At 40.9% G+C, this 72,089-nt stretch overlaps 2 protein-coding genes across 6 annotated transcripts; one reads left to right on the top strand and one right to left on the bottom strand.

Annotated features, from left to right (window-relative positions):
* The first annotated feature begins 21,040 nt into the window (after nt 1-21,040).
* KCO1 (Outward rectifying potassium channel protein) lies at nt 21,041-43,011 on the top strand. 3 transcript variants are annotated; one of them, XM_077374097.1, is made up of 4 exons: nt 21,041-21,254; nt 33,921-34,269; nt 34,578-35,515; nt 42,694-43,011. In XM_077374097.1, exons 3-4 carry the CDS (start codon nt 34,614-34,616, stop codon nt 42,863-42,865), a joined length of 1,074 nt encoding a protein of 357 aa, XP_077230212.1. In that variant the 5' UTR covers nt 21,041-21,254; nt 33,921-34,269; nt 34,578-34,613; the 3' UTR covers nt 42,866-43,011. The 3 variants fall into 3 exon arrangements, with proteins under 3 accessions (XP_077230212.1, XP_077230204.1, XP_077230208.1); XM_077374089.1 differs by lacking the exon at nt 33,921-34,269 and having other exon boundaries at nt 34,605-35,515; XM_077374093.1 differs by lacking the exon at nt 33,921-34,269 and having other exon boundaries at nt 21,044-21,254.
* A 4,315-nt stretch (nt 43,012-47,326) lies between these two features.
* ATSPO11-1 (Spo11/DNA topoisomerase VI, subunit A protein) lies at nt 47,327-61,821 on the bottom strand. Of its 3 annotated transcripts, XM_077366133.1 has the most exons (16): nt 61,669-61,821; nt 61,461-61,563; nt 58,052-58,125; nt 57,809-57,910; nt 54,825-54,898; nt 53,864-53,880; nt 52,331-52,400; nt 52,212-52,248; nt 51,076-51,258; nt 49,694-49,741; nt 49,541-49,599; nt 49,430-49,461; nt 49,207-49,312; nt 48,110-48,230; nt 47,945-48,008; nt 47,327-47,795 (listed from the first exon to the last, which is right to left on the bottom strand). In XM_077366133.1, the coding sequence occupies exons 1-16, from the start codon at nt 61,721-61,723 to the stop codon at nt 47,669-47,671; spliced, it is 1,272 nt and encodes a 423-aa protein (XP_077222248.1). In that variant the 5' UTR covers nt 61,724-61,821; the 3' UTR covers nt 47,327-47,668. The 3 variants fall into 3 exon arrangements, with proteins under 3 accessions (XP_077222248.1, XP_077222256.1, XP_077222264.1); XM_077366141.1 differs by lacking the exon at nt 51,076-51,258; XM_077366149.1 differs by lacking the exons at nt 47,327-47,795; nt 47,945-48,008; nt 48,110-48,230; ... (2 more) ...; nt 49,541-49,599; nt 49,694-49,741 and adding an exon at nt 49,748-50,977.
* Between the last annotated feature and the right edge of the window lie 10,268 nt (nt 61,822-72,089).

The raw sequence follows: 72,089 nt of genomic DNA, 5'->3' as shown, positions 1-72,089 counted from the left end.
ACCCTCACCTCAATCGTGTCCTCTCAAAGCCGCTAATTTACGATGAAAAAAAAATAAAAATTCCTATCAGTCTTAAAATAGCCTAAAAGCTTATAAAAATCATCCTTCCCCCCTCCCTACGCCCTCAACCCCCTAGTCAAGTCTATTCATTGGAACCTAGTCAACTAATCTCTCTCTCTCCCTCCCGTGTGCCCTTCTAGTCAAGTCTATTATTCTTTGGAACCTCAGTCGAGTCTCCAAGCAGGATTAGTCAAGAAACTCACCTAAACACTAAGCAGGATTAGTCTCCAAGCAGGATTAGTCTAGAAACTCAGGATTAGTCAAGAAACTCAGGATTAGTCTCCAAGCAGGATTAGTCAAGAAACTCACCTAAACACTAAGAAAAGAAATCACAGTACAAATCACTTTCAAAAACTTGAAACCATCTTACTTTCTTTTTGAAACAGGCATTATATCATCTCAAATTGAAGATATTACATCTCAAATTGAGGTTGATGGATGATAAGCACTGAATCCTTGGGCAAAATCGGCTGCCCACCGAAATGTGCTGCACGATTGATAGAGCTGTCACCTTATTTAATATACCATGTAAAAACAATGATCCTCCATCACATATCATGACTAGAGTGGCCCACCGTTTGATTTGGATTTAGACTCCAAAATTGATTATGGGACCCAAAATTAAACACAATTTGGATTCCAATTATTGGTTTTGAACTCAAAATCCCAAGGCCCTATTTGTTTTGGATTTTGAGTCTGATAATCAGTTTTGGACTTGAAATCAATTCTCAAAATCTAAAATGAACAGGACAAATAGAGAACAAAATCACCATCATCCCATGCGTGTGGGGCCTATCCGGTCGTGGAAAAACAGTCCTTCTGTAACCGGTCACAATCTAATATCAACCTCAATCACCTTGAGGCAAGGTTTATTCAAGTCTAAGCACATGAGTTGATATTATGAGATGCCTACATATGGATTCACACGATACCAAGATCTGAGCCGTTCATCTGATGGGCACTACTATAGAGATGCCATAGCTAAAGCCCTAATCGGATGATCTTACTCTTATTATCAGTGATTTGCAAATAATTTTAGTCTCGGACATCTTTATGTTAATGAACGTTCATGATCAAGCCAACACTTCGAAAGTATCATCTCCAATATGAAAATGATTAAATATATAAGGTATTTGCTAGGCAATTTCGCGAAAAGCCATTTTGTGGCCACCTTCGATGAATTAAATAATAAGACAAAATCTGCTAAAAAGTGAGCCTGTATGGCTCTTCTCTCTTGCAAAAATGAGCCGCGAAATGGATTTCCACAAAATTGCCTAGCAAATCCCAATATATAATCTGATGCCAATTAGTGTATTGAGAAGTCGTATGTACTAGTCAATGGATCAGTTTGATTGACTTGGGGTCTTTATGTATGTTTCTATGTCCCTTCTTTTTTAACTCTTGATATTCATTCAACCTTTTGAATTTTCACTTTAAACTCTCTATATAAGCTAAACAAGCACTGTATTTTCTACATCACCTTCTTTCCCCCTCTTAAAATTCTCATAAAATTCCAACTCTAAGGAGTTTTTGTGTTGGTAGGAGAAAGAAAAGAAGATGGAACTATTAAAGCAGTACCACAAGCACCATGATTTGAGTAAGTTCAAGAATTCCAAGCCTCTGAGAAGAACTCTTCAAATCCTACTCTCAATCTCCATCGTTTCTTTCTTCTTTTCCTACTCTTCATTTCTCCCCATCTCTCTCAATTCCCTCAACTTTTTCTCTACAATCAATTCCAATCTCTTCGACAAGAGTCTGATTTTCCTCCTTTGTAATGGAATCCTTGTTTTTGTCACTGGAGGCTCTGGTTTGGTCAGTTATTCCCGGTCAATAAACGATCTCCATGATGAACACTTGACGAATAGAGACCGGAGTGAAACCGAATCGCCAATGAAAGCACTAGTTTTAAGGAAGGAAGCTGTGGTAGAAAATGTTGGATCTTTGGCAAATGTTGAGTCACCCATGCGACTCACCTCGACTTGGGTATTGACTCCTACGACTCGTAAGAGTTTGACAACTATGACTGTTGTTACGGAAGAAGAAGAAGAAAGTGGTGGATCTTTGGAGATAGTTACAATTGGAGGAGAAGAAGAAGAAGAAGAAGAGCATTATAGAATAGTGGAATCAGATGAAAGGTTTGAGGCTTTTATAAAGAAGGTGAAGGAAAGAATGAGAAGTGAAGCTCTACAATTAGTACTCAGTGTTTGATGGTTATTTCCATTATAGGAAGAAGGAATTTGCTTCAAGTTTTCAATCTATTTTAGGATGGCTGTGACTAATTTAAAGGGCTTTGTGACTAAGTTAAAAGGGGTTTTCTGTTCCTTTTTCGCTTGCCTTACTAATGTGCATGTTTTTTGTTTTGAATAATGATATCTACACTCCTTTGTTGTATAATGCCACACCTTACTATATTAAACACTTTTCTGATTGGTTGTCTATAGTTATTTAAGAATCTTCACAGCCAATAGAGCTATTCAGAAAAGTGTAAAATAAAGAGAGGGGTGCCTTTGTGAACACAAGGGAGTGTCAGCATTTTTTCTCTTTGTTTTACATATGTACTTTTCCAATGTAGTTAAAATAATGCACTTGTATTTGAGAACTTTTAGGCTTATGAAAATCATCTTGATCTGCATTTTTCTTCATACTTTGATTTATGTATGGATCTCTTGTAGTGAAATGGGAGGAAATTCTACACAGAGATGCAACTGAAATAGTTCTTTAAAGAAGAAAAAGTCTATTGAAAGTTACTGAAGAACTACGCAATTTAATTGACTTGGAGTGCAGCTTCTTTGATTGACTTGGGTCAATGTCCAAATTAAAATTCTAGACGATATGATGTTAGCCGTCTAAACAATGAATTTCAACAAATCCTCACATATTGTTTGAATGGTTCAGATTGATTTGAATATACAGGCTTTTGGTTGGTCCTCTTATGTTAGGTCCACTTACCATTAACAAACAAAACTGGTAACAAGTGGGTGAGGAAATTTCTGACAATGAGACTATAAAAAAATGCGTTTACACCTATGGGGTCATAAGTTCACACCTTGTCGTCTTATTTGGTTTGTTTTTACTTGTTTTTAGGTACTGATATCCTTCCTTCCCCACCACTCTACAGCCGGTACAACAGTTCCAAACCTCTCTCTCCCCAACATGAACGGTTGGTGGTAGATCTTTGAGCAAGTAGGCCACACCCATGTTTTTCAAAATGAACCCTAAGGCCCACACCATAGGATGATCCAAACCACATCTAAATAGGTTGTTTCACAAAAAATCATTTCCACAGGATGATCCAAGCCCTCCTATCTAAGAGAAACTGAATATTATGGAAACCTTCTAGATCGAGGGTTGCAAAATTGCAATCATCCTATGGAAATGATTCCGGGGGCACAACCTATTTACAGTGCGGCCCCATCAAATGGACGGCTTGGATCATCCTATAGTGTGAGCCGTAGGGTTCATTTTGAAAAATATGGGTGGGGCCTACACTTGGTGCGGGCCTTAATGTTACTATACGACCCACGCCATAAATTACCATAGGATCATCCTATGGTAATGAGATTTTGGGGCACTTCCTATTTACGTTGTAGCCTATCAAATGGACGGTTTGGATCATCCTATGGTGTGGACCGTACAATTTATTTTGAAAATATAGGTGGGGCCTACCATGTTCAAAGATTTCAAACAGATTAATTGTTGGCCCACTAATGGAGAGAGAGAGAGAGACCGGTTGTTGTACCGGCTGTAGGTAGAACGGGGGATTTTATCCTGGGGGTGGGGGAATATCACTGCCCTTTTTAAACGCATATAAGGGAACACTTTAGTATCTTTCGAAAGAAAAGAGACTATTGAAAGTTAACAAAAGAGAAATTACTAGGGCTGCAACAGGGTCGGGTTGGGCTGGGTTTTTCAAAACCCTAGCCTAACCCTGGATCCCATTATCTTGACCCTGACCCGCCCTGACCCTGAGTTAGGGCTAAAAAACCTCAACCCAATGCCCACCTTGCAAGGCTCAGCGCGGCCCTAGCCCTCCCTATTGGTCCTGATTGGGCCGGGCTGGCCCTAATTGACCCTAGTGCAAATACCTATTAAGAGTGCAAAAATAAAGCAACCACATATCATATAGAACAAAATGATCAAAAAACAAAGAAGGGGAACAAAATAAGAATATGAATTCAACACCATGACGGGCAACAGAGACAATTAATAATAATAATCTAAAGTAACATCAATTCAATTCTATAATATAAAACAGGGTCGGGCCGGTTCGGACTAACCCAAGGCCTGAGTCAGGGCCTACAAAATGAACCCTGACCCGCCTTCAGGGTTGGGAAATCCAACCCAGACCCTGTTCGGGCTCAGGGCGGGTCAGGGCTCACAAGGCCAAACTTGCACCCCTAGAAATTACTATGCAAAAACGTGAGACACACAAGTTTTTTTTTTTTTTTTTGCAAAAATCATAAACTTTTTCAAAACTGTGAAAGCTCACGTCCACTTCCTTTAATATATCAAGTAGTTTATTTTACTTGATAACTATAGCCAAGTTAGAGATAAATTCCAAGCCAAGTTAGAGATAAATTCCAACTCTTTTCTGACTTATCTTTTAGAAGTTCCAGCAAATAAAGACTCTATCTAATAGTTGAGATTTTATATGGTGAATGTGCATGTAGGTCGGTGCAGGTGGTACCACCCTTGATATTTGATCAACATCGCACTTTTTAAGGTGCTGCTGCTATCAAATATAAAGGGCAGTAGTTTTGTCGTACAGCCTACACCAATCTACACGCACATTCACCACATAATTTCTCCAAATAGTTATATGTAAAATTAAACAAAAAAAAAGACTCTAAAGAGTCGAGGATGATAGGTTCACAATGCTTCCCCTTAATACCGACTCATGCATATCTAAGCAATTATGATTCAGTCACGTCGACCGACCCCTTTGACGTCATGCACGAGATAGCATTGACTAGTACTCCCCTTTAGCGTTGACTCTATACTAGTGACGGTAGGTTTCTTTCAAAACTTCGCAAACTTATTGTAGCTTAGCCCTTCGAAAGTAGCAAGGGCTACGAACACACAAACCGTCGTAACTTTGGCTACCGGACTGAACGTCTCGTCATAATCACGCCAGTACTTCTACAAAAATTCTTGAGTAACAAGTCTCGCCTTGAACCTCTCTACCGAATCATCCGCTTTCTTCTTTACCTTGTACACACACTATACAAAATAAGTGACACTCCAGCAGGTAGTGAAATTAGATCCCACATTTCATTCTGCTTCAAGGCTAAGATCTCCCTTCAATTGCTTCCTTCCATTCAGGAACACCATGCGCTTCTTCGAAAGAGGTCGGTTAAGTAATACCGACTTCATCAACTGATGTTGCTACATACGTCACATCTGTAGACTTTGAACTTTTTGAGCTTTCTTCTCTAGGCACCACCTCCTGAGGTTTTACCGATTCGACATCACGTGCACTAGAGTCACTATTGAACATAACGTCTATCACATGATTCGAACATCCTGAATCAACTATTCAGTCACCATTTGTGTCCTCCAAACTGACTACATCCACAATCTCTGTAGTCATAAGAGCTACTTCACACAAATCATCATGTATTTCTTCGATGAAGAGAAAACCACTCAACTCCTTGATCTCTTTTACCTCTTCAAAAGAAGTAAGTTCCTCCACCTTACGATCTTCTATGAGATTACACTGTATCGTCAGTGTCTCTTGCTCACAAGTCAATTTTTTTATACACTCATGACTCTTCACAACAGGAGATTCTGCAACATTCAATGCAAAAGAAACCTTCCCCTCAAAGTCATTCAGTAGCAATATCTTCCACTTGTTAGAGTGTATGCCCTAAAAACCAATCGTTATCGTATAAAAACTATTATTTATTGTTTCATGGCAACTATTGGGTACTTATTGGAGTGTCTGATGTGCTTCTTGACACCGTTTGTCCTTAAATAACATCCTAGGATAGGCAATGCACATAGATTTTATGTTTGGGGCGGGGGGGGGGCGATATGACCTTTCTGTTCTTTGCAGACTTAGAATGTTCTTAGTCGGGGTTGAGATTAGACATCTCATACTTGTACACAACCAGGCATCGAACATGCCTCCATACATGAATCAGGGTAGCCTATCTCGTCACTGAGGTAGTTGACTCTAAGCAGGTAGAATGGGTGTGATGATTAGATCACGCAATGAACATATCACTTTTTTGGATAGTTTGTGGATAAGGTTATTCTGCCGGACAAGAGCCCTGGATATGTCCTTAGACCCGAGGGGTCATTTTGGTCTGTGGGCGCGCCTTATGATTTTGGTCCATCTAATAGTAGTACCAAGCTAGGGATTGCTAGCAGATCATACTAGGTCATCGGGTAAACCCATGGGATCAATAGTGACGCCCAACAAGGAATCCACCGCCTCTCTAGTAGAGGAAAGCCATTTACAGTTTCGATCTCAGCTCGGCTTTTAGGTAATGACTTGCCAGCCGGTTTGATAAATAATTTATCAAAGATTTTTTGAAAAGCAATGATTGTTTTCGAAAGGTATTTGCAAATGCATTTGCATGCTCAAACTGATAGATCGAAAGGTATACCATTGAGTGGGTCCGGGGGTAATTGATATCCACCACTCGTAGAGCTCAACTTGGTAAATGAAGGATTGAAGGACATATACATTGGGTATGATGAGGGTAATTTGATCTAATGGCCTTCTTTAGGGTAATGTCTTGGTGGGGGGCCACTTGCCTAATGCGATCGTAGTTGGACTACATTGCGTGGGGGTCCATTGTAGGTCATGCATATCGACCATTGGATCCATGTGACGATCCCACACACAACTCACTAGACCCCTATCAATTGTTGGACAATCCGGGTTCCTGATTTAATCGTACACGTGGAATGGATTGGATCCACTGTATGTGATACGAAGAGGAGGCGCAACATACATATGGTGCATACACTTGTATTATAGAGGGGAGACACCATATTATTGTGTGTGCATGTTTTAATCAACATGTGCTTAAAAGATACTTAAATCCTACTGACTATGAATTAAGTAAAATCCTATTGGCTAATTTTTTCCTATTTCCTATTGGTGGAAATTAGGAAAAGGAAGAGAGAGTTTGTCTTGGAAAATGTTTCCTATTTGGTGGAATTCTCATGGAATTTGAAAACTACCATGTGAGTAAAAAGGCTTTAGCCTAATAAATATTTTATTTGAACTTAGTGTAAGCCCAATGGTTCCCACCCTTGGCAATTCCTTCTTGTTTTGATGATTCCAATCACAAGTGATTTTAAGTCACTAAAGTGTTTGATTGTCTTTAGTTGTAGATTTTATTAGTGTGCATTCAAGGAAGCTTGGATCGAGGCCAAGAAGCTCTAATTGGACCATATTTTGAGTGCCAAAGTCATTGGAGATCCAAGGAGCATGGTGGGCTTGAAGAGGAGAATTCAAGAGAAGATTAAGTGTGTTTTAGTCCATTTTAGATTGTATTGATCCAATCTTATCTAGGGTTTATTGAGTAAGTCACTAAAAAGGTCCCAAATAATACAAAAGAGTATGGTAAAATCAATAGGTCAAAAGTCCAAAGGGTAAGCAAAAGACAAGTAACAAATTGGAACATACTTAGTTGTCCATTAACCTTAATCATAGAAAAATTAGTCCAAATTATTTTTAAATATTTTTAATAGATATATCTCGTTCTTCTCATATCCGTAGAGCACAAGAACATCGAAGTTCAATAAGAAACAAAGGAGATACGAATTTTACAAGTTAACATTGAAAATCTGCAAACTGTCTTCGGGCACCTGAAGCCCTATTCGGGCACCCAAGTCGGATGTCTGAAGATTTTGTTCGGGCGCCCGAACATGATGCCCGAGGAGCTCAACATCTCATAAACGCCCGAAGCCTTGTTTGGGCACTTGAGTCTGGCTTCCAAAGATCCCATCGGGCATCCGAAGGCATATTTGCTAGTTTTGTCTTTTCCCAATAGCTAGTTGGTCGAGCATCCGAATGATTTCCGAACTATCCGTTGGAAAGTCTATAACGCCTAGTTTTGAGAATATATATATATATATATATATATATATATATATATATATATATATATATATATATATATAAGCTGGGAGGAAAATAAGAGAATTTTTTGAAAATTATATGAGAATTACACATCACTTTTTTTGACTTTTTTTAACAAATGCACCCATTCAATTCACATATTTTCAATCATACCCCCTCCTTTATGCTTTTAACAAAGGCACCCATTAAAGCCATATAATCTCAATCTTACCCCCCTCCTTTATGGTCTTACCCCTCTCCTTTATGGTTTTTTAATAAAAAAATCTATAGGGTGATCTTAACCATCCGATTTAAGAGGAATTATGGAAACATCTATAGATTGGAGGGCTAGGATCAGCCTATGGAAATGATTTTTGGGGCACAACCTATTTATGTTGTATTCCATCACATGGACGGTTTGGATCAACCTATGACGTGGTCCGTATAGTTCTTTGTCAGTCCATGCATCGCACGGGTTTTTTAAATTATATGAGAATTACACATCACTTTTTTTGACTTTTTTAACAAATGCACCCATTCAACTCACATATTTTCAATCCTACCCCCTCCTTTATGCTTTTAACAAAGGCACCCATTAAAGCCATATAATGTCAATCTTACCCCCCTCCTTTATGGTTTTTTAATAAAAAATCTATAGGGTGATCTTAACTATCCGATTTAAGAGGAATTATAGAAACATCTATAGATTGGAAGGCTAGGATCAGCCTATGGAAATGATTTTTATGGCACAACCTATTTATGTTGTGTTCCATCACATGGACGGTTTGGATCAACCTATGACGTGGTCCTTACAGTTCTTTGTTGGCTCGTGCATCGCACGGGTTTTTTACTAGTATATATATATATATAACAGAAGAGAAAATGAGAGAATTATTTGATTTTCTCCAAAAATTCTATGAGAATTACACGTCACTTTTTTGATTTTTTTTAACAAAGGCACCCACCAACCCACATATTTTCAATCCTACCCCCTTCTTTATGCTTTTTAACAAAAGCACCCATTAAAGCCACATAATTTCAATCCTACCCCCCTCCTTTATGCTTTTTTAATTATGGAGACCTCTATAGATTGGACGGCTAGGATCAGCCTAAGGAAATGATTTTACGGGCACAACCTATTGATGTTGTGTTCCATCACATGGACGGTTTGGATCAACCTATGATGTGGTCCGTACAGTTCTTTGTCGGCCCGTGCATCGCACGGGGTTTTTTACTAGTGTGTGTGTGTGTGTGTGTGCGTGCGTGTGTGTGTGTGTGTGTGTGTGTATATATATATATATATATATATAGAGAGAGAGAGAGAGAGAGAGAAAAAACGGTTCCTACACACATGTGTAGATAAGTTATCTACACACTAGCTTAAAATACAGTGGGGGCCACATTATTTGGGTGATCCAAACCATTCATTTTTAAGGCCCTCACATAGATAGGGTGTCCACAAAAAATCAGATCCATAGGATCATCCTAACCATTCGAACTGTGGAGGCAAAAAATAGACTAATTTGTGAAGGTTTAAAGACATCCATTTTACCTCCACAAATCGTAGGGTTGGGATGATCCTATGGATCTGATTTTTTGTAGACACCCTATCTATGTGAGGGCCTTTAAAATGGATGGCTTGGATCACCCAAACAATGTGGGCCCCCAGTGTATTTTAAGCTAGTGTGTAGAGAACTCTCTACACATATGTGTAGAACCGTTTTCTCATATATACATATATATATATATATATATAGAGGAATAAGATTGTATGCTCGACCGTACCTAAAGTTAGGTACGGTAGAGTGCCAAATCACATGGGTCCCCCATTTTTGGTGGGCATCTAAACCATTCATTTGCAAGGCCCCATCATAGATAGGGTGCATACCAAAAATCAGCACCATTGAATCATCCTAACCCCTCCAAAACTGGAGGCCAAAATGGGCAGATTTGTGGACAAACACTGTCTGTCCATTTTGGCCTCCACAAATGGATGGGTTAGGATCATCCTATGGAGTTGATTTTTGGTATGCACCCTATCTATGATGGGGCCTTGCAAATGAATAGTTTAGATGCTCACCAAAAATGTGGGACCCATGTGATTTGGCACTCTACCGTACCTAACTTTAGGTACGGTCGAGCGTACAATCCTTTTCCTCATATATATATATATATATATATATATATATATATATATATATATATATATATATATAGACACCCCATTTTGACCTACCCCTAATTTCCCCCAAATTCGAATTTGTCCCAGAGGTCGAGTAAATTCCCGAGATCGAATAAAAATCCGATTCCCAAATATCTCGAAACTCGAGTCTTAAAGTCAACCTCAGAATATCCCGGAAGCCAAGTTTCAAATTCCGAAATCCGCAATGAATCAAACCCAAATGCGAAGGAACCCCAAAATTTTATTGGCTCGCGGTGTTCGCTAATTGATACAAATTTTCCCAGGGTGGCTAACCTCTCCGAGAGTGTCCCTACAAATTTTACAAGAATTGGACAAGAAATGGAAGAAAGGATGAACAGGTTAGTGCAACTATCAAAGCGTGGTAGTGTTGATGCTATCTCCCTTTATTGCAGAAGAGGGGGGTGAACTAGCATAACAAAGGTGCCCATTGATATGAAGAAAAGGCAAGTAGAGCCTAAGGGTAGGAGGACGTAAAATCACCTTGTCCTAGGGGTATTTTAATAAAATGAGTGTTGCTTCCTTTACAAGCCACAAGCATAGCCATTGGATCAAGGAGATGAGGTGTAGGGTCTAGATTAGTTAGAACACTCAAGGGTTTTAGGGTTTCTAAAATGGAATGTTTGTGGAGGAAGTAGACCAAAGGTTGAGATCAATCAAGGAAAGGAAGATGCCACATAGATGGTTAGGATTAGAGTTAGGGATTTAACCCTAAGTATAAAACAAAGAGAGTCTTGCTTGAGAGGAAAAGGGAGCTCATCCATTTTCAAAAAAAAAAACAGAGAGAGGGAGCCCAGCCGTCCACATTCTTCTTCTCCAACCCTCCACCACCTTCAAGCCCCCTTCTCATCCACCATCCAACATCTCAGCCATCTTCACCCAAAACCCATTTTCAAGATCAAACCCATTTCAAAAAAAAAAAAAAACACCAGATCCCCTCCATTCCAACCACCATTTCCTCCTCCACCAAGCCGCCACCACCACCAAAACCGATTCTAACCAAACTCACCATCCCTCGCAAAACCCATTCCAAAAAGAAAAAAAAAAGGGGGGGGGGGGGGGGCAGCCAACACCATCTTCTCCGGCAAGCCTACCCCCCCCCCCCCCACCTTCTTCTTCTTCCCCTCTTCTCAACACCTAAAAAAACCGAAAACCACCACACCTCCCAAACCCAAAACCCATTTTCGAAAAACCCACTTCCTCCTCCATCTTCTCCGGCAAACCGCCCCGCTGCCACCACCATCAAACCCCCAGCCACCCATCATCATCTCGAAAATCTACCCCAACCCCCATTAAAACCGCCCATCACCCCCACCATCTCTACCATTTTGTATTCTTTCTACAAATCCAAAACCCATTTCAAAAAAAAAAACACTCCCTCATCTTCTGCCATTAAAACCTACCACAAACTCCACCAAAACCCATCCCCGCCGGCCACCACCTCCCCCTTCTTCTTTTTCTGCATCTCCAACCTCCACCAAACTCACCACCACCGTCGGCCGCCACCCCCATTCTCTCCTCCACCACCGTCGGCCACCACCCCCATTTTCTCCTCCACCACCGTCGGCCCCCACCCCCCATTTTCTCCTCCACCACCATCGGCCACGATCCCCATCTCCGACCACCTCCATCGTCTTCAACCCCATTGAACCCTCTGTCAAAACCCCCATTAAAAAAAAAAAACCATTTCTCCTCCACCATTGCAGCCGCCCTCGCCAGCCTAAACCCATCTCCGAAGAACCACCTCCACCATCCGACTCTCCCTCCCTGCAACTCCAAACAGACCCTAAAAATCTAAAATTTTCTTAGAGAGAGAGAGAGAGAAGAGGGGCTCGTCGTTTTTTTATATATAAAAAAAATAAAATAAAAATATAATAATAAAGAAAAAAAAAGAGCATTTTCCGAAGGGGAGCTCGAGCTCCGCTTTCCGGACACTCTCCGAAGAACCACCTCCACCATCCGACTCTCCCTCCCTGCAACTCCAAACAGACCCTAAAAATCTAAAATTTTCTTAGAGAGAGAGAGAGAGAGAAGAGGGGCTCGTCGTTTTTTTATATATAAAAAAAATAAAATAAAAATATAATAATAAAGAAAAAAAAAGAGCATTTTCCGAAGGGGAGCTCGAGCTCCGCTTTCCGGACACTCTCCGATCAACCCCGTTTCATCCACCGAGGCCCCATCTCCCCATTTCGTTGTCCGCCATCTGCTCTTCGCTTAGGTAACTCAAATATCTCATCCATTTATTTATTTTTATGTTTATTTATTTATTTATTTTTATTCTTTTTGTCTTTCTAATGTTGCATTGCATGTGTGATTGTTCGAAGTTGATTCTTGTTTTGTTTAGCTTGGTTGTTTTGGTGAACTGTAATTGGATCCTAACAATGCCATTGGGTCATATTGGGAACTTGTAAATGGGATTGTGATGGGTTTAATGCTGTTTCATTTATTGTTTCAAATTTTGTGAAGCCTGATTCATTATCTCTTTACGTGAGTTCACTTCCCTCATCATTGGTGTCGATACTCATTCCAAGCCCTCATTTGGTCTCCGTCTTAGGATTTATCTAACTCCCTTCTAACCCTCCGACCATAATAATGGATAGATCTCAATCTCTTAGGATGCTTGGTGAATTAGTAACTTGAACTCATTGAACTCCATTTGGTCCATGGAATACCCTTACTGATCCGAGTTCCTGTGTGCTTACCTCACCTTTGGTTGTTATGGAACTTCAATCCTTGTATCAAAAAAAAAAGATCAGGAATGAATTTTGTTCCTTGACTCATTTATTGAACCTCAATTGTGGACAAAGAGAAGAGTCCGGCCTTGTGGTTAAAATCCCATCCTGAGTTTTGAGCTCGTAGGCTATGATGAGGCTACTCGGAGCCCACACTAATCTTCCTCTTTCCTTCCCTTTCGAGGGTCCTCTTAGTTTTAGGATTTTCCTTAAATCTTAGGGTTTCTTATAGGTTTTTGAGAGGTTGTCCATCGATTTCAGAGGTCGTCTCGGCGGGTCCCGGCTATGGCGGAACATATCTTGAGCCAACCCCTTCCCTTCCTGCCTTAGAATTTTCGCCGGTTAAGGGATTTCTTCCTCTTTAGAGTCAGTCCTAGAGAGTTTAGGAGTCAGTCTTACCATCCTAGGGTTTAGGAGTCTGTCCTACCCCTGTAGAGTTTAGGATTCTGTCCCATCCCTTCATAAAATTTAGGATTCCGTCCTTCCATCTTTCAGAGTCAGTCTTCAACATAGGAGTCAGTCCTTCAGTTTTTCAGGAGTCAGTCCTGTCATCATAGGGGTTAGGATTCTGTCCACCTCCTCATCAAATCGCGTGATTTTTATCCGCTCCTGCAAGGTATAGGATGTTGTCCAACCCTTGCAGAGTTGTTATTCTGTTCGTCCCCCCCCCCCCCCCCGTAAAGCATAGGATGCTGTCCAACCTTTGCGGGATATCAGGAGTCAGTCGTACCCTTTCAATGATAGGGTTCTGTCCTCTTATGTCAAAAGTTCCAAAAAATATTTCAAAAACATCTAAAAATCAAAAATCTCAAAATCTCGAGTCATTAGGAGTAATCTGGTCCGAACTACGGATGGCTTGATCCCTAGCTGACGGGTACGTAGGCAGCTCAGGCGTGCTGCTGGCATCCTGAGTCCAGTCACCATTTTTTTAAATCACCATTTTTGCAAATATCTTTCACAATTTCCACAACTTTCACAATTTCCACAACTTTCACAATTTCACAATTTCCACAACTTTCACAATTTCACCACTTTCATAACTTCACAATTTCCAAAACTTCCATAAGCTTCAAAACCTTTCAAATCTTCCCAAAATATAAAAATTCTTCAAAATAACATTGCAAACCATTTTCAAAAGATCTTCCCATAGAGTCAGGAGTCTGTTTTAGGCGTTTGGGGTGTCTTAGAGTTAGGGGTCCGCCCTGATTGTGTTGCTTTACCGTGTCTGGTCCTGTGAGTGTCTCTAGAGTTAGGAGGCCTCGAGTCGTGGTCGGTTAGACACTTAGTCGAGCCGATGGCTAAACTAGGGTGCGATAAGTTAACCCATGATTTTCCTTAGGACACACAGCCTAGTCACACATAGGGTGTAGGGCCCACTTGCATTAGTTAGGACATATAGGGAGTCCTAAAAATCACAATTCACTTGAACTTAAGTAATGTCGCAAGAAGCTTTAAAAACTAGTCAGGTCTAGTTGATCGAGTCTAGGATAGCGGTCCTAGAGGGTTAAGCATTGTAGTTTAGCATAAGTCGCCGAACTACGTTGACTCTGATTCTTCCCGAGGCCGGGATACGTAGTGCAGCTAGGATGGATGGCCATCCTGGTCCGAGTCAATTATCGCATTGGAGTCTAAGGTTTGTCATATTGTATGTTTTGCTGTGTTTTCTTACTTTCCTGTACAGATCCTATACCTTTAGCTGTAGCATGCATGTGTTTGCCCATCAGAACATAGACACCAATTAGGCATGGCACGCATAACCTAGCTATTCTTAGGTGGCATGTCTTTCATTTCTTTTGTGTGTGCTTCTTATTCATCTCCGAGACATGCATGATTAGCTAGATGTTATCTCGGGGATATTCGTTCCCATTTCGCATGATTTTCGCCCAAAATTCTTCAAAGTTAATAATAAATGGCATAAGAGACCAGGTGCTCGCACTTGGGCGAATCGGGGGTGCCTAATCCCTTCCCCATTCGTCATCAGGCACGGACCTTTTATATCTCTGGTTATCTGTTGCGACAGAGCACAGCATGGGATCCAGGGCCCACTTCCTTATATGGCGACTCTTTCTTTGTTTAAGGTGCGTCTCGAATCCGGGCTAGTCCCCGAATCGAGAGGTATCTCACTTCACATCGCCGCTCATGCTGTGAGGGGCACTCTTTCGAGAGTTCCTTGGTGGGGCTCTCCTTCACGTGGATGATCTCGAGACTCGCGTGGGGGCACGCCCCCCCCCCCCCGCCTCTCTCGGATCGGGGTCCACAATATATATATATATATATATCTGTGTGTGTGTGTGGGTTCTGAACTTCTCTAAACCCAATTATAACACTCCTAAGCTATTCTTAGAACATATTAAGAGTGACCAAAACTTGTTTATGCCTCTCTAACCTAAGATTAAGGGTTGGATCATAGGCTTTACTTTGTATATCTTCTTCATCATATTGTAACCCTTTGAGAAGGGATTTCAGTTTTCTTCTTTCATCATTCAAGATTGTATTTAGCGAGTGTTGGTGGAGACGCAGAGCCATCTCCGCAAAGCGAGTGTTGGAGACGCGGAGCTTTCTTCGGAAGTTGTAATTGGGTTGAATACCCTCCGTTAAGGGAATCCATTTTTAGTGAAGCCACCAAGAGTGTTGGTGGAGTGGAGTAGGTCCTAAGCTTGGACCGAACCAGTTCAAAATCCCAGTCCACACTTTTTATCTCTCTTCTCTAATCTTTTGTGTGCATTTGTTTTTTACTTTTATTTGTTCTTATGGGTTAGTTTTCCCATTTTGCTTTTATTTCCGCATTTTTTGGATAAGCTTTTGAAACCCAATTCCCCCCCCCCCCCCCCCCCATCCTCAACGGGACATTAGATTTTCACTTAGTTTCTAAAATTCAAGAGGAGTCCAACAAAGAAAGGAATCCCACTTGGGAGTTCTATATAAAGAAGAGAGTGTTGGACGAATTTCACTTAATGCATATTTTGGAAATCCTTGAAAAAAATCCTCCAACTCCTCTCCATCTACAATTCATTTTCTCCCTTCTTCTCTCTTATAATTCTAAGTTCTTTGGAAGAACTTGAACCCACAAAGGATTTTTGTTTTGGGATTTGATCCCTTGTTGTTTTGCTCTTTCTCCTTCATCCATGTGATGAGAGGAGCCATTAATGTGACTTCCTGAGAGGCTCGGATTTGAGAAATGTTGAGCACCTAGCGGGGAGTAGATCAAGCAGTGATTGTCATTGCGGACAATCATCGGTAAAGTTTTTATTTTTCGAATTTCAATTCGTCACCAATATGAACCTAGTAACTAAGATCTTAGTTCGATTGGTGGAAAAAGATTTTTTTTTCTAGCGCACCCAAGCTTCGCCATGCATATTGATTCCACCACCGAACTTTCACCACTGCCATATCACAAGCAAAAGACTTGGATGTCCCATTCACCACATCATCATCATCCTTGTCTTTGGATTTGATGGCAACATTCCCATCATCAGTCTCAATCTTAACCAGACAATTTCTTTTAATATGACCCGGCTTACCACAACGGTAACAATAAAAATCAATTTTTTATGTGATTTATCATTAAATTTAGACTGATCACCTTTCATATAGGAATTCTATGGCTTCTTATTTTTTTGTCACTTTCGCTTGCTAGTCACCATAAGCGCCTCCTCACCCTCTTTTATAGACAATCCGACCATCTGATTTGCCAACATTTCTTGATTAATAGAGAGATTCTCCAATTCCAGGAGACATGATTGCTTTGGCCAACCATGTATAGTAGTGATAAATCCGCTAAACTCAAGCCTTAAGCCACGGATAATCAACCTCTGCATTCGACTTTCACTAATCTTAGATTCCTCATCTAGCTGAGAGATCTCATTACACAAGTTCGTTATTTTTATAAAATAAGCAGATATAGATAAAGTACCTTGCATTAATGAACCAATCTTGTTTTCGAGCATCTGCAACCGTACATCAATCTCTCATGAAAAGAGACATGGGAGATGGGAGTGCCTCCCATGCTTCTTTCGGAGTCTTCACATCTTTGATAAGCTCAATCAACTCCCTATGTATTGACATTTTTAATACATATAACGCTTTTTCCAGTACCGATCTCCACTTCCGCAGTGCATCCACTCCCTCTTCTAGTGCCTCGGTGTCGTTGTCGTACACTATCTCCCATAGTCTCGGCCTTGAAGGAATAACTCTAAGCACGCTTCCAATAGATGTAGTTAGTATTGTTGAGCTTTTTGATCCCCGCCAGCATACCAACTTTTTTTGCCATCTTCTTCTTCCAACCACGTTATCACCTCGAAGCAAACAAAGAACAAATTAGTTCCGATTGAACACCTTGCTCTGATACCAATTGTGAATCTCCTTTGGTATCTTTGGAAGAAAGAACAAACTATTGCAAGTTAACGGGAGAGATTTTACTTTGCAAAAACTTGAGTCACACAAAAAATTTGTAAAAACTATAGATACACTTTTCTGAAATTGTGGAAGCTCTCTAATTTTTACTCTCACATCCACTTCCTTTAATTCATTAAGAAGTTTATTTTACTTGGTAACTATAACCAAGTTAGAGTTAGATTCCAACTCTTTTCTAACTTATCTTCTGGAAGTTCCAAGAAATAAAGATTATCTAATAGTTATCTGGAAAATAAAACAAAAGGAGGACTCTAAAGAGTCGGTGATGAAATGTTCACAAACACTATAAGAAAGATGGATTTTATTGGTGATCAAAACCCTCCATAAAAGTCCTAATAACCGTGGGTATATTTTTTGCTGGCTGATTGCTGGCGGTCCATATGATCCACCACTTAATGTGATGCTAGTAAAACCTTTACCGACAGATAAAGATCTGTTGACAAAGATTTGTATGATCATACATTCACGATTGCCCCTAAAAGATAATTATTAGTGGTGGTCATGGATGCCTGTATAATTCTTTAACTTTACTGGAGTTTCTTATTGCCAAAAAATACTAAACCCCCTTACCCCAATTTTTTTAATCAAATTTCTCCCTTTTTTTATTAATTACTGAAATCTTTTACCATCAACTTTTAATACTTCTTCTCCCTATCACACCATTTGGCAAAGACATAATTGACAATAATAATAGAAAATAATATAGTAACCATGGATATCTATATCAAAGAAATAATGGTCTGTATTAACAGCTAGAACCCATCAAAGCTCTTCCATCCAATGGTTCAGATCAAAGAACTACAAAAAATATGCTAGGTACCCAACTAACACGCTAAAAGCTCTAGAAGTGTTAACCTAGGGCCTTTAAACCTATCGCATACCAAGCTGGTCTCAGCCAGTCCCATACCAAGGTAAGCCCCCACACAGGACCCTAAGATTCCACCATACTTTCGCATCCACCATTCTCGACGGCCCACTCTGTGACCATTTTCACTCTGGCCTTTTTTTTCCCCCAAGTAGCCTTTTCCACAGGTTGCCCCTTCCTCGGTGGCCCACTCTATGGCAACTTTACTTTGGCGGCTTTCACTCTGGCTTTTTACCAGGTTGGTCTCTACAAGTCGCTCATTCTGTAGCTCGAACATGGGACATGATGGCTGCGCGCTCTAATACCAAATGTTAGATACCTAACCAATATGCCAAAATCTCAAGTGGAACGCATTAGGCTAGGCCTTTAAAAATGTCTCATACCAGGCTGGGTCCCACCCAGTCCCATACATAGGTGTGCCCCCATTCAGGACTATAACAAAATTCTCCTTTTATCATTTCTTGCGGCCCCTCGCTCTCCACAACTCTTCTAGTAACCGTTACTTCTTCTCAACTGCCTTTCCTACTTAGGTAGCAATTGTCTCTTTGAGAAACTGCCATAAAATCTTGGCAGCTGGAATGCTCATGGTCTCTCTCTCTCTCTCTCTCTCTCTCTCTCTCTCTCTCTCTCTCTCTGTGTGTGTCTCTGGCTCAACCTGAACCCTAACCCTATGGGTTCAACCTGATTTCGGCTCGGGTTGGTTTGTCATTTCGTCACGTTGGGTTAGTTAGGAAAAAAAACCCGATTTAATTACGGGTTCTGTTAGGGTTGAGGCCTCGGCGCAATCGACCCGACCCAACCCGAATCCAACCATATTCCTCCTAATTTTATCTTGATTCTATTGCGGTTTTTCAAATCTTAGGGTCTTGTTTTTAATTTTGCTTTTTCTTTTTTCCCATGCCAACTCGACCCAATATGAGAAATTAGGTTAGAAGGGTTGAGAGATTTAGAAGCAGGTTGGGTTGGGGTTGATCCTCCTGGACCCAATGGACTTGGCAGGCACTCATCATAATAAATCTCAGATTCCACGTATAAGAGATTTTAGGTATGCTAAACTGAGGGGTGCCCTTGCAAAAATGGGTCAAGGGGCGCCCTTTTAAATCATCTACATAGGATGATCCTAAGCTTAACCTTTATAGAGTGAAGCATTAGGATGATTCTATGGATATATGATTTACAGTTAAGAGCGGTTTGGTTCATCCTAAGATGTGGGCCCCACAGTACGTTTTTGAAAAATACTGAACTTCACACGCACACAGCATATAAAAATGCTAGACTCACATGCACCCTTGCAAAAACAAAGGGGAAAGGGCGCCCCCATTGGTCAAATTCCATTTAAGATTGGTACAAAAAATTAAGATCATAAGTATCTTAAAGGGTCTGTTCAGTTGTGCGCAGGAAACGGAAAGGAAAAGGAAATGACGTGGTAGAAGGAAATGGAAAGGAAAAGAAACTGCTAAGAAAGCAGTAGGAGTGGGCGTTCAGTTGCCAGGAAACAGAAAAGAAACAGTAAGGAAACAAGAAATTGGTGTCCCTACAAAAAAACCAGGAAAAATCAGATATGAAAAACCATATACTTTTGGCGTACAAAAATCTGAAAACTACAAAGGATAACCCAAAATCACGCCCAAAATTCTGAAAAAAGACATCAACCCAAAAATGCCAGTTTAAATAGGGTTTATAGCCAAAAAATGAGGGTTTACAGCAAAAAATATGGCAACCAAAGCTCTGCAAAACACAAAGATCAGCAAAATAGAGATCAACCAAAATCTGCCAAAAGAAACGTTGGTTCATTTGACATAATCACTGATCTTATTCAAAATCCACGGAGAGATCAGCCCAAAAATGCTGGTTCGAGGGTTTACAACAAAAAAATGAAGGTTTAAATGGCAAAAGAAACAAAAAATACAGCACAAATTGAAGGAAAATGCGAGGGTTTAGAATAAAAAACAGATCGAAGCAAAAAAAAAAAAAAAAAGGGTTTCAAAGTAGGAAAAAACCTACATAAAGGAAAAAAATGAAATAGACGAAGAGGAAAAATAGGGTTCCGAAGCTAACCAGTTGATTTGGGTCGGATTTGTGGAGAGGAAGACGATGATCAAAGGGAAAATAGGGTTCCAAAGCTCTGCAACAAGGTCTCGAACGGAGAAGAGGCGAGACTTTTTTTTGTGTTTCTCGAGAATGTCGAAAGAGGCGAGACTCTTTTTTTGTTTCCGCATGCCCGATAGCGTAATTCCTTGAGAAATCCGTCTAATTTGGTCGGATTTGTTTAAGCGGAAAATACTTTCACACGTCGGATTTCACGGAATCCACGTCATATGCAGCGCTTTCCTTCTCCTGGCAACAAAACAACCACTTTAGGTCATTTTCCGCAGATTTGGGGTCCGTTTCGGTTCCTTTCCACAAAAAACGTGCAACTGAACAGACCCAAATGGAATTTAACCAATGGGATTGTCCTTTACCCTTTTTTTTCGGAGGTGCGTGTGAGTCTAGCATTCCAAATAAAAGCATATAAAACTGCAAATTTCTCGAGAAGCAATTTCGCGGTTTATTTTTGCAGGAGGGAACATCCACCCAGATTAATAAATTAATGAGACAAAATCTTCTAAGAGATGACTATTGATGTGATTCATGTGAACTTACTGTGAAGTGTGAACCACGTTATTGCTTGTGCGAAATTGCATAGACAATTCATATTTTGAAATTGCATAAACAATCCCTATCAAACTGGGCAAGTGGCAAATCTTCCAGCATTTTCTACGAGTTGTGGGAAAAGATCTTTCTCTCTGTTTTTTTAACAGATTTTGCCAAAGATTTCAAATCCCATTTGAAAATTTCAGTATACTGACACCCAATATCTCAAATCCCTCTCTAATTTATGTGATGGATGAAAACCAGCTTGAAAAGGTAAGCAAAATTTTCTCCCTAATTTATGCTTTGAAGTACCTTGTCTTCTCATTTCATTGTATTTCATTTTGTCCTTATTATTGAATTCATTTGTTTGGATCTTCTTTTCTATTAGTTTTAGGAGGACCCAGATGAGTATTTGATGTCAAAATTTAGAATCCAAAACCCTATGAGCACTTAGAGTTTGATTTCATTTGGAATTTCCATTTTTTTGTTAGTTTTGGGAAACCCATTTTTTTTAATGTTAATAGTCTGTTTAACTATGAATATAAATCATTTAATTTTTTTTAATTAGGGTGTGTGTTTATTTATTTATTTATGCATTCATCTGATTCCCTGTTTATGGATTTTCTTTCTTCATTTATGCTTTGACTCTCCCTCTATTGGGTGTCTCATTTTAGATTTTGTTTTTATTCTTCATTGACATTGGTGCTTCATTGTATATGTGCAGATCTAGTTTCTCTTTCATCAAATAACATGATTCAATTTGATGCTGTATTTGAGATTCTGTTTGAATTGCTAATTGTTAGATTCTCATTCAGTCGTTTGAGCTTTTAAGAAATAGAGAGGCATCTTAAGTTATTGTCTAGGATGATGAATTGGATTTTATCCAATATTACCTTTGGATGTAACAGATGGGCTACAAAAAAATATTCTCTCTTAAAATCAACCAAGCTAATAATACCAGCATGTTGGATTGCTAATAACAAAAATCATTTTCCATATACCTTCTAGAGAGGGTCCTTAAAAGGAGGAAAGAATTAAATAAGGAGGCTTATGGGTTTTCTCTTTTAGTGGGTCTCGAAAATATATGGTTCTCTCTTGGTTTTCTTTTCTGAAAAAAAATGGGGAGAGTAGAGAATTTTTCTTGAGTTTTTTTAATCGACACCAAAGCAAAAAAAGATATTTTGACATTGATCGAGCAACTTTCAGCCGCTTAAAATTGCATCAAAGAGAGGTGATTCTTCGTAGGTTTTGCAAGTTTGTGTGTCAAAGAGAGATGAGTGTGGGGTTTGTAAGGTAGGTGCCACCGATACATTCAGAGGTAACTTTGTACCATGATCTTATGTTTATTTCATCATAGATGGTGAATTTTGGTTTTGCCATTCCTATGGACGTAGCCATATACCGTGACGGACTACATGCATCTTGGGTGTGCTTATGTTTTTTTCTTTTCTTTTAGCATTGTTTTCTTTACCCAAATTATCACATTCAAATGTTTGGTGATCCTTGACTTCATAAAAAACATGTGATTGAGTTTTGTTTCTAGTGAAGGACTCTAGAGTGCCGAATGTTTCTGCCAAAACAAAAACATTTGAGATCTCTGGTTTCCTATTGACTTCTAAAAGGATGATTTTTGCTCTAATCATGGATTATTCCAGTGATGATTTGGAATATGAGGTCCTATGTCTTTTATATATATATGTTAGAAGGTGTATTGCATAGCCTAAGGGCATAGTGGTCTTTGTATGTTCTCTTTATATATAAATCCTAAAGTAAGGGGGAGTAAACCCTAACTTCTTCCTTTTCTCTCTAATCTCTTCTCCTCTCAACATGGTATAAGAGCCCTAGGGGTTTTTGTGCCCTAGGGACCATTGGAGAAGCTCCCCTTCTCCTTCTTCTCTCCTCCCTCCCTCCATCACGCTTCTCCTTTTTTTCTCCTTCTTCTTGCCCACCCTTCCCACTCGCCCCTGCCAATTTTTTTTTTTTTCCGCCCCTGCTCCTCCTCCTCCCTCGCTCTCTCTCTCTTCCACCCCAATCTCTTCCTCTTTCTTCCCATTTTCACCCCTCCCTTCCTTTCCCTCATTAAAACCCTCATTTTTCCCTACTAATCCCATTTCCTATCCCTCATGAAACCTTAAATCCCTAACCCTCCCACCCTAAGTTCTAACCCTCTTTCTCTCTATGGTATAAATTTCTTCCGCCCCTCTTTTCTTCTTCACTCCGCGACTCCGACCTTTCATCTTCTCCATTTATGCCCTAGAGGCCCTATTATGTCTTTTTTTTCTCCTCTCCTTCGTCGGAGTCGCGCCATATTCTCTCACCACACATAGTGGTCTCTTTATGCCCTAGAGGCCTTCTCATTTCTCTTGTCCCTTACTTTGACGTCGTGTGTTGTCTATTTTGCCTTCGTTCCTTCTATGGATCCTCCTATTGTAGACAATCCCTCTCTCGGGCAAACCTCTTCTTCTTCTACCCCTATTTCCCATTCATCGGGTGATGCCTCCTTCCTCCCGATGACCACGGTCAAGCTTGATGGTTCCAATTACATGAATTGGAAAGTGGCGGTGGAAGTTTATCTCATGCCAAAAGGAAGGTCTACACCATACGTCATGACCCTCCTACGGTTTTGGATCCCACTTATGAGCAGTGGGAAACGGATGATGCTCATATCCGTAGTTTACTCTGGCAGAGTATGATCCCTCAGATTTCAGGGACTATGATGCAGCTTCCGACTGCAAAGAGGATTTGGGATCATACTGCGGTTATGTTTTCAGGCGTTGGTAACCTCTCCCGTATTAGTGCCACATATTCTGCGTGGATGCATCTTCGGCGTGGTGACACCCCTCTTTCTACATACTATGGTCAGTTCGTCTCTCACTGTCAGCAGCTTGACATTTTTCTGCCCTTGACGACAGACTTAGCCGTCGCCGCTCGGCAGCGGGATCAGCTTCGAGTTGTTCAGTTTCTCGAGACCTTGGGCCCCGAGTTTATGTTTTTTCGCCAGCAGATTTATGGTTCTGGCACTATGCCTTCCCTCGATGAGGTCTATCAGCGGGCACAATAGTGTCTAGGTGGAGCCTCTCTTACTCCTGCTGTTTTTGATGGTCATGCTACCGCAGCATATGCAGTAGGAGATCGTCCTGCCCGTGGTGGTGGGATGTTTGGCCGAGGCCGTGGCCGTGACTCTAGCCGTGGCGGACGTACCATGGGTACGAATTTCTCTAGTGGCAGGGGATATGGTGGCCGACCTCGTCCATATTGTACACATTGCCGGCGCGAGGGCCACCGTGATGAGACCTGTTATGTGCTACATCATGAGCGTCGTCCCCCGCCGCCATCTCAGTTCGGGCGATCAGCGCACCTTTCTACTCTGGACGACTCTGATCCTCGAGCATCTTCCTCCGGCTCCAGCCCAGCTGTACCGTCTTTCACTCAGGCCGACTATGATGAGCTCCAGCGCCTACGCTTGGCCGCCCATCCTCCCAGTGCTGGCTTTGCACAGCCAGGTAGCACTCCTGCCTCTCTTCTCAGTAGCTCGAGCTCCTGGATCATTGATTCGGGAGCCTCGAACCATGTGACAGGTACTCTATCCTCACTCAGGTCTTTTCACCCTCTTTCCTCTCAGTCTATGACCCTCGCTGATGGCCGTACTACTCCCATTTCTGGTACAGGGAGTACCTCTCCCTACCCTGGTCTTACCCTCTCCTCTGTGCTTTGTGTTCCCCAGTCTCCCTTTAACTTACTTTCAGTCAGTCAGCTCACTAAATATCTTAACTGCTATGTCTCATTTTATCCATCTTATTGCTTATTACAGGATCTTGCGACTGGGAGGACGATTGGTAAAGGACGTGAGGTAGATGGGTTGTATCGTCTGGATGGAGGTCCCCCCCGTACCATTTTACACAGTTCTGTCGACGCCTACCAGTGGCACTGCTGCCTTGGTCATCCATGCATTGAGCGCTTACGGCGCACCTCTATAGTTTCTGTTCCTATTCAATCTTTTCAGTGCGAGGCCTGTGAACTTGGAAAACACCACCGTGTGTCTTTTCCCTCTAGGCTTGTTAGTCGGGCCTCGCACCCTTTTGCTTTAGTGCACTCTGATGTATGGGGTCCCTTGAGAACTCCTTCTATTTTTGGATATAGATATTTTGTTGTTTTCTTTGATGACTATTCTCGCATGACTTGGCTGTATTTGCTTCATGATCGTTCTGAGGTTTTCTCTGCTTTTCGTACTTTTCATTCTGAGGTTACAAATCAGTTTGATTGTACCCTCAAATGCTTGCGCACAGATAATGCTAGAGAATATTTCTCCACTACCCATGGGTTCCAGGATTTTCTTTCAGTCGGGGTATTCTCCACCAGTCTTCCTGTGCTCACACCTCTCAGCAGAATGGTGTGGCTGAAAGGAAGATGCGCTCTTTACTTGATGGGGCTCGCTCTCTTCTTATTCAGATGCGAGTTCCCAAGAGTTATTGGGGTGATGCTGTTCTTACTGCATGCCACCTTGCCAACCGGCTTCCATCCTCGGTTCTTGGTGGCTCTTCCCCCTTTGATGTGTTATACCCTGGTCATGACCCCTTTCCTATCACCCCTAGGGTCTTTGGGTGTGTGTGTTTTGTTCACCACCTTGGTCCTGGCTTTGATAAGCTGGACCCTCGGGCTGAACGATGCATCTTTCTTGGGTACTCCCGTACCCAGAAAGGTTATCACTGTTACAGTCCTCGCCTGCGTCGGTCCTTTGTGTCTGCCGATGTCACATTCTTCGAGTCTGAGTCCTACTTTGTATCTTCTCATGAGGATCCTTCCACAGGTCCTGACTCAGACCTTCCTCTTCCCCTCCCCACCCTTCAGGCTCCTCTCCTCTCCCCTCCTGTATTAGTTCCTGAGACTATTCCTGTTTGTGATCCCTCCTCTTCACTACAAGCTCCTGAGGCTACTGAGGCTCCTCCTCCCACTCCTCCGCAGACATATCCTCGTTAGCCGAGATCTACAGCTCATCCTCCTCCGCTTGCGCCATCGTCCTTGCAGCCGGAGATCACACCCCCCACATCTCAGGTACCTATCTCTTCTACTCCTACTTCAGATTCTCCCATTGCTTCTCGTACTCGTTCTCACAGTACTGCTCACCCAATTTCGTCTGTTATTTCATATGATTCTCTCACCCCGATGTTTCGGAGTTTTGTTTCCTCTTTGTCCTCTGTTTCTTTGCCACAGTCTTTACCAGCTGCACTTGATCATTCGGGATGGTGTGCAGCCATGGATCTTGAGATGGAGGCCCTCCAGGCCAATAAGACATGGGAGTTAGTTCCTATTCCTCCTGGGGCTCGACCAGTTGGTTGTCGATGGGTTTATGCCGTCAAACACTTACCTGACGGTACTATTGAGCGCCTTAAGGTGCGGTTGGTGGCAAAAGGCTATACTCAGACCTTTGGTGTTGATTATTTAGAGACTTTTTCGCCGGTCGCTAAGATTCCGTCTGTTCGTGTTCTTCTATCTCTTGCAGTTACACATGACTGGCCTCTGCATCAGTTAGATGTCAAGAATGCCTTTTTACATGGTGAGCTTACTGAGGAGGTGTATATGGAGCAACCTCCTGGGTATGTTGCTCAGGGGGCGATGTCCTCCTCAGTATGTCGGTTGCGGAAGTCTATATACGGTCTCAAGCAGTCTCCTAGAGCCTGGTTTGGACGATTCAGTGATGCTATCATGCACTATGGCATGAAGCAATGTGCAGTTGATCACTCCGTTTTCAGTTCTCATTCCACTACTGGTTGTGTGCTATTGATAGTATATGTCGATGACATCATCATTACAGGCAGTGATTCAGAGGGGATACGCAGGTTGAAAACCTTCTTGCAGAACGAGTTTTCAACCAAAGATTTGGGTCCTCTCAGATACTTTCTTGGCATTGAGGTTGCATATTCTACTAGAGGTCTCTCCCTCTCACAGAGGAAATATGTATTAGATCTTCTTGAGGAGACAGGTCACCTTGGAGTGAAACCTGCGTCTGCTCCCATGGACCCAAATGGGAAACTTCTTCCAGAAGAAGGAGATTTATTAGATGACCCTGGCAGATATAGGAGGCTGGTGGGTAAGCTCATATATCTTACAGTCACTCGTCCAGATATATCATTTGCTGTTGGCTCAGTCAGCCAACATATGAGCTCACCCCGTACTTCTCACTGGGCAGCAGTGATTCAGATTCTTCGCTACTTGAAAGAAGCACCAGGGAAAGGACTCGTATTCATGAAGCACGGTCATACCCGGGTAGAAGGCTTCTGTGATGCAGACTGGGCAGGATCTCCAGCAGATAGGAGATCTACCACTGGATATTGCACCTTTGTTGGTGGCAATCTAGTGTCGTGGAAAAGTAAGAAGCAGGACATAGTCTCCAAGTCGAGTGCCGAATCAGAGTATCGTGCTATGTCTCATACCAGCGGGGAGCTTATTTGGTTACGTTCTCTCCTTTCAGAGATTGGTTTCTCTTCATCTGCTCCAGCTCAGCTGTATTCTGACAATCAAGCTGCAATTCATATAGCTACCAATCCAGTCTTTCCGAGAGAACCAAGCATATAGAGGTTGATTGCCACTTCATTCGCCAAAGGATACAAAGAGGCGAGATTCATGTTTCTTTCACGAGATCTGCTGATCAGTTAGCAGATGTGTTCACAAAGCCCTTAAGCTATACAAAATTGAGTGACATATCTAACAAGCTTGGAATGTACAATATATACATTCCAGCTTGAGGGGGAGTGTTAGAAGGTGTATTGCATAGCCTAAGGGCATAGTGGTCTTTGTATGTTCTCTTTATATATAAATACTAAAGTAAGGGGGAGTAAACCCTAACTTCTTCCTTTTCTCTCTAATCTCTTCTCCTCTCAACAATATATATATATATATATATATATATATATATATATATATATATATATTTTTTTTTTTTTTTTTTATTTTTATTTATTTATTTATTTTTTCACATCACAGATATTCTTAAAAATATTCCAGCCAACAAATTTTAGTAGTTTTCCCCTCAATCTGCTATTTCTATAGAAAGGAATAATTAGGAGTTCAGCCACCATAAGTGCTTCAAGTTAACAAAAATAAGGGTGCAGGCATGGAGTATTTGAGGCTACATATAGGTTCTAGAACTACACACGGATTTGGAATAAATGATTTTGCTTATGAAAAAGCTTGGTGTTGCCATAACAATGCCAACTATGAAGAAAGGAGATGATAAATAATTCCTCCTCACCCCAAAATACACACACTTAATTTACAAAGAATGCCCCCCTTCTAGTGGTTTTACGACTAAAATACGATGTTTCAATTGTGTATGCGTTTGGAGAGGGGGAGTTCAATGATAATTATATATAAAAAAAACATGTGTTTTCAACAAGTCAAAAGCTCATCCATCATTGGATAGAAATCAAACAAGTAATTCAACATAACTCTCATATCATTCGAAGTAAACCGTAAACTTCTATTGCCTTCGGCATGCAACCAGCAAGGTATAATGTTGAACTGAAATATGGTGTTTCATACCATGATCAACAATGAATTCTCAAAATGCGGCATTTTTTATTGCTAGATACAAAAGGAAGCATCAAATTTTATGAAAGACTAAAAATGAAAAATAATTCTGAAGCACCAAGTCATACTGAACAACAATCCACAAAAGTAACTAAGTACTTGAATCCCAAATAAGAAGGTGCGTGAAACATTCGAATGAACCATGTAAAACGAACTGGTGACACAATTATAGACCGTAGACAAAAAAGATTTTGTTTGTTTATTACTAAGTTGGCTTGCTCACATTCTAAGGACAACAACTGACACAGAAGGGACTGATATCTTCAAACTGTTCAGCGATGAATGTTCAAGGTGAAAATGCAACTAAAGAGGAGAGAGCAAAGATTGTAATGCCCTTAGCTCAGAACCGCTTTCATAGTCAAAATAATAAGAACCTCCAGAGTCATGCCCTCGACCAAGCTGCTTCATCTTTAGATCTTGGAAAAGACAAAAGGAGGGTTAAAAGGTTTGGGTCTGTTTGGATGCAGATAGTTACTTTGTAGATTAGTGGTATAAGTAGTCAATAAGAAGGAGACAAACATTTGTAATGTTTGATCTTACCTAGGATTTACCAGGTAGAATAGTGATAAGTGGTGTTTGGTTGCCAATCTCGTAAGAGTAAATGGAGGGGTGCCATTACCGATATATAGAAAGAAAAGAGAGAGGGAAGAAAAAGAAAGAGAGAAAAGGAGAAAAAGCAAAATTCTACTTGACAAATTCTTCCTCTTTTGAGGAGGATGGCATGGAAGGAAGAGAAGATGGATGCCATGTCACCAGACAAGCAATAATTATCTTTGAATCTTGTCTAGTAGTCTCTAGGGATTTTGATGCTAAACTGGCTACCAAACACCATAAAAGTTACCAAAAACAGCAATATTCTACTTGTGACATCCTTGAGGCTGCCAGGCTTGTGGCAACCAAACAGATATCAAATTAAAGGGAAATTTAGGAACTTAATAAATTTACTGACGGATATCAAATTAAAGGGAAATTTAGGAACATATAAGGTAAGTGACAAAGGAAGAAAGAAAGTCGGTTGAGCTGTTCCTATACTTGCAACACGGGACGTAGTACCATTTGTAAGCATTACAAACTATGTAGAAGACAAAGAATGTAAGCTAGAATACACACTTGGACTGCCAATCATATGATCGGATGCTCCCGAGTCAATGACACAAAGGGTGAGAAGAAAAAGAGGTGACACAAGGTGTACCTTACCAAGCTAGAGTAGCAGTGGAAGGAAATGGCTAAGCTATATAATTAGAAACCAGACAAGAATATTCCTCCTTAGAGAGACGTAATCTCACATGTATCTGGTTGTGGAATGGACACTCCTGAAGACTGGGAGGTCACACCATCATTTGTATATACCGCATGATTGGAAAATCTTGTTGGTTTTCCTTTCTTATCCCAAATAAAATCTATAGTGTCACAACCACAATGAGCACAAATAGGAATCCACGACCTCTACCTTGACCTCCCGTAACTCAATATGACCACGCCAACCACTATTATGGTCTTATCACCTCAATTACCACTATGCCCACCATTCCAACCTCCACGACTAGCATGTCCTATCACTGCTAAAGCAGATCAGTCAACGACAAAGTTGCCGAACATCAATGCTCACGGAAGTCTAGAGAAATTATCGGAAAAAAAAATTAAAATTCTCGAATACTGAGAATTTGGACACGAACTAGTTCACAATCAGACTTCAGACCGGAGAGAAACTGGGCGATATTAAATTCCTTTATCTGATATAGTTTGGTAATGCTGCAAGATATAGAATACATCTTCTGAACATGTTCACAAATTTAATGTGCGGTATCAATGAAAATCAAACTACTACTAATCTTCTGCTCCATATTGATTCATAACCATGTCTTAATTTGAATGTCCTCCTGAATCCACTCAGAGAAATTAGATGCATCAGATTTAGGTTTTTCTTTTGTAAGATACTTCAACTTTCTTTTGGCTGTGAGAACTTCAAAGGATCTGGCCCAGTGAACATAGTCAACTCCCATTAAGCTTACTGGAAGTAACATGAATGTTAAGATAATCCAAAGTTATTACTTTTTCACAAAAAATTAACATAATCCAAAGTAATTAGCATTCCAGACCTAGAATTAGGCTTCATCTCCATCACAACTCACCATCAAGCACATTTAAAGGTTGAACAGATATCACCCATACAACTAACAGGCTTTCCACACATAATAACAATGAATCAACTGTTTTGAAGGTACTTGAAAACTCCTAATTGCACCTCCAAACTCAGTCGTCAGCCACTATAACCATTCACCAATCGTCAATCAACATATAATTATTGTAGCAAATCACAACCCGAACTATAAAGATTGTTGCAAGCCACTGGTCACCCACATATTGATGTCGCCAAAAAAAAAAACGTGCAATGTTGTCGCCAATCACAATGCCACCAATAGAGCTTGTCACAAGCTCTAAAATGTCATACCAAACTTGCCATCAATATCTAGTCACCACATAGAGATGAGAAAACACAGAAACATCACCTATTCTCTAATTTCATGTCGTAAAGAGGGCTTAGAAAATGTTGGAAATACTATGTTACACACCTTTATAATTGAAGATCGGCCAAAATACCCCTACACAATCTAACATGTTCTTATAGTAGGAAATAGGAATTGATGCCCATGTTTTTAAAGTTGCATACATCTATAGAGAAACATGTCAACTATCTGGATCGCATCGGAGACATCTTTCTTCCTTATTGGAAGTTGATTGATTTTCAACCAATTAGTTTGGTGGGAAGCGGTTATATGATTCTAGCTAAATTCTTATCGGATAGGTTTCAGAGCGCAATGGCGGGAGCCTCGCGCATTGGATCGCCCTTTTTATAGCTTTCAGAGCGCTCTATGAAGCATCATTTCGAGCACGCAATACATTCATTCAGGGTAGATAAATTCCCGATGAAGCTTTTGATTGCTCATGAGTGTTTTGATTTCTTATCAAAGTAACGTAATTCGAGGAGTGGTTTGCAAAATATATATGGAAAAAGCTTATGGTAAAGTGGAGTTGTTTGGATCATCTCGTGGCTAGAATGGATGAATGTTGTATCTAGTCGGCTTGTTGCTCTGTTCCGGTTAATGTTTTACCCATAGGCTTCTTCTAGACGATTAGAGGTTTACACGAGGGAGTTTCCCTTTCCCTGTTCCTTTATACTGTCATGGTGGATTCTCTCAGTAGAATGATCAAGGTCGGCCCTCCTGCGTTGAAAGTTTCCCATCTCCATTATGTGGATGGTACAATGCTGTTTAGCAATTCTAGTTTCTGGAAGATCAAAAAGCTGAAAGCAGTTAGATGTATGAAGTTGTCACGGGGAAACAGAATAATTTTACAAAATTTGTGGTAAAGGGTGTTTGATTAAACGAGGAGGCGACGGAGTTTGCTAAGACAATTAGTTGTGATTACAGGTCCATTCCTAATTTCTATCTTGGTCTCCCTTTGAGCTTTGGAAGACCCTCAAAAATTTTATGAGATCCAGTTATTGAGAGATTTTAAAATGTCTTTCCTCTGGGAAAAGAGCATGATGTCTCTCGATGACAGGATCACTCTTATCAAGTCAATCTTGTCTAATCTTCCCATCTATCTTTTGTCACTCTTCCATTGTCCCATATCTGTGATCAAAAGATCGATATACTTCAACTTCCTATGAATGACAGAAAGGACTATAGAAAGTTTCATTTAGTTAAATGGAAAGTGATTTGCAAGTCGAAAAAAAGGAGGTCTTGGTATTAGAAGATTGAGGATGATGAATCAAGGCCTACTAGGAAATGGCCGTGGGTATTGGTTGTACAGGCTAAATACGGTCCACCTTTGGACGATAGTATTCAATGGACAAGCATAGCCCTCTTAGAATCTTGGTCAAGCAAGATATTTTGAAGGTTACTATTCTATTTTAAAGAAATATTCACAATAGATTGGAACGTGGGGATAAAATCCGATTCTTGTGGAATGGGGTGGTGTGGAAACAGGCCTGTAAGACTGGAATTTCCTAACCTTTTTAATGTGGTATTAGATAAAGGGAGTAATGTGGCCAATTATTTGAGTAGGGGCGATGAGAAGGGATTGGCATATTAAATTCAAGAAATTTTTAATTGGAAATTCCATTTTGTTACGTTGTTTTTGGTCAAAATTAATCCGATCTGCATTAAGAAACATGGGGCCGATAAGTGGGTGTGGAAGTGGTCTTCGGCGGGTGTATTCTCAATTTGTTGTTTCTATTGCCATGTAGCTCACCAATTTTGTTCATCTTCCACTTGGAAAGCATGGTGTTCTCATGCACTCCATAGGGTTGTGGCCTTTCATTGAACATTGTGCTGAAAAAGATCCTTACTGTAGATAATCTCCACGATAGACATATGATCTTTGTGAAATATTGTGCTTTATGCATAAGGGATGCTAAGCATGTTGATCACATGTTGCTCCATTGCAGTTTCAAGTGTAAGCTTGCTATTTCATTTTTGAGCTCTTTGAATTGAATTGGGTTCTTCTTAGTTAGATTGTAGTTCATTTTGAATCTTGGGATTTTGTTCCGTGGTCTTCTTATAAATAGGATTCTATGGAGCCTATTTCTTACTATCGCACATTGGCTAGATTGAGAGGAAATAATCATGACTCTTTAAAGGTGTTTCTAGAGCCATTTCCATCATTCAGAGACAGATCTTCATACCAGTTGTTTATTTGGTAACGACTCTTCTGAGTTTCTAAGGTATTTCTGAGTTTGCTATCCACGAATCCTGGGAGAAAAATGCATGACTAGGTGCAGAAAGGAGCGTCCTCATCCCATGTGCCGCCTCCACATACCGGGTTTTGGAAGCTTAACTCCGACCATGGTTTTAAATTCCTACTGAAACTGACGCGAAACAACCAATATGTTTTTTGTTTCCATCCCCACCGAAACCAAAACAAAAATGACCTAAATACGTAAACTAAAATCGTAAGTGTAATAATGGCATACTATATTAGTATGTTTTACATATATGAATCTCATGCAAAATATGGTGCCTGTATTATATATAGATATTTATATGAAATACATGTGAAATTTGATATCTACTAAATTACCAGACGTGTGACAATGCATGCCACTAAGGTGTTCAATGCTTGTAAAACAATATGGACTGCTGTTTTGTTTATATGATGGTTTCTAAGTGTGTAGTTATGCTTATTGTAGCATTTCCTGAAGTTTCATCTTTAAATTTTATCATTTGCATATGTTTCCATATGCTTCCTTGATTTTACGTGATTTCCACCGAAATTTTCATTCGAAACCGAAACCTTTCCGTTTCCGACCAAAATCAAAATCAAAATTTAAAACCTCGACTTCGACAGGTGTTGGCGACCTAGGTCCGAAGGGTATTGGAGGCCTTCTTAGGAGCTTCAAGAATGAGGTTAGTTGAGCTTGAACCGATCGGGGAGAAAGATTCAAACAAGTTGCTGGTTCTTGCACTCCGCAGTGGCATTAGGCTTTTTAATCTGTATTTGCTTGATCACCTCATTATCGAGGGAGATTCTCTTAATGTGGTAAAGCTGGTGAGAAATGTGTCCTAGGAGATTTGCAAGCGTCATCAAGGAAATTCTTGATGTGATTGTGGTTCGCAATATTGAGATTCGTCATGTATGGAGCTCGGCTGATTGTGATGTCTATCTTCTTACTCGGTTTGGTGTCACCAGGGATGAGGTTATGACTTCTGAACACCCCCACCCCCCCCCGGCAAGGAGATTTCTTCGTTTATTGTTATTGTGTGTGTGTGTGTTTCTTTTTCCTTTTTCTTTTTCTTTATGTTTACTTTGTGCCTTTAGACCTCCTCGGTCTTGTCCTTCAATCTAATGGAAGATGTCATTTATTTCAAAGAATGATATGAAAGATAGCTGATATCTTGCTCCTGCCTGATTGAGTTAACCAGAAAATTATAAGAAAAACACGTCTCCTTCATGTTCTCTCATATATTTATACCTCAGACCTCTAAATATTCAGCTAATATGCAGGTATGCTAATCGTGCTTACCTCTATAGGATCAGCAAATGGCCTATGATGGTGCAAAACAACCTTTGCTCTCGGGGTTAGTTGACCCACACCCTCAACCAGAACAAATGAGCGCTGCCAAGAAAAGAGGATACCGTCGATGTCGAAGTGCTCCTATAACAGACATGGTTTTAACGGAGAACAATGGCAGTGGCTCCCCTCCAATCGCCGAATCCATTTTGCGTAAATTCCAACCGTCATTTAGGCAAGTTACTGTGTTGTTTGCCATCTACTTGGGGATAGGCACTCTCTGCTTCCTTCTCGTTCGGAACCAGATAAGTGGTACGAAAACAAATGAGATTATAGATGCCATATATTTCTGCATTGTGACAATGACAACTGTGGGGTATGGAGACCTCGTGCCTAATAGTATTGCTACCAAACTTCTCGCATGCGCTTTTGTATTTACTGGTATGGCTCTTATTGGACTTATTCTCAGCAGAGCAGCAGATTATCTTGTAGAAAAGCAGGAAATATTATTGGTTAAAGCCCTAAACATACGTCGCCATGTTGGGGCTACAGAGATTATAAAGGAAGTTGAAATCAACAAAGTAAAATACAAGTTTCTCACAGTCACAATACTTCTCATGGTGCTGATAATTGTCGGAACGATTTTCTTGTTTAAGATTGAGAAACTGAGCCTCATTGATTCCTTTTACTGCGTTTGCTCAACCATCACCACTTTAGGATATGGGGATCAAAGCTTCTCAACTGAAGGTGGGCGTATTTTTGCCATATTTTGGATATTGGCTAGTACTATCTGTTTAGCTTTGTTCTTTCTCTACCTTGCTGAGTTAAACTCTGAGCGCAGACAACATTCTCTAGCCAAATGGGTTCTTACACGAAAGATGACAAATGTGGATCTTGAGGCGGCAGATGTTGATGGTGATGGCGTTGTGAGGTAAGAAAATCCATCACCAAATATGGTAAACTCCTATTCATATGGCACCGGGGTTCCTTTTTAATGAATTTGATTCCAAGCTTTTATGACATTATTGAATTAGCTCAGCATGTTGACTTTTATAACTATCATAATTGATATGCTTAGTGAGTCACTCTGTTAGCAGTTGAATTGCCTTCTCATTAAACATGAATATCACACATAGTACAAATACTTTGCCTCAAGAATTTCTCTGAAGGGTGTATCTCGGGATGTTTTTTTTGTGATAATCAAGTTTATATTGGGAAAATAACTGGAATAATAAAATATAGGAAAAATTATTAAAAAAATGCAAAGTTTGTCTAAATTGTGAATAAAGAGTAGTGATTTGAAATTTATAAAAAAGGTGTTATCAGGTGAGAGAAGATAGCTTTTAGGACAAATATACCCCTCCTAGCTCTTTTTTCTCTCTACCTTTTTGCATCTATCCCTATGCACTTATTACCTTCTCACCTACCACCTTCTTCTTCCTCAAGACTTTTCTAACGTGGAAAACTCCATGGAAGGGTTTTGAAGGTTGCCATTTACAACAGGTTTGGTATTCATGAGGGTTTATTCATGATAAACTTATCAAAGCAGTGTTACAAAATGCAAAGAAAATGAATTTTGAGCCTAAAACTGAATTTTGTTGTTTTTCCCATTTTCAAGATAAATCCATTTTCTTTGCATTTTTTTGATTCTAAAACATCAAAACCAAGTTTCAATTTAGGGTTGTTTGCATGACACTAAGATCACAATGCATATCCCTATTATCCTTGGAATTAGTACTCAATTTGAAAATAAAAATCTTTGGAATTATCCATATTCTACTAGCTTCCGTCGGAAGTCCGAACAAAACTTCGGACTTCCGAATGGAAGCCAATATACGTAACCAAAATACTAGTTCCATTCGGAAGTCTGAAGGTTTGTTCGGACTTCCGAACAAATGTTCGGATTTCCGACAGAAGACAGTCGGACTTTGTAGTTTGGTAATTGTCATATGTTAGTGCATCCTTTTTTTATTTTTTTCGTAATTTTACTACTTTGCTTCCATTTTTTTGTAATTTTTCATTTAAAACTTAGCACTTCAGCCACAAATCCGTAATGATTACCATTTTTTGCAATTATGTTTTTGCTAGCCACCTTTGCACCCCCAATCTTTGCATCAAAGGATGGGCCACAAGCCGAGAAGTTGCCTCGGCGAAGGTGGCTAGCAATTCCTATACAAAAAAAGGGAAATGTTATCCACACTATTGTATTTTGATGAGGGCACTCCTCACTTAATTAAAAGAACAGTATGCCCCCCCCCCCATAGGATGATCCAAAGCGTCCATTAGATGGGCCACAGCCTAAATAGGTTGTGTCCCAAAAATCATTTCCATAGGTTGATCCTAACCCTCCGATCTATAGAGGGTTAGGACCAACCCTTTAACATTCTGATCAGAGGGTTAGGATCAACCTACGGAAATGCTTTTTGGGGCACAACCTATTTAGGCTGTGGCCTATCTAATCGACGGTTTAGATCATCCTATGGTGCGGGCCATACCATACTTTTAATAAAGTGAGGAGTGTCCTCATCAAAATACGGTAGTGCGGATAACATTTCCCAAAACATCTAAAAAAATACGGCAAAAATCCGGGTGACCCGCGGGTCGACCCGGCCCGTACGGGCCCGGCGTGGGAACCACATTTTCTACGCCGGAACCACTAGGGAACCACATTTTATACCCCGGAACCACATTTTATACGCCGGAACCACTAGGGAACCACATTTTATACCTCGGAACCACTACGGAACCACATTTTATACCCCGGAACCATTACGGAACCACATTTAATACCTCAGAACCACTAGGGAACCACATTTTCTACCTCGGAACCACTAGGGAACCACATTCTATACTCCGGAACCACTAGGGAACCACATTTTATACCTCATAAGCACTAGGGAACCACATTTTATACATTGGAACCACTAGGGAACCATATTTTATACCCAGGAACCACTAGGGAACCACATTTTATACCTCGGAACCATTAGAGAACCACATTTTCTACCCCCGGAACCACTAGGGAACCACATTTTATACCCCGAAACCACTACGGAACCACATTTTATACCTCGGAACCACTAAGGAACCACATTTTCTACTCCGTAACCACTAGGGAACCACATTTTCTACCCCGGAACCACTAGGGAACCACATTTTATGGGAACCACTAGGGAACCACATTTTATACCTCGAAACCACTACGGAACCACATTCTATACTCCAGAACCACTAGGGAACCACATTTTATACCTCATAACCAGTAGGGAACCACATTTTATACCCCGGAACCACTAGGGAACCACATTTTCTACCCTGGAACCACTATCGAACCACATTTTATGCCTCAGAACCACTAGGGAACCACATTTTCTACCCCGGAACCACTAGGGAATCACATTTTATACCCCAGAACCACTAGGGAACCACATTTTCTACCCCGGAATCACTAGGGAACCACATTTTATACCCCGGAATCACTACGGAACCACATTTTATACCTCAGAACCACTAGGGAACAACATTTTCTACTCCGAAACCACTAGGAAACCACATTTTATAACTTGCAACCACTACGGAACCACACTTTCTACCCCGGAACCACTAGGGAACCACATTTTATACCCCGGAACCACTAGGGAACCACATTTTATACCCCCGAACCACTAGGGAACCACATTTTCTACTCCGGAACCACTAGGGAACCACATTTTATACTCCGGAACCACTAGGGAACCACATTTTATACCCCGGAACCACTAAGGAACCACAATTTCTACCCCGGAACCACTAGGGAAGCACATTTTATACCCCGGAACCACTAGGGAACCAGATTTTCTACCTGGAACCACTACGGAACCACATTTTATACCTCGGAACCACTAGGGAACCACATTTTATACCCCGGAACCACTAGGGAACCACATTTTATACATCAGAACTACTACAGAACCACATTTTCTACTCCGGAACCACTAGGGAACAACATTTTATACCCCGGAACCATTAGGGAACCACATTTTATACCCCGAAACCACTAGGGAACCACATTTTATACACAGCAACCACTAGTGAACCACATTTTATGCCTCGGAACAACTAGGGAACCACATTTTATACCCCGAAACCACTAGGGAACCACATTTTATACCCCGGAACCACTACAAAACCACATTTTATACCCCGGAACCACTACAAAACCACATTTTATACCTCAGAACCACTAGGGAACCACATTTTCTACTCCAGAACCACTTCAGAACCACATTTTATACCCCGAAACCACTAGGTTCTAACATGTAACCAAACATGATTGTATACATAGAGAGAGATAGAGAGAGATCAAGATAAACATTGCAACCAAACAAAGAGTCTCATAAATAGGGCCAAAGCACAAAAAACATGAAAACATGAAGAGAAGATGTTAAACCTAACCGAAGCTATGTTTATCACCCAAATAAGCAATGGAGATTTTTTTCCAAACTACAATGGCAATGGAGCTATATCAGGTTGGCAATGGGCTTTTTTTCCAAAAGTACAATGGCAATGGAGCTTTATCACGTTGCAAATGGAGTTTTTTTTTCAACACTACAATGGTAATGGAGCTTGGAAACGTTCGCAATGGAGTTTTTTTCCAAAACTACAATGGCAATGGCAAGCTTCAAAAACCTTCCATGAAGCCTTGAGGAAGAAGGTGGTTGGAAAATGGCAACCTTCAAAATCCTCTCATGGAGTTTTCCATGTTAGAAAAGCCTTGAGGAAGAAGAAGGTGGTAGGTGAGAAGGTAATAAGTGTATAGGGATAGGTGAAAAAGTGGAGGGAAAAAAGAGGTAGGAGGGGTATATTTGTCCTAAAAGCCATCTTCTCTCACCTGACAACACCTTTTTTATAATTTTCAAATCACTACCCTTTATTCACAATTTAGACAAAACTTTGCATTTTTTTAATAATTTTTCCTAAAATATATAAAAATATAAAATTTAAGAACAATCTTAGAATAACTGAATAACAAATAATATCGTGAATTTATTGTGTTATTATTGTAATATTTTCACAATAAAAAATAAAGGGAAATGTTATTAGCACTACCATATTTTGATGATCACACTCCTCTCTTTATTAAAAAGTAAGGTGTGGCCCGCACCATAGGATGATCCAAACCGTCCATTAGATGGGCCAAAGCCTAAATAGGTTGTGACCCAAAAATCGTTTCCATAGGTTGCTCCTAACCCTCTGATCTATAGAGGGACTGAATATTAGAGGGTTGATCCTAACCCTCTATAGATCGGAGGATTAGGATCAACCTATGGAAAAGATTTTTGAGGCACAACCTATTTAGGTTGTGGCCCATCTAATGGACGGTTTGGATCATCCTATTGTGCGGTCCGTACTGTACTTTTTAATAAAGTGAGGAGTGTGATCATCAAAATATGGTATTGCTGATAACATTTCCCAAAATAAAATATGAAGATATCTCGATGATCTTTCAAATTTTTGGGATTTTATCATTTTATAAAAAATTCATAAAAGTGGCAAAGTCGCTTTGTTGCCTATTACATTAGGCACAACAGTTTTTTTGGTACAAACTGGAGTGCATATGGATACTCTTCCATCTACTTATTTGGGCTTACCGCTGGGAGCAGGTAGTCACAAAAATTGGAGTTGGGATCCCATCGTGGAAAGAATCGAGCGCAGGCTAAATACATGGAAGAGAAACCTCGTATCTAGACGTGGTAGACTTACACTCATAAAGGCGGTGCTGGCTAGCATTCCCACTTATCAGTTGCCCCTATTCAAATGCCCTATTAGCGTAGCGTTAAGAATAGAGAAAATTCAAAGAAGATTTCTGTGGGGTGGGCCGGATAATAAAAAGAAGGGCATTCCTCTAGAGAAGTGGGTTGATGTTAGCAAGCCAATTAACACGGGTGGCCTTGGGGGTAAGAAAGATAAAACTTGTGACTCAGTCTTCATTGGGAAAATGGCTTTGGAGATATGGGGAGGAACCGTCTTCGTTATGCGTGAAAGTTATCGATAGCAAGTATGGTGCCACTGTGGACCATTGGGAATCTGATGATAGATTTTCTCTAAAGGGTTGCACGATGTGGCGAGACATATTGAGTTTTATTCATTGGTTCCGTGCCGGAACAAGACTTAGGGTGCATTCAGGTGATCGTGTTGGATTCTGGCATGATAAATGGTGTTCTTTCTTCCCCTTAAAGGAGATATTCCCGGATTTGTTCATGGTATCTTCCTCGAAAGAGGCTCTTGTCAAAGATTGCTTTCCTCGCTTTGATAATAGGGTTGTGTGGGTCCCCTCCTTGAGACAAAACTTTTTTTTTAAGGAGTTACCTTCGGTGTCAAGTTTGTTCGAACTTCTTGAAAAATGCTATATTAAATGGGACGGTTCCGATGTTATGGTGTGGACTTGGGAGTCTTCTAGGGAGTTTTCTGCTAAATCATTTTATCTTCATCTCATTCCTTGTCCTGCTTCGTCTGTTATTGCTAGAGTTTGGTCCATCCCTGTTCCCCCTAGGGTTGGAGTTTTTGGTTGGGCCGCTATTCAGGAGCGTATTCAGACGGTGGACTTGCTAAGAGATCGAAAGATGTTGATCATCAATCATTTTTCTCTTTGTATTGAGGATGGAGAATCAGTTAATCATCTTTTTATCTATTGTAAGGTGGCTAGAGAAGTTTGGGGCAGTGTGTTGAAGAGGTTTGGTATTTCTTGGGTATTCCCCTTGGACCTTTCACAGGCGTTGGAGACTTGGTTCTTTTTTCCTTGGAAGGGAAAAGGAAAAAGTATGTGGCTCATATCATTTTTAGCGTTCTCTTGGTGCTTTGGAAGGAAAGAAATGCTAGAATCTTCAAAGGTATGGTAAAAAGTGTTCCTTTCCTATCCTCTAAGGTGACAACTATTTCGGTGTTTTGGGCAAAATCCCTCCGTAGCTTCGTATTTGTTTCCGCTTTTGAGCTGTGCAAGGGTTGGAGTGTTGTGTGTTCAAGTGCCAAATCTTCCTCCCCTGTTTTACAAGTTTGGGAACCCCCAGATTCGGGTTTTCTCAAGCTTAACTTCTATAGTTCTAGTCTTGGCAATCCTGGACCGGCCGACATTGGGGCAGTACTAAGGGATGAGTACGGTGTAGTGAGGTGAGCCTTTGCGGGGCCCATTGAAGTTGCAGATTCAAATGAGGCGGAAGTGTGGGCAGTTCATCAAGGGATTAAACTAATGGGGGGATTGACCTTAATAGAGTCGTGGTGGAAGGTGACTCGCTAAATGTCATTCAGTGGTTATCCGGATCCCAATCTCGTCCTTGGCGCTTCGCGGATTACTTCAATGAGATTGCAGACATTGTGGGTTCTAATTGCATCTCTTTTCGTCATATTAGGAGATCGGCCAATGGAGTTGCGGATAAGTTGGCAAAAAGTGGAGCTCGCTTGGTGGCCCTTGAGCAATACGATTTTCTACCACCTTGATTCTTTCTTGTGTCTTCTCTTCTGGTACATTGTTTGTATATTCTTTTGCCTTTTCTTTGTATTTTTGGCCCTCGCGATCCTATCAATGAATTCTTTACCATTCAAAAAAAAATTACAGTTTTTCGGTACATCACATTCATGCATTTATGATCCATGCGACCATTGATGCTACTGTTCTCTTTTCGATAGCTAGGAACCCGAGTTGAACCAACAATCCTCTAGTCAAGTGAGAAAGCAAGTTATTTTGATTTAAGTTCTTTTCTCTATCCGAGGTGAAATAGAATAACCCGGTTGAAGCGTAATGATTATACATTTGTATGTCCCATAATATTTCTTGAAGGATGATTTCTCTCCCGGATGAGCCATATAGCTAAGAGAAACCATGAGCCAAGAATAGAAGAGCTTACCCCCCACCCATGAGTAAATATTTCTTATTAGCCCCATTAGACCATACATCTCTCTTTCACAAATCAAAACCATCACTTCATTTTAGCTATCACTAGGCAGAAGATTTATACTGGTCTTGTTAACTGCATTATGTTTTGTTTTCAAATTTCAACAACTGCTTTTGCTGGTATCAAATGTTATTTTCTTGTTTTTGTAATTAACCATATTTCTTTGGTTTCATTTCCACAGTGCTGCTGAGTTCATCGTATATAAACTCAAAGAGATGGGGAAGATTAACCAAGAAGATATTGCACTCGTTATGGAGGAGTTTGAGGATCTTGATATTGATCAGTCTGGGACAATTTCAGCTTCAGACTTGGTACTTGCGCAATCATCTCCACAACAGAGAAAATACAACTAAAACGTTCTTAGAGAGGTTGTTAACTGAAACTTTTGTGTATTTTCAGTTGAGTTCTGGAAATGGATGTAAATATGTTCAAGAGATCCTATCTTCTCTTTTGTTTTTGCTCTTTCTTCTATATGCACCGAAGATTACATGTTTGCCCACGTTCTTCTTTTGTTCTACTTTAGAAATTTGCTAGGCAATTTCGTGGAAAGCCATTTCGCGGCTGACTTTTGAATTAGAGAACAGCAACATCATATGAATTAAATGAGTAAGATAATCTACTAAAAAAGTGAGCCTGTGTGCCTGTTCTCTCATGCGAAAGCGAGCCGTGAAATGGCTTTCCGCGAAATCGCCTAGCAAATCCTACTTCTTTATACACTGGACATCACTTGCATGCATGAAGATGTATTTTCTGTATCAGAAGCACCTAATTCTTAAAAGTTTAGGACCTGACTGTTTAGGATTTTGAGAACCGATTGTGAGTCCAAAACTGATAATTGGACTCAAATTTTGAGTATTACTGTCTTGATGGATCCTTGTAGTGGCCACTCCATGCCAAAGCTTTTTATGACATTCATCCATACGCAATAAGATCGGTGCAATGAGCTAAATATGTGACAAAAATTCTTCATTCTCCCTGCAAAATACACACCAAGTGGCCATATGGACTTTCTGTTTTTGCAGACATTACAAGTATTGATTCTTTTCCTTGCCACCGTCCATGCAAATGCCACCACCCAAGATGGGAGCACTTCCATCTAAATCCAAAGTTTTTATATGGTGTGAGTGTGAATTCCAGTATATTGCAAAAATTGGGACCCATTTCATAGGATGATCCAAACCGTTCATTTGTTGGGCCACAATGTAAATAGGTTGTATCCCATAGACCATCTCCGTAGGCCTAACCCTCCGATATGTAGGGGGACTACGCAATATAGAAGCCTTATAGATCGGAGGCTTAGGATCATCCTATGGAGTTGATCTATTGGGTACAGCCTATTTATGGTGTGACCCAACAAATGAACAGTTTGGATCATCCCATGAAGTGGGTCCCACTGTACTTTTTTTTTTTTTTTTTGAAAATATTAGACTTCGCCATATAAAATCTCCTAAATCTATCCTCAAAAGCATCTACCTTTGGCATATGTCTTTTGTAAAGGCCAGCACTTTCTGTCACTTTAGGTTGCATATATTATCCCAACTAATTGCGTGAGGCTTTCTTTGAATAAAAGGTCTTACCAAAGGAAATCCCAATTTTATAGATAATCTTCTTAAGCTGATAATCAATAAAGTTGAATATAGTGTAGGACAGACTTGATTTTGAATAAAAGAGTCTTACCAGAGGACATCCCTAGTAGTTTTTTCAATTTTATTCATAGTCTTCTTAGAAAGTAGGAAAGCTAATAATCAATAAAGTTAAAGACTATTTTGAACAGACTTGATTAACTGAAGTCTTTGGCACATGAGAAGAACTTCAGCTTTTCATACATTGATTCTTTTCCGAAACTTTATCAATGAGAGTAATGGAAGACCAAGATAGTTGATTGGGAGATTTCCTCCTTGCATGTATTAAACCCCTTTAGTGCGTGTTTGGCGTATCGTTTAAAACACCGTTTTGGAGCCAAACGGCCGTTTCGTAGTGTTTGGGTGCGCAGCCACCGTTTGAAACACCGTTTTGAACCCTCAAAACGGTGTTTTGCAAACGGAGGGGGGGAGGTCCGTTTTGAACGGAATTTTTGGGCTGTGGGTTTTTACGTGTTTGCCCTCACCAAAACCCTTTTTTACGTATATGAGTGCGATTTTATGCGTCAAATACCAAAAAAGTGGAGGTGTTAATATCATTCTTGAGAACATAAATTTGTTAAATTGTTAATATTTAATTCAAAACAAGGGGCTGCTGATATCATTATATAATCTCTTAATTTTGATTTTTTAAAGACAAAAGAATTAAAAGAAACCCTAGTTTCTTCATCTACTTTGCAAAGTTGCAAACCCTCTCACTCCTCACCGCCTCAGCGCCTCCACTCGTCCGTCAAATCTAGCAAATTCGGCTGTTAAGAAGAAGAAGGAGAAAAACCCCAAAGGTAAAGCCTTTTTTTTTTTTGGCAATGATGTTTAATTTTAATAGTGTTTGAATAAGATCCTAATGACCTTTTAATATTGGACCTAATGAGAGAGTAGTTGAGTTACATTAAGGCTAACCAAACAATGCCCTTTTTGGTCATTTTACCACTAAAACTCCGTTTTAGGGCATTTGCAACCAAACACACAATACCTCCGTTTGCCGTTTAAAACGCCGTTTTGATTTGGCCAACCAAACATGAAAACACCATTTAGCAAACCGCCGTTTTGAACTAAAACGCCGTTTTGCAAAACGGTGTTTTAAACGCTATTTCAAACGGTACGCCTAATAGCCCTTAGTTGTTTAGTCAATACTCATGGAGAAAAACTTCATTTTTATTAGTGCTGATCTCAAGACGTAATATCTTTGAAAGGAGGGTGGGATCAGATATGCTATATGAAAATCATGAGATCATCAGCATATAAAAGGTGGGTGTGGGCTCCTATGCCACCCATTTGCCCGAGCAGGCTCACCTTCTCTTTGTTGTAGTGTTCAAACGACATATAATCAATAAAAACTCAAGTCAACTAAGCCTCTGTCCCAAACTAGTTGGGGTCAGCATAATCAATAAAAACTAAAATAGAAAACCTCAGCACACATCCACAAACAAACAACATAGGACCATGGGTGAGCATCTTTTTCACTACGAGAGGATTTCCTCTAGGTACAAGCCTTCCCTTATATAGGATCAGGGTTTCCTTGAACTCCAAATTAGAGTAGGACTCCCATTCCTAGCAGGGGCTGTACTTAGTGCAACTATAATTAATAAGTTCAAAAACTAAACATTACAATATGGGCTGATTAGGTAATTGACATTTCTTTTCAATACAAAAATACTTATTTTTTCCCATCCTATTTATGTGATCTTCTGTTCCAAGGTGCAATCTTTCTTCTAAGGCCATGTATGGCAACCAAGAATTATTATTTTTTTCATGAAAAACTAATTTCTCCAAGTGAGAAGGTAGGGCGGGTGAGGGGAGAGACTTGAGAGGGCACGATTGATTCGAGGGAGAAGTGGCTAAAAACCAAGAAAAAGTCGAATCATATTTTGAGTAGAGTTTTGGGAAGTGATATTTACGCCCCTTTTCATCACCAGGGACACCCAGCGCCAATGTACGTGGCAATCAAGGCCACTAGATTCTTTTGACATCAAGTACATTAGGCCCCCTTTAGTCATTGGTATACTGGCACCAGGTGTCCCCAGTGATGAAAAGGGGCGTAAATATCACTTCCCAGAGTTTTTTGTTTCCTGGTTTTTCAGGCTTTTCTTACCCTCTCCTCACAAGCCCCTTTTGTATTCCAGGAAAACAAATACCTCTCCACCCTTCCTCACCTTTGTGTAAGCTAATATTCCAAGAAAACAAATTCATGGTAGCCAAACGTGCCCTAAATGATCTTCATTTTCAACAAAAAAGATCATCTAGTAATGGTAGAAAGTATCTTGTTCAAGTCGATCTATATTGAAAGCTCAAATAGTGTTAGATTTTCAACATTGATAACTAAGTACATTGCATGTATGGTGGTTATTCAAGATGAAATGTATCCATCAACCATCTTTAGAATCTTGAATTTTAAAAGGCCCGTGGCAAATACTTCTGGATTTCTTTCCTTCGCCTCTGAATCTTCCATTGCTTAGTTATAGCCAAGGTTTAAAATTTCAGTTTCGGTACCGGTTTCGGACCCTGAAATTTCTTGGGTCGAAATCTGGTACAAAACCCAAAACCAATATTTTATTCAATATTAAATTTCTACCGAAATTTCGGTGAAATATTAAATTAATATTTAAAAAAAAAAACAGATTTTTTGGGTCAAATTTTGGAAAAACCGAAATTTCGACCAAAATAAAATACCGTTTCGGTTTTTATCGATTTCGGTCGAAATTTAAAACCATGGTTATAGCTAATCAAGTTCACCTTCTTTGAAATCAGATTTCACCCAAATTTGATTATGTCAATCATTATACTTTTTTTAGGCCATGCAATCGGGCTTTCTACCTCCTGATACAGTTTTCTGATTTTTCCGAAAATTGTCAAGCTTTAGCCTATTCTTCTAGATTCCAATTTGGTTATCACTGTGAATGACTCGTATATTCTCCCAAGGTCTACTGGATACCAATTAACAGCATATATAATCTCTTTAACCAGAACATATATCTATGTAAATTCAGTAGTCTTCTCAAGCAAGGATTTAAATGTAAGTTTTGATATGCATGTCGGTCAACGCAAAAATAGAAACTTGTCAATTTGACAATTTCTATCTTACAGTTCTAGTACAAATCCAAAAAAATCACAAAATTTTATGGAAATGCATGCAAAGGATAAACATTTAAGACAAAACTTCATGAAATGCCAGAATAAGCACAAAATACACATTTCGAAGCCATCACATAAGCAAGACAACCATCCATAATAGTTTTAACAATCTCAAACGCATGACATCCATTGTTGCGCATGTATGGAACACATGCTTTAAATGTGAACCTCACTAAAATTTTACTCTAATGACACATTACTTTCAACGTAAAAAGGGCGCAAAAAAAATTTTACGACCATTTTTATATTTAAAATGGGTGTAAATTTTGGTTTACACCTGTTTTACGTCAAAAGAAGTGAAGCCCAACTGAATGAGATGGAAAATTCAAATTATAAGCAAGGAAAATACCAGTGGGATTTTATTTAGCCATGTCATCAATTTACTCAGAAATAGACACCAGCCTGAATTTTAGATGGGATGTACTCTTCTGACAAGAAGGAAAATGAAGATACAGACAATGCTTCTATCTCAAACTTCATTCCACTTTGCAGCATGAACTGCAGCTCCGACCTAGCATCCAAACAAGTACTTTTCATCAGCCATTATAGCCACCAAGAGCACAAAAAGAACAATTTTTTTTTTTTTTTGAAAGGTCAGAGCACAAAGGGAATAAGATATCACAGGCAATGAAAAATCATATAACATTCACATAATACAACCTCCATTGTGGTACTTCTTGGTGCAAGTAACATCTCAACAACATGGCTTCAGCTTTCTTCTTATCTACATGAAATTAGAACTTTGTTAGATGAATGAGTAAGAACTCAGAAAAAAAAAAGCTAAAAAAACCATCTTGTGAGTGGAAATAAAAAATGCTATTTTACCTTCAGGTGTTAGAGGAAGGAGACACCGATCTGGAAGGTGGTATTTCGTAGAATCCGAAGGAAACACTCCCAGCCAGCGTATCTCGGACACACGCAGGAATTTTGCATCATAGGCCATTTGCTTTAGGAACAGTTAAGCGTTCATTAGTATGTCATGTAATTAACATAATCTAGACACTCTACTTGACCTTCGCAAAAACTGGTACCTGCATTTCGAAACTCTGAGGCTGCAAACAGGGTACTAATGTCGACTACAATTAAATAAAGGCATGGATTCTTTTGAATGGGAGACGTGCCCATGTCGGACATGTGTCGGATTCCAATACTTTAGGGTTCACAAGACAATTCTAGTTCTCTTTTATCTATATTTGTTTCTAATTACTAGTACAACACGTTTACAATTATGACATTATTTGAGTTTTGTCTATTCTTATAATAAAAAAATTTATATAGAAATAAAACATTATAGTTACTTAACCTAAAAAAATTTCAAAACATTGTCTATTATAATCATATTATGGGATCCCGTATTTGGGACTGTTTTAAAATCTTTCTGTGAAACAACCAGTTACTCCAAAAGCTTAAGCTGTTGGAGAAGGCGTTATTTATTCTTTTATACTTTTAACACTCCCCCTCACGTGTGGCCCCTCTATTTTAGGGTTGGCCTACACGTGGCACATGTGGCCCCTACGTTTGGGTTTGCCATTGCACGTGGATTTTTAACATCAAGGAGGTTTGAACTCAGGACCTTTGCTCTGATAACATGTGAAACAACAAGTTACTCCAAAAGCTTAAGCTGTTGAAGAAGGCATTATTTATTCTTTTATACTTTTAACACTTTCAAAAAAAATTAAAAAAATTGATCCAGTAACACAGTATGTGTTAGCCCATGATGGGCATTAAGGCTAGAGAGGAGGACAGAATTTTTCAGAATTGACAGATGATACTAACGAGGGAACTATTTGACATAATAAAAGACTAGCAGAATGAAAGAATTTATACAGAGAACAAATAGAAAAACATAAAATTAAAATGCTTTAGCAATAGGTTGATTGATCGAAAAGAATGAGATTTAAAAATATTAGATGTGTGCTTACCATAGAACCAAAGCGGTACGTTGTCAGAATGTCAAAACCATAAGGATCACAATCTACCAAGCAATAGACAGGCAGACACAGTTTCTCAACAAGAAGCTTCAGAAACCTGATACAAAGCATGCATATAACGGATAAAAGACCGAAATTTCCCAAGGAATAATTTAGATAAAGAAGAAACTTTCCCACCAACAATAGAAAAATAGAAAATGGGCAATGCCTGAACCTTCTGGTGGAAACATCTGGGTAGCCTCTTCCCTACGATCAGTTCAGCAATAAGCATCATTGATAATGCTTGAAGGAATTAATCACAGAGGAACCAAATGAATGAGCTTACTGTGATGACTATGCAATGATTTACTTCACAAAACCTGTCATTTGCTAAGCGTTGGAAAACTGCAATAAGAAATCCAGTGACAAAGTTGAAATCAGGAGTAACCATGTGACAAATCAACGTTAACCAAATAGTGGGGTAAAATAATATTTTTACCTGTCTCCTTCTCTACGACTAGTATATATTGTGCGGCACTCACAATATCTACACACGACAAGTAAGAGAAATTTTCCAAATTATGATACATGCATTTTTGAACAAGAAATGGAAGGATGAATCGAGAAATTAGAATTTGAAATAGTAATAATATGAAACCATAAGGAAGAGGTGAAAAAGAGACGATTTATGGGTTTTAACTGAGTGCCGATCAAATTAACTTGGGTATGAAAATTTTGGAGTTCGATGAGCAGACCTTTCCTCCAAATGTTATTGTTAGTTTCTCTTTTCCACGTGATTTAAAGGGAAATGATACCAACCCACGATCCCCCAGCATCAACTACAGGCATCCTCTAATCATATGACTAAACTAAACCAAAATAGGCCAAATCACATATTTCTGGAGGGTTTCCCTGGCCCCCTTTGTCAGTTTTAAGATCTCCAAATCATGGAGTACCCATTAAGCATAACTTATTCCATTGCGTGTGTATATACATATAATTTAAAAAAGTGCATACGTGCGTAGACATGTAGTACAGAATATACATTTTAGATCATCTGGACAGAACCCAACAGGTAGGATTCTCTGTAACTTCAGACATATGAAGTGTATCAATACACTCCTAAAGTCTAATCTGGTAAATGTGGCATCTATGTATGTCATTTAGATCGTTCATATGGTAAACCCATTCTTGGAAGAACTACAAGCCCAAAGGCGGACTGGTTGGACAACCCTAGCCATTTGAATGATGGTTTACTGTGAAATATCAGGCCACTATTTATATATGCAATATCATTCAAAAAAAAAACTATTTATATATGCAAGTTTTTAAGAGGTGAAATGCCTGTTGTAGCTAGAATACTCTTCCAGCCAAATAGGTAGTGGAAGTTTCAGTTTCTGAAAACCGAATATTATGAACGTGTCATAACATTATTAAATGAGTCTGTTTCACCTGCGTCGCAACGCAGCACAAAACGCTTCGTCGCCTAGGTCTCCGCCATTGGAGCATGTGAACGGTCCAGATTAGAAGTTCATTGAAACCAGTAGAAAAGGTTGTCGGTAACTGTCTTCCTCCTCTTTTCCAATTTTCATGGCGCATTAAAAATCAACAAAATTTTAAGGCAGCCGTTTTCGTCGAGCTTGGAGGATTGGGGCTGAGAGATCTTCTCTTGTCAATTGAGAAGGCAGTAGGAACAAGACAAGGCAAGCAGTTATTAGGCAGACATACACAATGGTCCAATACGCCCGCTTCATCCCTGTTAGCACATTCTTCAACAGAAAGGCTAGGGATTTCATCAAGAAAAACCAGAGGCTCCGCATTATTTAAAGCACCATCAGCTTTTGATTGAATGCAAAACAGGGGATGGTCTTGAATTATTACCAGAATCACTGGTGTGATTACATGTTGAATTTTCCACCGACAATTCTCCTAGTTTTGACTGGTCGGAAGGGATGCTTGGAATGTTGACATTAATGTCTTTACGGGTGGCATCGAAGAAAAACTGGATACAGATGCACCTTCGAATCCACTTACGGGTCACACATCTGCACAAATTGGAAATACCTGCGCAAGATATAATGAGAAATGATAAAACCGAAGTTGGGTGATTTCTTCCATTGGTCCATGAGTGACGAGTTACGGGGAAATCCCTGCTTCCAATATAGCACCAATACTTGGGTTTAATTCAGCCCCTTGTGAAATAATTTAGAGAATAACCTTTTACAAGCTTATGGTATGATTTGCCAATTCTAAGAGAAGGCCTTGAATAAAAGAAATAAATCAAATAATGCTAGGGAAGGGATTTAGAATCCAAAACGATAAAGGATGAATTGGCCATAGCTGGATTGGCCCTGTTACAACTGTGAGTTTCAGGGTTTCTGAACTTGGTCATCGGATCACCTCACTTCAGGGTAACTGAACTTGGTCATCCAATCACTTCCCATCTTCCTTTTCAACATTTAAAGATGATCAAAGAACTTGCAGAATAGCATCTTTAATGGGATTTGATTTGGATCGGATCACCTCCCGTCTTCCTTAAAGAACTTGCAGAGAATACCAGCTTTAATGGGATTTCTATTTCTTTGAATAGGATTTGGATCGGGACTGCGAGGACGATATACGCGCCGTAAAGAATAGGATAAGTGGGGAAAAGGACTACCGAATACCTTTTGCATCCGGTTAGAAAGCTATTAAATTTCGTCCATCGAAAGGATCTGACGGTTGTTTGAAGGGCGACGAACCCATTTATGCTGAGTCGTGACATAGGTGAAACGATATCTTATTAAATTACTTCAAGACTTAAATGGCGATAAGATGACAATATCTTCACTGCTGTTTCTTATCAGCTCAGAAGATTTGCATGAAAAAATATATTGGAAACTATTTCACATTTGAAATACCAAAATAATTAATGTATTCGACGTTAGATATTCACAAGGTTAATGGTTAAAATATAATCTGAGTAGAAAGAAAGCCATCAAAATATTCAGTGGCTTCTTTCATGACTGCTTGGATACCTTCAACTTCTTCAACATGTACAGGAACAGGGTAGGCCTGTAACGATAAACGATAATTACCTTAGATATCTCAGGAGATAATGATGTTTTAAATTTGAAACATCATTAAGCATGCTTACAGTGCTGCGGTTTCTTATGCAATCAACTTTCTTGCCAGCTTCCAGGAATCTTAACCAACCCATCACTAACCTGACATAGAAAATAATGTATTTAATAATGCTTATCACAATCGAGGGATATAAATCATAAGACTCAGATGCACAATACTTTTAGGAATCTTAACCAACCTCCACTAATCTGAAATAGAAGATAATGTATTTAAAAATGCTTATCGCAATCCAGGGATATAAATCATAAGACAAGTGTTTAAAAACATGGATGTAGCGCGGAACATGGTCAAAGAAAAACCCTAGTCGACTCGGCACGCCGCGGTCGAGTACTCGGTTGACGAGGTCATAATTCGGGAGAGTCAAGACTCTGTAGAGCAAAACGAAGAAAGCGGCCAAGGTAAAAGGGAGTCGACTCGGGGAGTCCATAATGATCGAGGGAGTTTTAAAATTATGCATAAGACTCAGATGCACAATATCATAAAAAGACATGCAGGATATTCTTTAACTTGTGAACAAGTGAAGAAAATTTAAACCATACAAAAATATATAGAATGAATCTAAAGATGTTGCTATGTTAGTATGTTATATATTTGCATGGTTAGAATCGCCATCATCTGCACAAGATAATGGTGTGACAGATAAATTTGATAAAGAAAATCATGGAAAAACAGACAGTTGAACGGGATAACCACAATTCTTTACCCCTCCCCCCTCCACGCACGGGGGGAAGTGCACTTATAATTTATTTATTTTTTTCTAAAATTACACATAGAAGAGAACACTCATCCAAAATCTTGTGTGATCAAGTACATGATATTAGGTCCTTGCAGTTGACGCTAGCCAGAGCTTTCTTGCTTGCAGCATCAAATGAAGAAGCTTTCTACTGATTAAAAATGAATAGTTTTGTACGATGCAGCACCAAAACTGTACTAAAAAATATCAATATGGTAGAGTTGGTAATAAGGAAGAATTTGTACATATTGAGATAGCCGAATCATATGGGTGCCAATAGGCAGGACGCAAACATTCATTTTAACTAAAAACAGACCGAAACATATCTGACCTGTCCTGGTTACAAGGTAAATTTTGGGTCCAATAAACCTGTTGATCTGCCCCATTGAAACCTCTATTGAAATGAAAACATTTCAATTCCAAAAAATGCCGAAACAATACAGCTGCCGCATTGAAACCTCTATTGAATTGGTAAACATTTCCATTTCACAAAATGTCAAAACAATGCAGCAACATTCGATGGGAAATTTCGCAATCAAGGAGACACTCAAAAAGTCCAAACTACAAATGTGGACAATTGCACACTTTCTGCTTCTACTTCACTAGGACAAGAAGTAATGATTCTCAGTAGATTTGGAAAACATATTTTTTTATTCATGGATAGGGAAAAAAACACCCCAACATGCAAGAAAATTGTAGCCATGCATTTACGCATGAATATTCCTGAAGGGAAATTTATAGAAACAAAGGGGCAAGATATCTTCTCATGTTCCGTGAATCCAAGGTAGCCTTTTTTAAGCCAGAACGTACCCTTTTCCTACAGATACCTGCAAATAGGAGAAAATACGATGTAAAATCACAAGAATGGTTTGATTTTATTTTAGAACTATAATATTTCACAATAGTTTGTAAAAGCCAGTCTAAAACTCCAAGAAGCTTGCAGGATCTCTTTGATATATTTGTCTATTTCCCATTATCGGCTCAGTTCCAAAGGAAGCATACTAACAGAACTGAAACCATGAGCTATGCATAAGAACTTGTTTTTATGGTTATCTATAAGTGGATGTTTGGTGAACAGAACAGCTTCAAAACCTAGGAAGATATACATGCTACAGCATTTACTTACATAACAAAATACAAAAACAATTTCTTTACAAAACCAAGCCAACATTTTTTTGATATGTATCATCACATATTGTAGAAAACTCAACACAAAACAAATCCTGTACCAATCATAAGATGAGTAGAAATACTGCTTATAAGTGCATTTTGTAGTTTCACAGATTTTTGTTATCATCTCAAAAGAAACAGATTGGAATGTACTGTTTAGTATCTGGAAAAATTACTGTAGGTGGGAAACAAAATGTTTTCCTGAAATGGATTATCTCAGAAGATGCCCACCAAATAAATCAGAATGTCACACTTGACACGATACAAAAACATGTTGACATGCCCACATCAAGTCTGACACTTCTAGTAGTACATTTAAAAGTGTTGACACACGTGTGGACACGTGTGTTGTGCCGGACACGGCAGGACACGTGTGTCAGGAATACATTCAAACTGTCAGCTAAATCATAGATCTTCTTTGGATATGAACTTAACACAGCCTTCCACTTGATTAAGAAAGATGCAAATGAAGCATTAAAAGAATACAAGATATTACTACTGCCCTCCCCCTATGATATATATTGTATCCAATGATTAAGAAAGAAAAACTACCAAACATGTACTAGAATATGGAATGAATTATCCTCCTAACAGTACACACCACATTTAGGTTATGGCGACTGCATTGTAAAAGGATGCATATGTCATTGATTGCCCGATCTACAACGGCTTGATCTGCAATGCAAGACAAAAAGGAAGAGATTTATTTCGAGAAAGTCATAGTTATTTAATCAAGTAGAAATTAAACTTCATATTTGTTTCCAAATGGGTGGAATGTGAAGTAACAATTTTTGGATTCAAATTGCAAAAAAGCTCCTAGCTACATCTACAAGATGCAAGTAACAATTATAAATCAGCTTTATCCGCCCATTTAGGGGAACCCTAATTCACTTACATTATTATATAAGATTACTAGTAATGTAATGGTTTGATGAAATATTAAAAAAAAAAAGTGGACCAGACATACAATAGGGCTCCTTGCAATAGTAAAAAACTACTGGTGGCAAAAATGTAGTCATTGTGTGCACAATAATACTGTGATCACCTTGTGCCAAAAGTGTTGTCGTGATGTACACAATAATGTTGTGATCACCTTGGGCCATGTACATAGTTTAATAATATATTAGGTAATTGTGGAGAATACAATTTATAAAGTCCCTGAGTCAATCATTGACTTGCTCAAGCCAACTCCCTTTTACCTTGGCTGAGTTCTCATCAGAGTCCAAGGTTTGTCCTACCAAGTGAATCAAAAACCCCTTTGACCCGCCCAAGTTAATGAAAAATTGACAATGCCAATCATTGACTCACTTGAGCCAAAGACTTCTTCCCTTGGCCGAGTTCTCTTCCAAGTACAAATTTTTAGACACTTGTTGAGAACAGCTAGCATAAAGTTCTCCCAAAATGGATAGAGCTGATGCAACCTTTGACGACATAGATATTTAACGCCTCAAATGGTGAAGTGATCATATTCTTCCATTTATTTTTCTACTCAATTTCGGCATGCATTGGTTGCTTGTTACAATAGTGAGGGTGAATGTGCATGCAAGTTTCCAAAAGTGTAAGAATAAGAAGCTTAAGGGCAAAATCATTCAAAAAAAAGGAAGCTTGGGGGCAAAATGAGAAGATGCATCAAATGCTTGAACAAAGAGCTTCAAGTTACAACCCAAAAAGGGCGGCCCAGTGCACGAGGCTCCCGCCATTGCGGGCTCCGGGGAGGGCTAGATGTACGCAGTCTTACCCCTGCTTTGCAGAGAGGCTGTTTCCGTGACTCGAACCCGTGACCACTAGGTCACAATGGAGCAACCTTACCGTTGCGCCAAGACTCGCCCTCTTTTTTCAAAGCTTTGTGACCTAAAATTACCATGGATCGGGATCTCCTACTGGGTCAACAATGAGTAAATCGCTCTTTACATGAACAGCTTTAATAAAAACATACTCTCCTATCGCCTCACAGCAGCTATAATGGCCAATTGTCGATGAACAATGCTTACAGGAATGCATATTGGAATTAGTATTCATTGCATATGTCCTTGAAAATCGAAATTGCAGTACGTCAGTAACCTAAAGAAAATCATGCATGCGAAGAAACAAAATGTGAATACGACTTAGTTGCAGGATATTCTACCTAAGGGCGCCACTCTTGCTCTGAAACCTCACCCCCATTCTGATTCCCACTTCCAGACTTAAAATTTCTCCTATTGCCAAAGACCAATGCCATGATTCCCCAATACCATCGGTAACTAAATTACTTTTTTACTATAAGTTTGTTTCTATGTCTCTTTAGTGAATCCAAAACATATTTTAAATTATTTAATATTATAAAATATCGGCAATTGCACTTTCTAAGTTTTCAAGAATCGCGGTTCCGCACTTCAACGCCCAAGGAGGCTGCTTTGCATACTAAGGAATAAAATTGATAAATTCCTAATGTATGACACTATATTAAAGTTTATCAGATAGCAGATATGATTGGTGTCATTTGAGTATCATCCCTAACAAATAACAATAGATTGACTGTGTATGGGTATTACCTGGAATCATAGTTGTAAATTCCGTTTCGTTTCGTCCGGAATGGACGAAACCCGGACGAAACGAACCGGTTTCGTTACAATTCCGGAACGAAATTCCAAAAATTTCGTTCCGGTGGAAATTTCGTTCCATTCCGGCCATTTCGGACGAAATTTTCCGAAATCCGAAATTTCGGCCGGAATGGACGAAATTCTCCATTCCGGCCGGAATTGTGCATAACAGCTAGTTTGACTGGATTCCTGCTGCTTCTATTCCCTCTCCTGTACTTCTCTACTTTCCTGTACTCGGTATTTACATGTAAACCATTTAAGTAAATGTCTTTACTATTTTATTGTCCATTTACTTAAGATTTACATGTAAATAACGGAATACCCCCTTTTTAGATTTATTAAAAATAGTTTCAACACCCAAATCTAAAAGGAAAAAAAGTCAACTCTCCAGTTCTAGTACAAAATTCAAAGAAAAATGGTCAGGTCAAAATTTTAACTTTCTTAACTTCCAAACGGTGGGGTATTTTTCAAATTTTAAAAATTCATAAAATCTATTTTGTCCAAACATTATTAAATCTCAAAAGTCCGGTAAAAAAAATCTCATAATTTGGTCTCTAAAAATTATTCATCTTGTCAGGCACTGGTCAACACATTGGTGACAGACTTTTTTTTCTAATGAATGATGTATTGATACCTCATGTTATGAAATATGGAACTTAATCACGTACCCACGTCGTGTCGTACCCGCACCCTGACACATATTTTGGACTATTTATTAGTTTTTCATCTTCTTCTATTGATTTTTTATTTTTTTGGATTTTTCTCATATTTTTTAATATATTTTTTGTGTGAACGAAAAGTTTCGACCGAAATGCACCGAAATGACCGAAATCCCACCGAAATTTCGTTTCGGTGGCCAAAACGAAATGGCGACCGAAACGGAATTTACAACTATGCCTGGAATCCATTTCATTATATTTTCAAAGACCAGTGAAGTTGTATATCTAAGTACAAAGGGATCGGCACGGCATTTTGGACATGAAATCTTAATGAATAACAAAATTACCCAAAAATACAGAAGGGTGTGTGTAGTATATGTCTCTCTTTGTTACATGTTTGTTTTCTTGCAACAGCCGCTGAATAATGAGTAACACTCTTAGCAAGACATCTGAAAGTGAAAAACATAGGAGTTAAAAATCAAATAAAACTTGATGAAATGACATCTATTTAGTATGAAAACAGTACTATTTGACTTATAATTACCATTTTTAAATGTAATCATGACAAGAAAATTAAGAAGGAAACTCACCCAGTCTATACGCTTGGCCTGCCCTTTCAAGACAGAGTATATCCTTACCTTTGACTGAGTCTGAGTTGCAGCAGCTGCACCCATAAATAGAGTACAGACAAATGTGAAAAAAAAATTGTATCTCTAAAGTGACATAGCAAAACTGTGAAGGTAATAATTTCGTCCATAGGTAAAATCTTTGAAAAAATATCATGAGCTAAAGTGAACAAAATACCACCCTCAATTAAAGCCAATGTTTTTGGGAGCTTCAATGGGTCAAAAGTCTGTCCTTTACATGTATCTATATGTGGCCTGTTCATCCCCCTTTGTCGATAATCAATACATCACCCTTGGGTTGATGAGGGCTGATTGAAAAACACCATAAGGCCACACTAGCCCATCCATTAACCTCTGGTCCTCTACACTTGCTGCTACTTATCAACTTATCCACCAGCAACATGTCAAGGTAGGAATGGTGTATTAGATAGTAGTGCAAAGAAATGTTTCAAAACTCGAACTCGACGATGACTCGGCCAAGGTGAAATGGAGTCCACTCAGGCGAGTAAAACATGGACTCGGACGAGAACTCGCAGAGAATGACACTGAACAGATCCCCAACAGATATTTTAGGAATAAGTCCATTAACAGATGCCTCAGGTGCTCCTTGTACCTGATAGTGAAAATCATAATTACCGGAAACTTCCTACTTGGATGGGAAGCTCGCTTCCCGAGAAACTCGCTTCCAAAGCCAAGTTCTTCTTGCTTTCCAAATTTAGCTTCCCAGATGCTTCCTGCGTGTTCCCTTTTAATAAATAGTACACTTCCTACTAGGTGATTATTTGCTCCTAAAAGAATATTTTCTCCTTTTGATACTGCTAATGGAGCTTGTTTAAATAATGTGCATTTAAAACTTGAACACTCATCTTAAGTTTCAAATTAAAATTATGTAGATCTAATGGGGACATCAACAATGCGAGCGAGTTGAAGGTTTACAAGCGCAAGCGAGGGTGGGGACGTGAGGCATCATTGATGTTGGAGGACTGATTTATATATATGGACAACGGGCGTCATACACGCCCATACATGTTACATGTGGCGTTATTTTTCTTTTCTTTTTTAGTTTTTATTTTATTAGTTGTTTCTTTATTTAATAAGATATTGGTTGTTTATTTAAGTGCTTAGTTTAGTAGATTTAGGCCTCTTATTATTGTGATAAGAGAAGGATGCTAAAAATAAGGGATCATACCCAAATTGTAGGTGCGCACAACACAAACTACATATGTGTGTGCATGCGTTTTTTTGTAAGGAATAGCAATTGATGGTTTTTGTATTGAGCAATTTGGCCTGGACTTCTTCTCTTCTTGGTGGCTTGGAGCCAATCTCTTTCACCCTCCTCTCTTCTTTTCTTCTATAAAATCATTCACTACAAGGTAAGACATAAAATCTTTCAATCTTTTGTGTTTCTTGAACCAAAGTTTAAACCCCTAGAATCCAAATAACTTCTTCATCTTTCAAGATCTCATCTTGATATTTTGAGGGATTTATTTTGTGATTAAACCTCAGCTAAAGCACCCAAGATCATTAGTTTTAAACCTTTTTGAGCCTACTTGAAATTTTCACACCTATTGAACCCTAAATCCAGTTTTGGAGATTAATAGTGTAAACCGGCCGTCATAAACCATTCATAAACCTGAAATTTGCATTGTTTCTATATTTTTAGACCTTAACCTTACAATCCAACAGCAGTTTTACCCTAATTTACAACTCAACTCAACTCAACTAAGCCTTTGTCCCAAACTAGTTGGGATCGGCCAATGAATCCTTTAGAAAATTTTCATGAAGAAGGGGAGAGGATCTACCCGGCTCAAATTGACTAAGTCTAATCCTGACACTAGTTGCATTCGTCACATTGATCATTTTCTTCCATTCTATCCTATCAAAGGTCATGTTTTCTCTTATGTTCCTAGCCTTCAAGTCTTTCCTTACTGTTTCTACGCAAGTTGTTTTCGGTCTGCCCCTACCTCTTTTTACTCCATCAACTTGGCACGAGCTACTTCTTTTCACTGGAGCAACTCTTTTCACCCTAATATACAAACCTGTCTAAATTACCAAAATACCCTTTTGGCCTAAAACTGGGTTGTTTGACCTTTTTAGTGCTGCTGATAATTTTGTTTGCTGTTCTTCATTGAAATATCACTATTCTCTTATTGAAATAGATTTAAACCATTGGTATTTGCATCAATTTTTACTTATTTTAATTGGTCACATGTTTAAACCCTCGTTTAGAACTAATCTTGTCATTAACAATTCACCTGAAGGATCTTTTACCTATTGGTTGGTTTGTATAAGGTTTATCTCTTGATAATTATTTTCTATCTAATTATTGAATGCAATTTAAATCTTGTTATTGCTGCTGCCTGTTAATTAAATTATATCATTAAATCAGTCATAGGTTAGTTCTTTAGGTGTTTTGAGTTTTCCGTGTTAACCCTAAGCCTTTCCTAAAGCCATTATCACATTAGGAGTGTAGGATTTTCCCTAAATTAGGTATTGTCCTGCATCAAGATCTTTTCCCAAAAATTGAACATTAAATATACATGAATAAATCATGTAAGATTGTAAGTTCCTAAAACTTGTAATTCTATGCACTTCTTGTTTGCTTCCATCGAGGCTCATTATACGCTTCATGTTGACTTTCAATGACACTTCTGACACATTTTCTCTTTACTTTCTTTATAGCTTCTCGTTACCCACTTTTTTTCTTTTCTAAAACCCTTGCTTCCCGCATTGCTTCTCACACTTGCTTCCTACTCTGGTAACTGAAAATAGCGCCGATATTGCCCCAAAATAAGTCTAAAGACCTTAAAAGCACTTAAACCCATTCACCATATTATGGAAAACTTCATCTTCATTCACCATCACATTTAAGAGATTGAGAATATGGTTAACCATTGCTGGACAGATTATACATAAAGCAATCTAGAAAGGAAGAAAAAGCTACTCAATATGAAAACGAGAGCATATTAATTTTAATACTCAAATCTAGGGTTCCTACACTTTTTACAAAAAGAATAATAATAGTTTAATTTCAATATTAGAACTTAAGGTTCCTTCATCTACTCAAAGGCAATGATCAATTAACCTCAGAAAATGCCAATCAATTCACCTTTTAAAACCCTAATTCCTAATTTTTCCTATTCTAGTAACAGCCTCAAAATTTCTTATCATTTAATCTCCAGAAAATCTAAAATTCTTAAACCTTCTATCATTAAAAAAAATCCAACAGTTCAACCTCAAAATCTGTAGTCAAAAGGAAGATTTACTCAAATTACAAAAAAAATCAAAGAACGAATCCCTAAGATTTCAGCAGGAAAAAAAAACGAAAAACTTAAGAGAAAAATCAAAGTTAAGAGAATTTAAGAGAGCGTACCAATTTCCAGACGGATCTGTGCAATAATTTCTGTAGTGATTTAGGGTTACTGAAGGAAGATGTTGTCTATTGCAGAGATCTTCGAGAAGAGATCGAGTAAAACCTAAGAAATTTTTTTTGCATAAATTTGAAGAGAATCGATTATTGAAGAGAATCGATTTAATACGAATAGTAATTTGATTTTTGATTATTATCTGATTATCTTTACCTCTGATCTTTTTGAGAAGATTGAAGGGTTTAGAACTCGAAGCTCTCCGTTCCATTTTTTGTTCCAGTAAGAAGATGAAGTGGAAACGAGACTGTGGTTTGAAAGGATAAAAACGTTAAGAGCATTGATAAATTCGCACCCTCTGTGGGATGATTCGCACCACTTGTACTTTTGCTCGAGTAAAGAAGAAGTGGAAACGAGGCAATGGTTTGAAAGTATGAAAGTGTTGGGAGAAAATAAATTCGCACCCCCTGTAGGATGTGTTAGGTCTAAAATTGGTAACAGGTTATGGTAGGGCTGGATAGTCCGAGCTAACAAGTCACGACTGAAGGGCTGGTTGAGTCCTGCACTGCACAAAGGTACAGACAAGAAAGAAAAGGGTCAGAGGACCAACCCGGAGTGATACTCCGGACGGGCGCTTCGACACTCAAGTCAGTATGAGCAGGAGTGCAGAGCAATGTCAGAGCAAAAGCTTAGAGTTTTGATTCTCAGATTTCAGGACCCTCACCTTAGTACAAGTGAAGGCTATTTATAGTGATTCTGAGCCACCTGTCTGGGACAGGTGGTAATTCTGAGCCACCTGTCCAAGACAGGTGGTGGGCTCTGTATGGACCAGGTCTCATACCTAAGGAAGGCAGGTGGAAGTCCCTGATTGGTCCAGGTGCCACACCTAGTAGTGGGGACAGGTGTTGGCCTTCCAACGGTCCTTGTGGAGGCCACGTGCCAGCAGCCAATTGGATGCTGAGTTCGGACCCATCGGTGCTGAGTCCGAATTCCCTCAGCGCTGAGTCCGGACCCCATCAGTTGCCCCCTGGTTCTTCAAGCCATGAAAGTGGCTAGAAGAAGTAAAGAGAAGGTAAAGACAGCGTCGGGCCGGCCCTAAGGCCTCTGGGCAGCTCAGGCCGGGCTCAGATTCAGCTAGGAGAAATCGTGGCAGGACAGGAGCCTCCGGGCGCCCTGGCCTGGCCTTGAAGTTTGGCCCGAAGGAGCAAGGCCGGGCAGAAGGCTTTCGGCTATCCAGTACGGCTAAATTTTGGACCCGAAGTCTGGGCGGCCAGGCCCCCTGGGCGTCATAGCCGGGCGCAATTGGTTCAGGTGGTTCATGCGGTCCTGTTCGGCTAAGGCTGTGGACGGCTAGCCGGGCAGGTCTTTGCTTGTAGCGCTTTTGTCGTCTAGCGAATGCTCCATATCCTGTCCGGACAGCCGGACAGGTCTTTTGTCTCCTGGGCGCTTTTGTCGTCTAACGAATGCGCCATATCCTGTCCGGACAGCCGGACAGGTCTTTTGTCTTCTGGGCGCTTTTGTCATCTAGCGAATGCGCCATATCCTGTCCGGACATCCGGACAGGTCTTTTGTCTTCTTGGCGCTTTTGTCGTCTAGCGAATGCGCCATATCCTGTCCGGACAGCCGGACAGGTCTTTTGTCTCCTGGGCGCTTTTGTCGTCTGGCGAATGCGCCATATCCTGTCCGGACAGCCGGACAGGTCTTTTGTCTTCTGGGCGCTTTTGTCGTCTAGCGAATGCGCCATATCCTGTCCGGACAGCCCGACAGGTCTTTTATCTCTTAGGCGCTTTTGTCGTCTAGCGAATGCGCCATATCCTGTCCGAACAGCCGGACAGGTCTTTTGTCTTCTGGGCGCTTTTGTCGTCTAGCGAATGCGCCATATCCTGTCCGGACAGCCGGACAGGTCTTTTGTCTGCTAGCGCTTTTGTCGTCTAGCAAATGCGCCATATCCTGTCCGGACAGCCGGACAGGTCTTTTATCTCCTGAGCGCTTTTGTCGTCTAGCGAATGCGCCATATCCTGTCCGGACAGCCGGACAGGTCTTTTGTCTCCTGGGCGCTTTTGTCGTCTAGCGAATGCGCCATATCCTGTCCGGACAGCCGGACAGGTCTTTTGTCTGCTAGCGCTTTTGTCGTCTAGCGAATGCGCCATATCCTGTCCGGACGGCCGGACAGGTCTTTTGTCTTCTGGGCGCTTTTGTCGTCTAGCGAATGCGCCATATCCTGTCCGGACAGCCGGACAGGTCTTTTGTCTCCTGGGCGCTTTTGTCGTCTAGCGAATGCGCCATATCCTGTCCGGACAGCCGGACAGGTCTTTTATCTCCTGAGCGCTTTTGTCGTCTAGCGAATGCGCCATATCCTGTCCGGACAGCCGGACAGGTCTTTTGTCTCCTGGGCGCTTTGGAACCTGTGCCTTGCATTTAATGCGGACGGCGCATTTAATGCGGACGGCGCATTTAATGCGGACGGCGCATTTAATGCGGCAGGCGACGTGGCGCACTCCGGCTGGCGGGAAAAGGGCGGGATTTTTCCCGCTCTTCTCAGCCTCTCTATAAATACTGAAGTTTACTCTTCATTATTTACTTTTCATCTTTTACTCTCCTCCTCTCCTGTTCGGCTATCCAAGTTTTCTGCCCGCTTCGGATCAGTGAGCCCGGAGATCTTCGTCCAACACTTCAATTCGGTAATCTCTTTTAGCTTTTCATTTCTTCCCTTTTTAATGTCTAGCACTAGTTCGGAGACGGACTCCAGCTCAAAGGAGTCCGGTTCGACCATTACCACCACGGGGTCCGGGGCGTCGGAGAGGGCGGTGCCGGCCTCTCCTATGGTAGAGGCCGGTGTTGAGGACGAGGAGATAGTAATCGTAGTAGACGAGGAGAGCGGTGAGGAGATTAGTGTGGACTTAGATACAATCCCGGTCTGTGGGGACGGACCGGACCGGGTAGATACCAGCGACGATGAAGAGGACGTTGAAACGGCAGTTCCTCGCTCGTCGCGTATGCCAGTCGAGGTGATAGCGGAGGCACAGATGGAAGCCAACCCACAGTATAACATCGGGGCCCTATACGAGGTGAACCATCTGTGGCCGAGCAGGCTTCAGACCGTCAGGGACAAATACTGTATTCCTAGTCGGTACATTCTGAGGGCGGCTGTTGAAGGGGATCGGGCCAGCAACGATAGTGCAGACCTCTGCCTATATGAAGAGGCCTTACGGGCCGGGCTTAGGCTCCCCTTCCACCCCTTTTTTGCCGACGTACTGAATTATTACGGGCTGGCCGTTACACAGGTCGTTCCAAACTCTTGGAGAACGCTGGTCGGCTTCTTATACCTTCTGGAAGTCTGGCTCCGTAGGAACCCCACCGTGCCCGTCTTCAGGATGTGTGCGCATCTGAAGAGGCATAAGGACGGCGGCTGGATCTACATTAGCCAGAGGCCTGAAGTGAGAATGATCACTGGGATACCTACTTCCATTCACACATGGAAGAACAGGTTTTTCTACGTAAAGGACACCGTGCCGGGCTCCCACTGGCCGTTCTCATTACAATGGAGAACGCAGGACACTCGTCGCCTTAGTAAGAAACCAGCCCTTGAGGACTATGACTATATGACCTTCGATCTGATCAAAGAAGAGCTCAAGTGAGGTCAAATACACTGCTCAGAGTTCGAAGAGGAGGCCGAACTGGTAGCGCTTGGGGTCAGTCGTGCGACGCCGGCACGTACGTAGACTTTTTAGGCCAGCATTTTATTTTCCTGAACTGTTCTTCAATTTTTCATAGTTCTGACTGCGTTTCGTTCTGTCTTGCAGAAATGGTGAAGCAGATGTCCCTGTTGGACAGAATCAAGCAGACCTCCCAAGCGTCCTCAGCGCAGGAGCAACCCCAAACAAAGGGCAAGAAGAGGAAGGTGCCGGAGTCGACTCCGCCGATGGTCGCGCTGGCTAAGCCTCTGAAAAGCAGCCGGGCGACGCATAAGCTTGCCCTATCGGGCCGGGCAGATACCATGGGTCAGAGCTCCAAGTCCGGAGCGACGACAGGACCGCAACACGGCGGGGCAGTACTGGGTATTGCTGCCGCCGCGTCTGTTGGAGGCGACAACGTCTTCCGCCCGAACTGGGCCGTGCAGAAAACGGATACCGGTCTGGGGGATACCCGGGTGGCCACAGAGTTGATGTACAAGGGCGTCCTCCCACGCGACCGGTTAGAAGTCGAAAAAGAGGTGCCGGAGACCTGCGAAGCGGCAATCAGCTCCGCCCTCTATCAACTCCAAGTCTACTCGAGGGACATGGCTAAGAAGCGATATCTCTTCTCTGAGACGATCACAAGGATTGAGTCCGAGAAGGCCCAGCTCCAGAAGGAGAACGGCGAGCTCACCGAAGCCGTCCAGATCAAAGAAGCCGAACTCAACAGCTTACAGGACGAACTGCAGAGGGTCAAAAACCAGGCCGTGCAGGATCTCCTAAGTTCGGCGGAGAGGGCCGGAAAGAAGGAGAAAGCGGCCGTGGAGAAGGCCGTGAAGGAAACCGAGGAGAGGAAGGAGGCTCAGCACTTCGACTTGGGCCTCCAGGCCTATAGGGCGGGTTTGCTTCTCTGCTCCGAGCAGGTGAAGAGGCTTCACCCCGGCGTTTCCTTGGACGGACTGACCGTTCCGTATGCACCTCCGGAGGAGGAGGATGACGAAGAGGAAGACGAACCGGACTCCTCCCGGCCTGTTGAGGTGGATGCGGAGGTGACTGTGGCCGCAGTCTCCTCTGCTGAGGGCTGCGAGCTTGCAACCCTTACTCCCACAGAGGTCGTTACCGAGGTAGTGGCCGATGAGGAGGCCTGAGTAGCAGCCCTCTTTCTTTTTGGTGATATGTTTTTTGCACAGTTTGTAAGGTTCATTCTTTGTAAGCCAGCTCGGCGAAGAGAGCAATTTTGTAATATGAATCCTATGAATACAAATACACTTTTGTTCAACTGTCTGTACGGCATTCTTGTTTTTTGTACTCATAATTTCTGTGTTGCTTTCTTTTCTTTCTGTCGAGCCGGAGTGGTTGTCCGTCGTTGACCGAGAGGGTCTGTGGGCCATTTACAACGAGCCGGAGTGAGCCACTTCGGCCCCACTTCGACGACCGAGAAGCTCTGCAAGCACCAAGCTGGAAACTAAGGATGAAGGCAAACAAAATCACTGATAGTAGATCCGAAGATTTTGGAAGTGGTTTCCACTGCGGGCATCCTCGGCTGGAACTGATCTCCAAGCCACTAGGATGAGCCGGAGTGCACCACTACTGCTCGTCCTAAGTCTGCGAGGACCGAGCTGGGAGCTTAGTACTCAAACACTTAGAAAATACTTGAAGGTGGTTTCCACTGCAGGCGTCCTCGGCTGGAACTGATTTCCAAGCCACTAGGATGAGCCGGAGTGCACCACTTCTGCTCGTCCTAAGTCTGCGAGGACCGAGCTGGGAGCTTGGTACTCAAACACTTAGAAAATACTTGAAGGTGGTTTCCACTGCGGGCGTCCTCGGCTGGAACTGATCTCCAAGCCACTAGGATGAGCCGGAGTGGTCCAGTTCTGCTCGTCCTAAGTCTGCGAGAACCGAGCTGGGAGCTTGGTACTCAAACACTTAGAAGAAAATATTTGAAGGTGGTTTCCACTGCGGGCGTCCTCGGCTGGAACTGATCTCCAAGCCACTAGGATGAGCCGGAGTGGTCCAGTGCTGTATGTTGATGTTTATATAAGTGACTCAAAGAAGGACACTTGTTCGGGAAACTTATTTTATTCATTCCGGAACTTGGATAATTACAGTGGTTCTTTACAAGTCTATGAAGGCAAACAAAATCACTGATAGTAGATCCGAAGATTTCTAGAATTCCAGGCGTGCGGTAGCATCTGCTCGTCAAGGGACTCTAGCCGATAGCTTCCTGGGCGGATGACTTCTTTGATTCGGTAGGGCCCTTCCCAGGTCGGAGAGAGCTTGCCTACGCTTCTTGGCTGGGAAACGGAGGCCTTCCTCAGGACTAGGTGGCCGGGCCGGAATTCTCTTGGTTGGATCTTGACGTCATGGTATCTGGACACTTTCTGCTTATAGGCCGCAGCCCTGATCTGAGATTCCTCACGGACTTCTTCAAGCAAGTCAAGGTTGGCACGGAGTCCGTCCCCGTTGAGCTGCTCATTGAAATGGACGATGTCAACCTTGGGGAAGGGACGCCGATGTCAACCGGGATCACTGCTTCTGTTCCGAAGGAGAGATTGAAGGGTGACTCGCCTGTAGCCGTGCGCGGAGTAGTCCGATATGCCCAGAGCACATGATACAGTTCGTCTGCCCAACGCCCGGCCTTGCCATCCAGTCTCTTCTTTATCCCCTGCAAGAGGGTCCTGTTCGTCACCTCTGTCTGCCCATTCGTCTGAGGATGTGCCACAGATGTGAATCTCTGCTCTATCTGCAGGTCAGAACAAAACTTTCGGAAGTTCCTTGAGTCGAACTGCTTGCCATTGTCCGTTATGAGGACCCGGGGGATCCCGAACCTGCACACCACTGATTTCCAGAAGAAGTTCTGTACGTTCCGCTCCGTGATCTTGGCCAGAGGCTCTGCTTCTACCCACTTGGTGAAATAATCGATGGTGACAACTGTGGACCCCCGATCCGGGACGGGCGTGAGGGGACGGGCCCCCGCGCGAGTCTCTAGATCATCCACGTGAAGGAGAGCCCCACCAAGGAACCCTCGAAAGAGTGCCCCTCACAGCATGAGCGGCGATGTAAAGTGAGATACCTCTCGATTCGGGGACTAGCCCTAGCCTGTGGAACCAGATCCGGGACGGGCGTGAGGGGACGGGCCCCCGCGCGAGTCTCTAGATCATCCACGTGAAGGAGAGCCCCACCAAGGAACTCTCGAAAGAGTGCCCCTCACAGCATGAGCGGCGATGTAAAGTGAGATACCTCTCGATTCGGGGACTAGCCCAGATTCGAGGCGTACCTTAAACAAAGAAGAGTCGCCATCCAAGGAAGTGGGCCCTGGATCCCATGATGTGCTCTGTTGCAACGGATAACCAGAGATATAAAATAGGGTTCGTGCCTGATGACGAATGGGGAAGGGATTAGGCGCCCCCAATTCGCCCAAGTGCTAGCACCTGGTCTCTTATGCCATTTATTATTAATTTTGAAGAGTTTTGGGAGAAAATCATGTGAAATGGGAACGAATATCTCCGAGATAACGTCTAGCTAATCATGCATGTCTCGGAGATGAATAAGAAGCACACACAAAAGAAATGAAAGATATGTCGCCTAAGAATAGTTAGATTATATGTGACATGCCTAATTGGTGTCTAAGTTCTGGTGGACAAGCACATGCATGCTACAGCTAAAGGTATAGGATCTGTACATGAAAATAAGAAAACACAGCAAAATACGCAACACACGACTCAACAAGACAAATCCTAAAATTCTAATGTAGGACTTGACTCGGACCAGGATGGCCATCCATCCTAGCTGCACTACGTATCCCGGCCTCGGGAAGAATCAGAGCCAACGTAGTTCGGTGTCCTATGCTAAACTACAATGCCTAAACCTCTAGGACCGCTATCCTAGACTCGATCAACTAGACTCGACTAGTTTTTAAAGCTTTTTGTGCGATTGCTTAAATTCAAGTGGATTGTGATTTTTAGGACTCTCTATATGTCCTAACTAATGCAGGTTGTTTAGCCTTAAGCTAATGCAGGTGAGCCCTACATCCTATGTGTATCTAGGCTGTGCAACATAAAGAAAACCATGGGCTGACTATATGCTTCCTAGTCTAGCCATCGGTTCGACTAAGTGTCTGACCGATCGACTCGAGGCCTCCTAACTCTAGGGACACTCACACGACAGGACACACCACATCAATACAAATCAAGACCGACTCCTAACTCTAAAACACCCTAAATATCTAGGACAGACTCCTAACTCTAGGGGAAGATCTTTTTGAAAAGGTTTTGAAGTTTTTTGTATTTTTTGGAGGTTTTGAAGTTATGAAAAATGGTGAAAGGGTGTAAAAATGGTGACTGAACTCAGGGTGCCAGCAGCACGCCTGAGCTGCCTACGTACCCCTCAGCTAGGGATCAAGCCATCCGTAGTTCGGACCAGAATTCCTAACTACTCTGCACATGACTCAAGATTTTTTGAAATTTTGATTTTCAAAATGTTTTTGGATTTTGAATTGTTTTTGAGATGTTTTTGAATTTTCAAGTGTTTTTTGGAATGTTTTTGTTGTTTTCAAGTGTTTTTGAAATGTTTTTATTGTTTTTTGACACCAGAGAATAAAATCCTATCATCATAAGGGTAGGGAGACTTCTGGAATCCCGCAAAGGTTGGACATCATCCTATACTTTGCGGGGGAACGAACAGGAAAATAACTCGGCAAGGGTTGGACAGCATCCTATACCTTGCAGGAGCGGGTAAAGATCACAACTTGATGGGAGGATGGACAGAATCCTAACCCCTATGATGACAGGAAAAATTCCTGGACTGACTGAAGGACTGACTCCTGTGCTGAAGACTGTTATAATTACTATTTATAATTACTATACAAGATTACTATTCAAAAATACTATTCATAATTACTATTTATAGGTACTATTCAAAACTACTATTCATAATTACTATTTATAAGTACTATTCAAAACTACTATTCATAATTACTATTTATAAGTACTATTCAAAAACTACTATTCATAGTAGGACCCGCTGATGTGGGACCCGCTGTTGTGGGACCCGCTGTGGGACCCGCTGATGTGGGACCCGCTGTGGGACCCGCCGATGTGGGACCCGCTGTGGGACCCACCGATGTGGGACCCATTGATGTGGGACCCGCTGTGGGACCCACTGATGTGGGACCCGCTGTGGGACCCGCTGTTGTGGGACCCGCTGTTGTGGGACCCGCTGTGGGACCTACTGATGTGGGACCTGCTGTTGTGGGACCCGCTGATGTGGGACCCGCTTGTGGGACCCGCTTGTGGGACCCGCTGATGTGGGACCCGCGGATGTGGGACCCGCTGATGTGGGACCCGCTGTGGGACCCACTGATATGGGACCCGCTGTAGGTCCTACTGATGTGGGACCCGCTGTGGGACCCGTGTAGTGCAAAGAATGAATAATTAAAAAATAAAAAAAAATGAACTTACGCCACAAAAGATCCAGGAAGGTGTTGACAGAGTCGTGCTTGTGTGGGGCCCGCTGATGTGGGGCCCGCTGGAGGTGGGGTGGAGGAGATGGGGATGCCGGTGGAGCTCCGGTGGTTGGTTGGGAGGATGCCGGAGAAGGTGGCCGGAATCCGGTTGGGTTGCCGGAGGAGAAGACCCTTCCTCTCTCTCTCTGCAGATCTCTGTCTCTCTCTCCCTCTCTCTGCAGATCTCCCTCTCTCTCTCCCTCTCTATCTCTCTACCTCTCTCTCTACAGATCTCTCTCTCTCTCTCTCCCTTTCTCTCTCTTTCTCTGCAGATCTCTCTCTCCCCTCTGGTTTTTCTTCTACTGTCGTTTCTTCTTTCTTTTTTTTTTTCTGTCTGCAGAGGGTTGGCGACCAGAAGAACTCCTCCAATGGTTTTTTTTTTTTTTATATTATTCTGGTTTTACGAAAGAGGGGTGGTAGGTGAAGAAAATGAGGGGGAAATGAAGAAAAAAAGGAAAGGGAGGGGGGACAGTGATGATGGTTTTTTTGTTTTTTTGTTTTTTTTCGTCAAATGGGAGGTGCGGGCTCAAGAAAAGAAAAAAAGGGGAGACAATCATGATGGGTTTTTATTTTATATTATATATATATATTTATATATGTAAAAGAAACCGACGATTCTCCTCTCTCTCTCTGTAAAATCGATTTTTATTTTATTATTATTATTTTTTTATTTTATAAAAACAGGGTGGTGATATTGGCACTACCAATATTGATGGGCGCACTATTGGCGGAAAAATTGATGGGCGCACCATCCAATCGTGTCTTATTCAAAATCTGCTCTGCACCGTTCCAGGATAATTCACCCCCCTTTTCTGGTTTACACTACGGTCCTTTCTCTGCTCGTTCGCTAGGCAAACGTACTCGGATTTTGACGAAATTTTGCGGGGACCTAGCTGGGACCCTAACTTACCTTGGGGAGAAATTTGGAGTCCTAAAGCATTGGTTTGATGGGGTTTTGCATAAAATTGGAAGGGTTTAGGGCACGGTCAAAATGGGGTGTCTACAGATGCCCCTCTTTGGCAGAGCGTGCTTGTCGCGCGAATGTCAAAGCTGAACAGACAACACATTTTGACTGGCCCAAAATCAGAGGGTTTTTTTTTTTTTTTTTTTTTTTTTTTTTTTTTTTTTTTTTTGGATTTTTGAAAATGATACTCACAAAGATAACATGGTGAAATAGCCTTTCACCGGACTCTGACTCCACAAACGCTGGTGAGATAGCCTCTCTTGAACTCGTAACTCAATAGTGGATATATGGATGAGATAGCCTCTCTTGCAAAACTTTAAAGGATTGATTTGGCTGCGAGAGAGCCGGGAAAGATATTGGTTAGGTATCGATTGAACCAGAAGCCGAGAATTGACTTGACTGCGAATGAGTCGGAAGGTCAAAATTTGCTTGGTTGCGAGCGAACCGAAAAGCGAAGGGTTGACTTGACTGCAAAGGAGCCAAAATCAGGGATACT

The sequence above is a fragment of the Tasmannia lanceolata genome, unplaced genomic scaffold (assembly GCF_043159265.1).
Source record: "Tasmannia lanceolata isolate RefF3 unplaced genomic scaffold, GAP_Taslan_0.1 ptg000003l, whole genome shotgun sequence".
Taxonomy (NCBI): Eukaryota; Viridiplantae; Streptophyta; class Magnoliopsida; order Canellales; family Winteraceae; genus Tasmannia; species Tasmannia lanceolata.
Note: the sequence above shows the minus strand (reverse complement) of the source record. Positions and strands in the feature narration are given on the sequence as shown.

Excerpts from the sequence above, each read along its gene's own strand:
- KCO1 (XM_077374089.1), top strand. The coding sequence starts at position 21,231 with ATGGATGAAAACCAGCTTGAAAAG. Across the intron at positions 21,255-34,604 it reads ATGAAAACCAGCTTGAAAAG|GATCAGCAAATGGCCTATGA; the intron begins GTAAGCAAAATT and ends TTACCTCTATAG. Across the intron at positions 35,516-42,693 it reads GATGGTGATGGCGTTGTGAG|TGCTGCTGAGTTCATCGTAT; the intron begins GTAAGAAAATCC and ends TCATTTCCACAG.
- ATSPO11-1 (XM_077366133.1), bottom strand. The coding sequence starts at position 61,723 with ATGGAACGGAGAGCTTCGAGTTCTAAACCCTTCAATCTTCTCAAAAAG. Across the intron at positions 61,564-61,668 it reads TCTTCTCAAAAAGATCAGAG|GTTTTACTCGATCTCTTCTC; the intron begins GTAAAGATAATC and ends AAAATTTCTTAG. Across the intron at positions 48,009-48,109 it reads CCTTCCTCTAACACCTGAAG|ATAAGAAGAAAGCTGAAGCC; the intron begins GTAAAATAGCAT and ends AATTTCATGTAG.